Source organism: Podarcis tiliguerta, assembly GCF_965153285.1.
Source record: "Podarcis tiliguerta genome assembly, chromosome: 7".
NCBI lineage: Eukaryota > Metazoa > Chordata > Lepidosauria > Squamata > Lacertidae > Podarcis > Podarcis tiliguerta.
Genome location: NC_139540.1, coordinates 58,880,537 through 58,952,625, shown reverse-complemented (window position 1 = coordinate 58,952,625; position 72,089 = coordinate 58,880,537). Strand labels below are relative to the sequence as shown.

General features: G+C 41.4%; 3 long non-coding RNA genes across 3 annotated transcripts; 2 read left to right on the top strand and 1 right to left on the bottom strand.

Annotated features, from left to right (window-relative positions):
- Positions 1 to 39,637: 39,637 nt before the first annotated feature.
- Positions 39,638 to 41,837, bottom strand: LOC310681705. Its single transcript, XR_014513531.1, has 3 exons — positions 41,777 to 41,837; positions 40,774 to 40,888; positions 39,638 to 40,427 (listed from the first exon to the last, which is right to left on the bottom strand). It is a non-coding gene; the product is annotated as an uncharacterized lncRNA (long non-coding RNA).
- LOC310681742 lies at positions 41,452 to 58,307 on the top strand. Its single transcript, XR_014513573.1, has 3 exons — positions 41,452 to 41,623; positions 54,654 to 54,743; positions 58,073 to 58,307. It is a non-coding gene; the product is annotated as an uncharacterized lncRNA (long non-coding RNA).
- Positions 58,308 to 64,713: 6,406 nt separating this feature from the next.
- On the top strand, positions 64,714 to 66,121 carry LOC310681778. Its single transcript, XR_014513611.1, has 2 exons — positions 64,714 to 65,115; positions 65,464 to 66,121. It is a non-coding gene; the product is annotated as an uncharacterized lncRNA (long non-coding RNA).
- The last annotated feature ends 5,968 nt before the right edge of the window (positions 66,122 to 72,089 follow it).

The following is a 72,089-nucleotide window of genomic DNA, read 5'->3' as shown; positions in this document are numbered from 1 at the left end:
CATATTAATGGATTTCTCATCCTTATAAAAGCTTGTTTATTTGAAGAAGTTGACGCATAAAAATGGAATGAGGCTTTAATTTAGGTGGCTTCTACAATAAAGCCCTTTACTGCTGCTGAGGCATTACTTGTCCACAATTAGTGGGAAGCTCAATTAAAACAGAAGTTCCACACAAGAATTTAATATAGTGCCATATTAGCCTAACATTCCCTTTCCCATGTCTAAAAGCATAAAGTCCCTGCTGAATCAGGCCAAAGACCAATTCAGTCCAACATCTAGTTATTATAGTGAACAACTACCTGCCTATGATTACTAGCAACTAGTAATCCCAAGGCACATTCTCTCTGTCAGTGGAGGTTGTGATAGCCTTTTCCTCCATGAACTTGCCAACTCTTGTCTTTAAAACATCCAAGCTGATGGTGATCACTGCCCTTGTGGGAAGAACTGCCTTTAAATGTTTGCTCGCGGATAAATTTCATTCAGCAAAGCTTTCCAGAAATGTTTATTAGATGCTCCCCCTCCTAGTCTCAGCCTCTTTTATTGCTTCCTGATAGACACAGGCTATTTTGGTGTGTGTGTATCTATATCTGTCTGTCTGTCTATCTATCTATCTATCTATCTATCTATCTATCTATCTATCTATCTATATGAGAAAAAATAAGGAACTCTGTAACTAAAACCTCCCACAGAAATTGAGGGCCAAGTTCAATGTGACTTTTAATGCACAGTTAGCTACTATGCCAGGAGTTTTTAAAAACTTAATATTTGCAATGTTACCCTCGCCTCAGTTTTAATCAGGACCAAAGCAACAGGGTGAGGTTTAACCCTGACCTCTGCAGCTGTGATTCTGATGAAAAACACCCCTTGTGTGGCTATGAAGCTTAGGGGGAAAGCTCCCACTAGTACAATACACAGTCGGTGAGTTGTAGCACTTAGAGTATTTGACCAGGTCTCGGGAGACAAGGGTTCAAATCCCCATTCACCTATAAAGCTCACTGGGTGACCTTAGGAGAATCAGCCAAGCCTACTTCACAAGGTTGTTGGAAAGAGAGGGAGAACAACCTATGCCAGTTTGAGATCCTTAGAAGAAAGGTGGGATATAAAGTGTAATAACAACACATTGACTGCGACAAACATGTAATCCATATGCTACGTAAAAAGTAAGTGAAGAAAGGATGGCAATTCCAGGAGAAATTGACAGTGTGGCAACAGACATACAGAACCAGAAGTGGCATATGATTTTCCATTTCTAAGTGCTTCAAGTTAAGAGATGATGTTAACATATAGGTGTGCATCTAGGATATCTATCCAAGAAGGTGGCAGATGAATTAATCATACATAAAAGAAACATTTTGAAAACCTGTACAGTGGTACCTTGGGTTACATACGCTTCAGGTTACAGACTCTGCTAATTCAGAAATAGTGCTTCAAGTTAAGAACTTTGCTTCAGGATGAGAACAGAAATCGTGCTCCGGCGGCGCAGCAGCAGCAGGAGGCCCCATTAGCTAAAGTGGTGCTTCAGGTTAAGTACGGACCTCCAGAATGAATTAAGTACTTAACCCGAGGTACCACTGTAATATATCATCATCATCAATCTTTATTACGGTCCAGAGACCCAACAAATTGTTACAAAGCAATACACAATTCATACAGCCTACCTCCAGATTAAACAAGCATTTTGTTCAGAATATAGGGATCATTGGTTGTTGCAACCAATGATATATCTCAAACATTAACACACACACAAACTAATTGCTACCTTTAAAAAAAATGTTTTTGACAGATAATTATAATTGAGCTTAAGGTCTCTGTGGGAAGAGTCTCTGCAATTTTAAAAGAACCACCAAGAATGAGGCCCTACATGTTTTTGATGGCTTACCCTGACACACAGATGGTGTTTATAAGAGGGTATCCTCAATTTGTTTGAAAAATCACAATGGGGCTCAAAAGATGAGGTAGCAATCTTTTTCATATGCTGGGTCCATGAAGGGCTTTATACATCAAAACCAACACCATGAATCACATATGATCCAATTCTCAAGTAGATGAAAGATATTTTAGCACATGGAATCCATCATGATGTGAGCTTCCATTCAGAAAAGTAAACCTTTTAGTTTTTCAAATCTGTAGAGGACAAGATATGTGCAAAACAATAAGATGTTTAGCTAAAAAGTACATAAAAACAAATTTGTTTAGACATTACCAGGGGTCTAGCATCCAATGACTATAGTCATTGCTGAAGCCTTGGACACAGGGAGAACAAATTTGGCAGGTGAATTTAATTAATTCCCCCCCCTCATGAAACCTAATTTATCAAGCACAAGAATATATAGACTGGGTGAAATGTGGAATAAATCTAATCTAAATATGAATCCAAATATTTGCCTAGCTCTCATGTGTGCTTACTTATCAGTTGAAATGTTGAGCTACTATGTTCGGATAGCCTGAGAGAGTGGTTTCCTGTATCTGTGAGATGAACATTGTATATGACTCATGAGGGGAATCCAGATTGATGGCCTTTTTTGTATTACAAGTGAGCTATTAATTTCATAGAACTATATTATGTAGACCAAGGATAGGAAATTATTGTGGATATTTAGGTACAGGTCAGTGTTGTATATTTTGCTGAATAATTATGGATACAAAATGGAACAAGTACACAAAAACGATAAGTACACTATATACATGAATCAGCAGTAATCACTGATTTTGTCGTATGTATTTTTATACGTAGTTGTAATGTTAGAGCATAATCTGAGCATTTACATAGTGCTTTTGGAGTTTAGTGTTCAAAGTGTTTCACATACGTTAACTTAGAAAAAGCCAGTTATTGATCTTCTAGCATGAAGATGAGCTCCAACCCTTGCATTTAGATCTCAGGCAATCCATGCACATTTGTAACATTTTATGACACTCTGAAAAAATACTAATTTTGCCTTTATAACATTGTAATTACCATTGACGGCTCTTAACATGCAAATATGTTATTGCTCTCACGACGCAATGTATCTTGTGAAGTGCATAGTGTGTAGAGTGATAAAGGTAATCTACATAATACATGAACAGTTTGAGCTTTATTACTAATTGCTGCCTTAGAATTAAGCAATAGTTAATTGCAGATCAAAGAGCAGCTGTGTCTTCTTCTGCCCCTTCCAGGATACCAGAGGGATGCTGGCTGAAGTTTCCCCATACATGCTAGTTTACCCCTTGAATTCTTGATACAGTAATGACAATGTCAAGTGAAGACTAGCATGTGAGAACCAATCAAAACCCACAGGCAGAGCTTTCACATGGGCTATGCACAGGTTTTACTTCACATAAAGGTAAAGGGACCCCTGACAGTTAGATCCAGTCGTGTCCGACTCTGGGGTTGCGGCCCTCATCTCTCTTTACTGGCCGAGGGAGCTGGCGTACAGCTTCCGGGTCATGTGGCCAGCATGACAAAGCCGCTTCTGGTGAACCAGAGCAGCGCACGGAAATGCCGTTTACCTTCCCCCCGGAGTGGTACCTATTTATCTAATTGCACTTTGACGTGCTTTCAAACTGCTAGGTTGGCAGGAGCAGGGACTGAGCAACGGGAGCTCACCCCGTCGCAGGGATTCAAACCACCAACCTTCTGATAGGCAAGTCCTAGGCTCTGTGGTTTAACCCACAACGCCACCCGTGTCCCTTTACTTCACATACACCACTGTACATGTGGAGATTGCAGAACACACACAGAAGTATAATGTTATGTATTGAAGTTCTCACCCTGGCCACCAGGAGTATCGTGTATATAGTTTTCACTCAGGTCCACATCAGTTACTTTAGGTGGGAACCCCGAGGTTGTTGTTGCTACAGTGTTGACAGCTGGCTGCCTATAAAAGCAGGCCAGCTGAGCTTTTTGCTGTTCAGTTCTGTTCCAGCTTACAAATAAAGAGCTGCTTTGAAGAATCGCTATGTGGTCTGATATGTTCACCCACAATTTAACATATACATTTTCTACAAAAGAGACACAAAACATATGCCACTGTATATGTGAGGGGCAGATATTCATGCTGCTAGGGGGCAGAGCCAGTTGGCATGTGGTGTAGCCCCACATTGGGACAACACATGGCTAAAATGTCAGTATATGGCGACCAGGACTACTGAGTGATCCAATTCTATACAATATGCTCTCTTTTCCTGCATGTAATGAACCAAACTCCTCTGTTATAAGGTAAAGGTACTGGGCCCATCCAAAGTTGATGTGCATTACCATTAAAATGGTGTGTGTGCACTGCATCATGTGATTCATGTTGTGGGGTGGGGCTTATCTGCCCCCCCTCAATATTTTATTCAAGTTGGCACCCCAGTGTTGGGAACTGCTCGTCATTATGACAGATGAGGTGTGTTTGAAGAAGAGCATGTATACAGCAGAAATCCTGGTGTCAGCAGCAGACAGCAGGTTATGCCCTCATGACAACAGTATACTCAAAATTCAGTGTCATGAGGTCAAAGCCTCCACTCTGGACACTGGGCGAAGGAAACAGGCAAAATCAGACAGGGATTAATTGAACCTGCCCAGGGTCTTTGCAATAGACAGGCCATGCACATACCCCCTCCCATCATAATATATTTTGCTAGTATATTTCAACTTTCACTCTCTTGACATTCCATCACAGTGTACTGAGACCAAAAAGCAGAACTAGGAAAGGGCTATGTAAATGAGGGAGCAGGTTTGCCAGGGATCACTGGAGCAGAGAGCACTCTAACAGAGTCACAAACGGGATCATTTAAATTCCTTCCATGTAAGTGAATGGTTCATTCACTCCTATAGAGGAAAGCACTGCACTTGGGAATACCATTGTGATGAGGTCAAACCTTGCTCTTGATCCCTAGTATTGGGAGATCCAGCCTTCAGAATGGAGGATATGCTACATGTCTCTTGTAAAGGTCCACAGAGTTGCCTTGGACTCCTTATGGGACCTTGCAAGACTTCCCACCATAATGTTGGACATATTGCTAATTCTGACCTGAAAGCAGTTTAGTATAGATTTTGGACAACTAGTAATCACATGGCAGTTACCTAAAGCTTCACTCTGTGGCCGCTAGAACCACATGGAGAGTTAGTCTTATGTTGCTTCAGACTAAGGTTGCCGTATTTCAAACAGTGAAAATCCAGACACAAAAGTTGTTGAGCTGGGCTGCCATACATCTGGACTTTCCTGAACACTTCATACAGGTGAGTAAAGCCCATCGTCCCACAGTACGCCAAATGTTTGTACACTGAAGTTGAAACTGGGTTTAACACTACGAGAGCACAACTGTTTTCCCTTGCTATTACAGACTTTCATTGGTAACTGATTATCTAAATCCCACCTAAGAAGTAGTGTAAATTAAATCTAGGAATATTTTAACCAGCTAGATGCATAGGATGGGGAGATGCAAAGGAGGAGAGGGCTTCTGCACTTTTTACGTGTACAATTATATCACTTGAGACCAAAATCCCTGAATGGTCACCTTACCCCTTATATACCCAATTGATCATTTGTTTTTGCTGGTGAGGGCTGAGGGCCTCTTGCAGAGACCATCTGAGGAGGCCCATTCCATACAAAGCAGGAATCAGGCCTTTAGCGTTGTGGCACTTTGGGAAAGTCTACCCCTTGGATATTGGACAGGCACCATCTCTCTTGTCTTTTTAGTGCCTACTGAATACCCTCCTTTTTCAACAGTCCTTTTCAAGTTGAAATATTTTCCAGTCTGCATCTGTATTGAAATTGGTTTGTTTTTTTAATGGTTTAGTTTTTATTATTTGTTGTTTACCGCCTTAGGCTCCTTTGGGAGGAAGGGAAGGATATAAACTTAATATATAAATGATAAACTATTAAGGTACAGGAGTTCTGTCCTCTTTTGTATGTGGTCACCTAGTAATGGCCACTCCAACAGTTGGAGGATACACATACCAGCCATGACAGCTAAACAGAAATGGAAGCATAGTAATAGGAAATGTCTATTGAGTACCTGACGTACAAGAACAAGAGATAAACAAGAAGGCCAGGGCTTGCTCCAAACATTTTGCTGCCTGAAGCAGAGGGACAAGATGGCATCTTTCCACATTCCATATACAAAAGCCAACTGGCAATGTAATACTGTCCTCTAATGCACCAGAGGATGGCAGGTTAGCTTAGAGCATGGGCATAGCCAAGATTTATTTTAGGGGGAGCAGGCTTTATGTTGAGGGGAGCCGAACCAAGTTATCTGCAACACAATTGGTCAGTTAGTTAAGTATTTTTATTTATTGATTGGGGGGCAGCTGCCCCCCTGGCTCCACCCATGGCTTAGAGGGTCCTTGCCAGGCCAAAATGGCGCTCACAGCTCTTATCCTCCAATACCTTGCCACCAGTTCCTGTACCCCAGAACCTGCCACCTGAGGCAACTGCCTCATTTGGCTGGATTGTAGGGCCCTTGGGAAAGCCATTAGCTTTGTGGCCTGTCTGTAAACTTCCAAAGGTACCTGGTTGGCTGCTGGGCCAGGGGAATTGAACAAGATATTTCCCTTGTCTAATCCAGAAAGGTAAAGCTTATGTTCCTATAGCTCATTTTACTTGGCATGTAGACCTTCCTTATAACCATCATTATAGCTGAAGCAGCCCCAATAATTCTGTGTAATTACTACTTCGTTTCAATTCCTCCATCCAATATTTAAGATTTGTTCCTATTGGACTATATACAGTTATCTGAAAGGCTGTATATTTAGAGTTGTTAATATTTCAGTATTTCTGCTTGAACAATACCAGATCAGATGAACAATTGAATACATACTTAATGTCTTTATATCCATGAATCATATTGGTTTTAAGGGCTAATATTTCTTTATTTTTGGCTAGGGCTGTTGGTAGCAATTTATGCCTTCAATTACAGTATGGAAGGTCTCTTTATTTCAAGGCTTAAGAAAATATTTCTCCAGGTTATTAAAGACTGACATTTTAGAATGCAACAAAAGAGTACTTCAAATCCTTTAACCTCAACTAAAAGATTGGTGCTCGCTTATCTTAGGACTCATGAATGTTGTTCTTCTTGTGTCTAAGTCTTCATAACTTTTCCCAGGAAAATTAAACAGAATCATTAAAAGGGGGATAAACTTGGAAGCTCAAGAAAGGCTCTGTAGTTAACTATCCCAGGAGAAAACAAGTTTCCACATGACTTATGGGCCATTTGGGCTCAATTGAATTTAATGGGTTTCAGCTGTACCTCTGCAATGGCTTTGAAGAGCAACATGTTGAAAAAAGATCCGATACAGGTCTGAGGAAGTCCATCTTAGCTTACTTGGTGAGCAAGAGAAATGCAGGATTTTAAAATGTGCAAGGAAGAACTGGCAAGACTTTCTTACACTTAAGAATTAAAAGAAAATAATTACTCTTGCAATGCAACCCTATCTACTTGGAAGCAAGCCAGGTTGAGTTCAGTAGGCAATTACTTGCAGGTAAAGGGGCATAGAATTAGGATGGGCACCTTAAACTATCCCTTTAAATGTGACACTAATCTTTCCTTTTGGGTTTTTCTTCAGAGGAAAGGAGCACTTAATTTCAAGCAGCTGGATTAAGCTCTGACATCAGTCTTCTTGATCTCTCTGCTTTTACAGTGGAACTTCAGCCATTAGTTGGTTGATGCCCATCTCCACGCCCAACTACAGGTGATATTAATCAGACATGCATAATGCAATGACATCGCATCCCAAGTTGTGTTGGAGTAGACGTTAAGGAACAACAAGCAAAAAGACATGGCTCACACCCACACTGTGCACTCTCATAACTCTTTAAGAGTCATGGCTTCTCCTAAAGAATCCTGAGAAGTTTAGTTTTTAAAGGTCCTGGGCATTCTAGCTCTGAGAGGGGTGCGTGTGTCTCCTATCAACTCTCAGCGCTCTTAAAAAATTACAGTTCCCAGGGACCTTTGGGGAAGCCATAACTGTTAATGTGATGTAAGCGTCCTTTAAATGGATGGTATGGATGGGTGGAGTGGGTGCAGGGGCAGAGTGTCCTGTTTTGCCGCTTGAGGCCAAACAAGAAGCACCACCCCCACCTACCCTGATGTCACCACTGCCTCCACCCCACCTAATCTTTCTACTAATCTTCTTCTACATCTCTCCATTCTCTCTGCTCTGCAAAAAAAGTCACACTACTTCTTTCCAGGCAGCATCCATATTCTGAGTTTTTCCTTTAACTCAATTAGGATCTCCATGTAATCTGCCTGACATCTATCTACCTCTTGCTTTATTGCTCTTTGATTTTAACCCAAGAATTACCAGGTCAATCTGAGTACTGCCTTTGTAACAACTGATTCCCTTGTTTTTGTAATAAACTGCATATTCCTTGATTCTAAAAGAAAAATTCAGGCCTGTGGAGCCTTGCTGAATTCCTTTGAATTCCTTAGGAAACTTAAAGGCCTAGTTTTCTGGCAGGGGAGCAGGAGGGGAAGGAAACAGCTATATAATTGTCTGATGAGCATCAAAGCTATCTGTGTCTTACCAGTTTTATTCATATTGTTGCTTTGAATGCGTTGACGAATACTTTTTAGTGCAGGGCAACACACAAACACAAATGAACTATTTATATTCCTGTCTAAGGATGCAGTACTTAAGCAGGGAAATGTAGCTATGTTTGTGTAAATATGCCCTTAGAATTAAGCTTTGCTGGGACATTATAATAGGTAATTTGTTCTTTTTAAACCCAAGCTAGTTTCACGCAGGAACACAAGAACACTCTTATGTGAGAGCTGTTTCTGGAATTTCTTCTTCAGTCCAAATAGCTTCCAGCCTTGGCTACTGAACTGTGAAAAGGCTCCCTTCCTCCCTGCTCTCAGCAGAAGAAAAAAACAGGCTGAATTTGTTTCCTTCAACACCTTCAGATATGTTCAGAAAGGCAGTTCTGTTTGGCCCTTCACTTTTTCGTATTTTCCTCTTAAGATGAGGTGAAAGGAGCAACATTACTGTCCTTTGAATTCTGTCTTTCTATACACAGTCCACCCTCTTCAGGTTAATCCTGACGTTTACAATCCTACAGAGAATAGTGGCTTAATGCCTGAAACTGAAAGCCGGGCAGGTTGATATAACCCAGCGGAGAAACTGAAATGAATCGTCCCATTCATTCTTCTCATTGTGTTTATCTTTTCTCCTCAGATAGTATAGAACTAACATGCTGTATCCCTTTATCAAAAGACTTTTTACACACACACACACACACACACACACACAAAATAGCAGAAAGAGCTTATGTGAAATTCCAGGTCAGAAGAGTACAGGGGACTCTTAAGTGCCTATTTTCCCCTCTTGTAACCTGTAAATCCAGATTTTCAAAACACAGCGTGTCAGCAGCTACTTTCACATTCAATCAGGAGTAATCACTTCTCTCCGTGTTGCTACTTATATGGCTCTCCTTCTACGGCTTCAGAAACATTAATGGATTTATCCTCCTAGCCCCTCCAGCTGGCGTGGCTGTTTGAAGGGAGGCGGGCCTTCCGTGGCTATGAAGATAGGACAGTGTTACTCAGGAAGAATATTGCCTGCTAAGCATCTTTCTCAAAGTCATTTGCATGTTTGTAACAGCGCAGACCCTCAGACTGAGGGAGACTGACCTTGTTGGGCAGCACAGATTTCTCCTGCCCAATTTCTTCTAATGCATTCTGAACTCAGGTTCCTATCCATGTTTATGAAGATCTACACCCATAAATAAATAGGGCCTTTTGTATTAAGACTGGAGATCATGGCCAACATAGAGGTGCTGAGTTACCTTGGGGCAGAACCAGGAGGTGTAGTTTTGTGCATTGTGGAAGGTGCTCAAGTGACCAGCTTCTTACTCTCAGCAATTGGAATCTTAACATTTTTCTTAGGTTGGTAGCAGTGTTCCTTGCTAAGAGAATTATGTTGAGAGTAAGCTGAACTAGACCTGTTTTTCTTTACCTTGATTTAAAGTCCCTTTTGTGACCATAATCTTTACTTCATTCCTCATTTGTTTTGCATTGATTGGCTCCAGGAGCAATAACTCCTACACAAGCAGATAATTTTCTTCCTTTTAAGTAATGTGAACTGAATTCTGGAAGATACTGTTCAAGTTTGTCTAATTAACTTTCTGTCACTGGCAGCCAAGGCGTAAGAGGGCTCAGGTACAGTAACTAACTCATTTCTGCAGTCACTCTATCTGGCACTGAATATAGATTGGGAAAATTCTTTGCTTGAGCAAGATGTGTGGTAATGTTGTTACGCTTTGTTAAAGTGCTCTTTAAAAATACATTAGGTTCTCTTGAGAGAGTGCTGTTGTCTGCTGCAAAAGTCAGACATTGCAAGGCGGTGGTAGTCTCCCCTGCACACAGTTTTCAGCAGATATTTACTCTATTCTCAAGGCAGACAAATGTGTTAATAGGAGTAGGATGATGACTACACCATGCTAATTTGCACTGGCCGCCCCAAGTGAGATTGAACCCCCGACTTCCAGAAAGCAAGAATAGGAAGGATGAACTACAACTGAAACAGGCACCATTCATGTTCACTAAATGTGAACCACCTGGGCTTCAGGCAACAGCAAAGGGTACAGAAGTATACTCGCTCCTTCAGATTTGGTATAACCCCATCAAGAACAGGCAACCTCCCACCCACCTGGCCTAGGGAACCGCCCACTAACAGTGCCTCATTCTTATCTAGATTGAGCTTGTTGCCTCTCATCCAGTTCATTACTGAGGCAAGATATTATCAAGGAAAGATGCATCCTGGTTGCTAGGGGTAAAAAAAGGACAGAGAGATTCCAAGGTCTAAAAAACAAAATAGAAGCAGAAAAAGTGCGCTAAAAGAGTAGAGAAAAACCGTGGCTCTTTAGGAGCCCAGGGATTCTTATTGGCTGGTTTCTAAACAACTCACTTATCAGTTACAGTTCTGACTTTATTCATTGGCAAAAACACTGGCAGGCAGGTGCAGCCAAGCTCGCTCATTTCCCAGAAATCACCTAGAAGGGTATCTGAGAGTTTAGAAAATTGGAGAACATTTCTCCCCTGTGTTTATTTTGTAATATATCTTACTTTTGAATAGAATCCAGGTTGCATTACTTATCTGTGAAAACTTTGGAAAATTGATGAATACGACTAATAGGTTATTGAATGTTTTTGTAGAAATACATAAGTTCTCCAATAAATAACTTGTGAAAGCAAAAAAAGAAGGGTATCTGCACATTTTGCTATGTAAATTCCTTTCTAGGAGGGCTAGAGACTTGTTTTTGTTTTGTTTTTAATGAAAGCTCCAGGTCTGGGGCTGATTGGGATACCACCTGGGCTGGTCACAATCCACAGGAAATAATAGGCTTATGCACTAAATTGGGAATCATATTTAAAAGATCCTGCTCCAACCCTCTTCCAGCCCTGTGGTTCTGTGCCAGGTTGTAGGTCTTTTTAGGCCCCTAGACCTAAGAATACCCCCCACCCCCCAGCAAAAGTCCTCAACTCGGTCACATCTGTGATCTCTAATCCACTTTCCTTACTAATCTCCCAAGAGCCAGGACAGCAATGTGGAATAAAATTTAGGGATGGAGGCAGCTTCCTGGCTAATCACCTTAGCCTTTTGAGGTTTTGTTGCCAGGCAAGCAGTGTGTGCTTTGTGGCACACAGCATCAAGCATCCTTGCACCATGTGGCTACACCCTGGCACAATAACTTAATCATCAAGCATTTGAATGCAGTTTGGTAGCTAGTATAACAGAGGGGGAAATGAATTGCAATATACCACAGCCTATCTCTAGAAGGAAGAATAAGCAGCATTTCCGTTAAAGCATCACATCTGACAGTGAAAAGCATCAACAATAATCAACCCACACACTTGGCACTGAAAATATGCCATGCTTGCAACACTCAGTGGTAGAAGTGAGATACCTTCCTAATCCTATTAATCTAGTGCTGTTGGTAACGGTCATAGGCAGTATGTGACTTATGAACGGAAAGATCACAATTTACTAAAGAGCCTACAATGAATTCCTAACTTATGAAGAGAATTATAATTCTTTTGCTACCACTTGACATCAGAAAATATGCCCATAAAATACCCATGGATTTCCTACCACAGTATCTCCTGTTTAATAGTAACCACTTGGGGAAGGCTGGAGAAGTGTATTGGAATTGTTGACATAACTCCTTTTGATCATGGAGACAGGATAGATCTGCTTACACTGCTCTGTGCAGCCTAGGGGAAGGAACTGGACATTCTGGGGCATAATGTAGCAAAACTACCACAGTTGGAGGAAGTGGCTACATACAGACTGTCAGATTTCTGTTTTACTCTTAACAGTTACTTAGTTCAAATAAAGCTTTGGTCCACAACTGTCCTGTTTTAAAAGATGAGAACACAGCAGTGTTTAATATCTGTATACAGTGTTATTGTGATGTATGTTGTGCTCATGCACAATTAAGATTAAGAGGTAGCACTCATTTGCTTGAGTAGATGACCAGGTACATTAGAACACCTGTATGATCCAGTGAATTGCATATTGAACCTCTTGGATCCAGGAGAGCTGGGTTGAGCTCATCCTCCGTTAATCTCTAAAATGGGAATTTAGAAGAACAAGGTGTACTGTGAAAATGAACGAGTTGAGTGTAAAGCCCTGTGCTCATTAAGTATTAGATCGATTATGTTCTTACCTAATACAGTATAAATCCAAAAGCAACCTTTTGTTAGGATCAATTAAGATGTCATAGCGTAATGAAAAAGCTTTTGAGTTTGGTATTATACAATTTTTGCTAGCATAGTACAGTGGTACCTTGGGTTAAGTACTTAATTTGTTCCAGAGGTCCATTCTTAACCTGAAACTGTTCTTAACCTGAAGCACCACTTTAGCTAATGGGGCCTCCTGCTGCTGCCGCCGCCGCGCCGCCGGAGCACAATTTCTGTTCTCATCCTGAAGCAAAGTTCTTAACCGAGGTACTATTTCTGGGTTAGCGGAGTCTGTAACCTGAAGTGTATGTAACCCGAGGTACCACTGTACAGTGACTTAGAATAATAGAACTGTAGAGTTGGAAGGCACCTTGAGGGTCATCTAGTCCAGGTACCCCCAAACTCGGCCCTCCAGCTGTTTTGGGACTACAATTCCCATCATCCCTGACCACTGGTCCTGTTAGCTAGGGATGATGGGAGTTGTAGTCCCAAAACAGCTAGAGGGCCGGGTTTGGGGATGCCTGATCTAGTCCAACCCCCTGCTATGGAAGAATCTCAATGAAAGCATCCATGAAAGATGACCCTCCAACCTGGGCTTAAAAATCTCAAATGAAGGCAAGTCCACCACCTTCTGAGGGGGTTTGTTTCACTGTTGAACAGTTTCTACTATCAGAAAAATTCTTCCTGATTCTTAATTGGAATCTCCTTACTTATAAGTTGAAGCCATTGGCACCTGGAGCAGAAGAAAACGTGGAGTTAACAACAGCTGTACCCTCCAGATTTTATCTCCTATATGGGCTAATAATATTTACCTACCCTTCAGGGTTTCTGTAAGGAACTGCTGAAGTAATGTACCAGTATATGAAACATGCTAAAAACTCAGACAACGCTGTATAATAAATAACTAAATGTTGTTCCATGTAGCTAGGAGATAAAGGTGCCTAGTTTTTGCTATATGTATAATAATATCCTGACAATTAGCACTGATTTTCACATTATCCTCTTACAGCAGCAATACGCATACTGAAGGTTCTGTGCCTACCCTGCAATTCCACACTGCAGTTTGGTGCTTACTAATATAATCCTAATAAAATACATGATATTACTAGGTTTAATTATACAGTCTAGATATTAAGAGCTTTGCCCCTTGCTGTTCTCCATCCTGCTCTCAAGCTGCAATCTCCTTTCATCTTATCCTCACGGCATGAATCAGGGTAGGTGTTCCCTTTATATGGCTCAGGGCTGTGGTCATATGACTGCCCAAACTTCATTTAATCAGTTCAGAGAATCAGAAACCAGAGTCTTTTTATTACTTTAATCCTCATTCAAAGCATAAAAAGCTGGAAAAATATTAATATTCACACAGACACACTTGAACACCTTGGGAGTATCTGTGTTAAAAGGGCACATGAAAGGAACACCTGTGCCTTATGAGAATTTCTTACCTATTGTTAGGGCAACATCACTGACAATATTTTTAATTGTGTGTCAGTTTCACAAACTGAAACCTTTGTAAATGCAAATTGTTGCAATTGGGTGGCTGCTATTCATCCGATTGGAAATGCGCAATTCAATTCATGACATTTTAGGGTAGATTATGCTAAACCATCAAAAAGAATTCTTTAGGGAACTTTTTACCTCACAGCTTCATATATGAACATGCGTACTATATGCTGCTTCTCCTATTCTTGTTTTATGCAAGGGCGCCATTTCCTGAGGGGGGCGGGAAGGGCTGTAATTTGGTGTATTGGAGACAGGATAGGAATATAACACGTCCAAAGCTTTCATATTTATTCTGAAATTGAGGTGGCAGGGAAGGACTGCCCTAGACCCTTATGAGGAACTTGGAGTGGGGACGAAGGTACTAGCCCCACTTTCTTCTTTTTTATATTTAGATTTGTTTCCCCCTTCCAGTCAGCTTGCTTAAACACAGGCTTAGTACAACAGTCCAGGCTACAGCACCTTTATTTTTCCTTTACAAGGTCCTCTCCAACTACAGAAAAGAGCCAATCCTCTTCTAGCACTTTTCATTTGTCATGGGAATCTACTCAATATTGATCCAGAGCAGATTCCAGAGTAAAAACTTAAACATGTTGCAGGATTCCCCCCAAAATAGACCAGAGGCAATTGTATTTCATCCAGCAGAGCTTTACTGCTGCTGAAGGTCACAAATCCCATACATTCAGGATTGGCGCTGTCCATAAGAAATCCAGTTGCAGCCGACTTAACTAAAACTCACAATAACTTATAATGTCTAAACTTAACACTATATACAGAACACCACACCAGAAGGAAAGAAAGACAGAGAGAACAAGTGAAACCCAGGCTCTTTTGGGCCTTACTATTATAGTCAGCTTGACCTTGAAAGAAGATATAACAGAACCAGCTTAATCCAGCTGTACTCAGTTTCTCTGAAGGAATAATCCAAACATCATGAACCTTTGTTTGTTTCTTTCACACAGAGAAGCTTCCAGAACCCTCTTGAATTAATTAGAATAGGAAAGATCTCTACACATCAGATCAATACTTTCTGTATTAAGAAATAAAAGCTGACACTATTTTGTCAACAGCCATTGTCTTTTTAGAAAAAATACAATATTGAGTGGAACCATTTGAAAGTTCTAGTCTTATATAAAAGAACAGGAGGCTTTTGGTGGAAGCTTTTAACGAACTTTTAATTTGCTCATATCCTGTAGCACTAGTTGAGCACTACTGAGGTTTAAATAGGAAAGCATCATCATATTTTAATGTAGATTTACATACAAAATATGATTACAACACTGGTCTAGATACTATACACGGAAGTAGGCATGTAGGACCAGTACAGTTCAAAAATTACTATAGGCAGATTGGTCAGTGTATATTTGTTTGTGTGTTCCACCTGTGTTGAGAGTCAGGTGCAGGTACGCATTCATGTGCATTATGCTGACCAATGTTGAAGACCACATTGTACAAGTTAGCTGGACACATCGGTGTGTATGCAAAGTGCCCTCAATGGGTTCACACATGTATTCATACATGTTATTTGATTTAGGCATGAAAAAGACATATCTTTCGAACTGTGACTTTTTGCCTCTGTGCTCCCAATGTGAGTTTGCACCCATAAGAACCACTCTTCTGCACAGAAACACAGCCCTTCTCAGCTGAAGGAACCAGTTGCTGGAACAGGATATATATTGCTTCTAGGCAACAGAAATCCATCTGGACATAGTTGCACTTTTCTTTCTTAGCTTAGAAAACCAAAGATAAAGTAACATGCTTGTTGAATAAACATAAAAGTCTAGCTTTAAACTTTAAATAAAGCTATTGACATATTATTTGTAATATACAAACTGCGGTATCTGCATAAAAGTTTGTCAGAAAGAATTTTTTTGTGTGAGCTATAAACCATGTTCTTTTTAAAGATTGCAAGTTGTGTTCTTGTTGGTTGAATTCAACTTGTTGATTGTTTTTAAGGATGAAAATAAATTTGTTCAAATGTTTTGAACATTTTGAAGCAAAAATGTAAAATGTTAAGCAATAGATTCTAAAGTCAAACGATACTAAAGCCATAAAATATGTAGTACAGTGCTTTAAGAGACCATTTAAAAAATACTAATTAGAGACAGATCAATGAACATAGATCATAGCAGGACATCAATTTCCTTTGTCCTTCCAAATCGAGTTGCATTAATTAACTCTCTCTTTGGCCTTCATCCTAATGTAGAAGTTAGTTGCATTCATGATGTTAATAGTATTTCTGCATTGAAGACTGGAGCAGCGGGAGAATTTTGCAGCTCATTTTACATATTCCTATAGGTTTATAAGGACATTCACTAGATGAGGTGATGCTCAAAGGCAACAGGTTGTTCTTTTTTTAAAAAATGATCTGTGCAACTTTAGGGAAGTTCTTTTAGGATATAGTCCTCCATTTTGTTGTTCCAGTTCTGTAAAGAGGCACAGTAGAGTTTGCAACTCTTACAACTTTTTTTGTTCCCTGATTGACAAGAGAGGCAAAGATATTTGATCCTTAAGTTTATGGATACTGGGTGTCTTCAACATTGTCTTTGGGCGCACCATCTGCAAGTGATAAAATTCAGTACTCGGGTTCTTATTTGCTCTGTTTGAAAGCTCTTTTATATTTTCCATCAACTTGTATTTGAGTTACAGAAAAAGATACAAGTTTGTTTTCTTGGTAATTCTGATTCTACAGTCTCTAGTTATAATAAGGAGTTCAAGAAAGCAACTATTCATGTTCATTTTCTAATCAACTTCTGCTCAGTTCCCACTCTCACTAGGTAAAGGTAAAGGGACGCCTGACCATTAGGTCCAGTCGTGACTGACTCTGGGGTTGCGGCGCTATCTCGCTTTATTGGCCGAGGGAGCCGGTGTACAGCTTCCGGGTTATGTGGCCAGCAAGACTAAGCCACTTCTGGCGAACCAGAGCAGCGCACGGAAATGCTGTTTACCTTCCCACCTGAGCAGTACCTATTTATCAACTTGCACTTTGACGTGCTTTCGAACTGCTAGGTTGGCAGGAGCAGGGACCGAGCAATGGGAGCTCACCCCGTCGTGGGGATTCAAACCGCCAACCTTCTGATTGGCAAGTCCTAGGCTCTGTGATTTAACCCACAGCGCCACCCGCGTCCCACTCTCACTAGGACTTCTGCCTTATAACCGAAGATGCCTATGGCTCTTCCACCTGTTTGCCACCCTGTCATTTAATTCACCTCTCTGTGCCTCTGTTGAGTTTGTCTACAGGTGTGCTAACCAAAGGCGGGTGAAGAGGGTGAAAGATAGGAACAGGTGGGATGAGCAATAGCTGCTTTTGTCTCTCTCTTCGGTGGAAGATTTACAATGCAAACTTTGAGTTCAGTGGTTATAGGATTGCAGATTTAAAGGTTCATGCTCACTACTGCTTATAAGGTGCCTCCCCTTACATAAGCCTCCCCTTGGGAGAAAGGTTGCTGAATATATGGCAGCTCTGGAGCTTCATTCAATTGAGCTGATACTAGATTCCTAAAGCCCACCATTCTGACATTGGGGAGGATCCAGTGCCTTTTTTCTGGGGGTACGCATACCCCTAAACATTTTGTGAATCTTTGTACTTTTGTCCATTTTGTTGTTGTTGTTTAGTCGTTTAGTCGTGTCCGACTCTTCATGACCCCATGGACCAGAGAACGCCAGGCACGCCTGTCTTCCACTGCATCCTGCAGTTTGGTCAGACTCATGTTGGTAGCTTCGAGAACACTGTCCAACCATCTCGTCCTCTTCTCCTTGTGCCCTCAAACTTTCCCAACATCAGGGTCTTTTCCAGGGAGTCTTCTCTTCTCATGAGGTGGCCAAAGTATTGGAGCCTCAGCTTCAGGATCTGTCCTTCCAGTGAGCACTCAGGGCTGATTTCCTGCCAAATGGATAGGTTTGATCTTCTTGCAGTCCATGGGACTCTCAAGAGTCTCCTCCAGCACCATAATTCAAAAGCATCAGTTCTTCAGTTATCAGCCTTCTTTATGGTCCAGCTCTCACTTCCATACATCACTACTCGGAAAACCATAGCTTTAACCATGCCCATTTATGTATTTATTTTTCCTTATTTGAACTATAAAATGGTGATTTTCTTGAGTCAAAATTAGAGTACCCCAAAACATTTTTTTAAAGAAAAAAAGCACTGCATGGGTCCATGGTGTCATTTTCCAGCTCACATATCATCCTTGCGCAGGGGCCATGCTAATCTTCTCTGTATCGTTCCAATTTTAGTATATGTGCTGCCGAAGCAAGCACCATTTTCCAGCTCACATAAACTGTCCCCAAGCTGCCTTTTAATCATTGAGGCGTTTGTATCTTCCTCCATCCCTGGGTGAGAAAACGGCTTGGGATTCAGAGTTAAAAAACTATTGGAGTGTGAAGGATTGAGCAGCCTTCCACTGCTCAGACTCACAGCCTCTGCCCAGCCTGATTTTAGTGATTTCGATTTGACTTTGTGATCTAGATCCCTTGATCAGTATCTAGGGTGAGGGGAGATATTGCTTAGAGGCATTTTACCACACTGTGAACTGAACAGGGCAATTACAGGGATCATCAGCTGGGAGTTTTCCATGGAAGTTGAAAGTGGGAACCATATCAATTCAACACTGTGCTTCTGCATATCTATATTGATGTTCATTTCCAAGGTATTGCACTATTGCTAGTGCAACTATGAAGCACACTTAAGTGCTCCCATCCACTCCAGAACACTAGTTGCTTCTTTTCTAACCCATGGAAAACACCTACCATCACACATTCACACACGTGCCTCTTGGGGGAGCATATCATGCTTCTTTCTTTCTGTCTACATGTTCCAGATCCTTGTTCATCTTGGCACTCCTTCCTGCTCTATGTATTGCGATAACTAATTCTAACTTGAGTATATTCCCTTAGACTTTTTAATGTGGAGATGAGCCATCTCAGGAATAAAGCAGTTAGACCCAGATTAAAGGATGATCTTTTATTCCAGATGGAACTTGATTGGGTTTTTTTTGGAGGGGGTGTTAGTTTTACTTTGCAGTTCAGGGAGCATTGGTAGTATCTTGCCAACCATTAATTTCCACAATTCCTTTCCTGTTTCCTTCCTTGTCACCTTGTCACCATGTTCCCCAATATCTCACTCAGTGCTGGATTATATTTACCATGAGGGATGCCACTGAAAACAATATTTTGGTGGGCACCCTACCGGCAACACACAACATTCAGAGGTGCTTGACATAAAGGGCACCAGCACTGTGTTGTGAATCTCTTGATTTGGGCCGGATGGAGTGTTGAGTAAAAGCACAAAAATTCCAAACATAGTGATGTCCCAAAGGAAACTAACTTCTATGAGGTCATACCATTGGTCTATCTAGCTCAGCATTGTCTACACTTACTGATGGAAGGTCTGATTCTGGAAATATTAGTGAAAAAACCAAGGGATTTAAAACTTCTGGGTAATATACAAGTTACCACATGGAAATGTATCAGAATATCATTCCAAATCCGTAATATACATAGCTGCTTATGGTTGCAGTTCCATATCCCGTGCTCTTTTTGATATCTGCCTGCATCCTCCTAATACTCAAAGTCAATGAAAGGCAAAGCACTACTGCTTGTTGTATAGACTGGAGTGGCTCTTCTTGCAAATGCTTCATGGGGATGGAGAGCATATTGGTCCTAAAGGTAATGACTGTGCCTTTGCAATACAGCTGAGACCTAGGCTTATTTTTCCAAGCACAAAATGCTGGCTTGCTCAAAGCAGCCTGTGTGCGGAAAATTCAGGTTTTCTCCATCCTGTCTTGGACAATTTTTCTCTTAGTGATGTAGTTGCCGTAATCAAGCCGATAAGAACTGCTGCCAGACATAGCCAATCAGTCCCATGTTATCATCTGGAAATGATCAGAGCCCTTGGGTTAGATTGAAGCCATTTTTTACAGAATTGATTAGTTCCTTATTTCTGGGTTGTACCTTTTAAAAAGAATGCTGCCTGCTGTCCTTGCTTAATACATCAGGGTTGACTGTTTTACATTGTAAATAGTAAAAACTTTAGCTTATTGTGTGAATCCAAAGCCCTAAGCGTGCTTTTGAAGTCTGCAGCTTTGTAATTCAAAACTCCTCTGGATAGTGTCTGCTCCTTTGCCAGCTTTAATCAATGAACAATAATCAATTATCATATCAAAGTGTTCAGTGGCTACCTTGTGATGTAGCAGTGTAGCTGTTTGGTCTCATTTCCTGCGATGACTGTAAGCCCTCCTGCTCCTCTATGCCACACTTTGTGTGTTTCCCAGTTCATAACTTAAAGATGTCAACTCTGTTCATTTCTCCTTTTTTCATTTCTCCTTTTTTCAAAATACAATTGTGTTCCAGTAAATGTGTCATCACCCAGCTCTTTAATTATGAGCCAACATATTATTAAATAAAATTATTTTTAAATAATTGGAATTTGCTTTTGGGGAGGGGGGGTCTGGCTATTCTTATTTATATTTGTCACGTTGCTCACAGAAATGACTCAAAGTGACTAACAGACACAATAGAAATACTAAAAGCAATTACAATAAACCCAGCCAACAGAAACCTATGACAAAACACTCATATTTATACAAATAAAAGACAAGATCCTGCCCCACTAAAAGATGTCTCAAATACTATATATAAAACCTTTCAAACAAAGGGTTAATAGCCTAGGTAAAAAGAAAAAGTGTGGCCTGGTGCCTCAAATTAGATAAAGATGGTGTCAGGCAAGCTCCTCTGGGGAAAGCATTCCACAAGCAGGGAGCCACCACTGAAAAGGCCCGTTCTCATGTTGCTAATCTTCCTTGGAGAGGGTAAACAGAGAAGCACTTCAGATGACAATTGCTGGGTCAGAGTGATGCCATGCCCCACCAACTTGGAGAGCTGCTCTAGAACACCATGGTCAATGGTACTGTAAGCTGCTGAGAGATCAAGGAGAATTAGCAGGGACACACACACCCTGTTTCTCTCCTGACTTCAGTCCTCATACAGGGCTACTAAAGCAGTTTCTGTTCTAAACCTGATTGCAATGGATAAAAAAAAATGGTTTTATCCAAGACACCCTGGATCTGGCCTGTCACCAGCTGCTCATGAATCTTCTCCAAGGAGGGGCTTCAGGATAGGTTAGGTAGGGGATCTGTCTTCAGAAATTAACTTTCATGTTGTAATTTTGTGCCCTGGAATAATCTTCATCAAGAGAAATAGTACTACTACTACTACTACTACTAATAATAATAATTTATTCATACCCCGCCCATCTGGCAAATAGAAACACAAATAGAGAACTGCAAGTTTTCCATAGCTAGCTGAACAGCAGCACAAATACCTTTAAGGATTCTCTCGGTATTTTATGGTCAAAGTATCTGGAAGAAATTTTGTGTTTCAATAGCCAGACTAGTATGGGCTATTCACATTCACAGTGAATGCCAATCTGTTCCATGTGGGGTGCTGCTTGAAATGCCGTGTTTTAAAACGTGCCTGTCTCCAGCAATGAGGGACCAAAAATAAAAATTGCAGTATGCCTTCTCTGTTGGATCAAAGTACTGAAGCTCCTTGTGTTGCTTCTCTGAAACCAGATTTTCCTATGTGAGGACAGCTGACACGCCATGGGGTTGGACAAGGAAAAATGGGTTTTTAATCCAAAGAGGTTTGTTCTATTGGAACCTCACATGACATCAAGAAAGCACTGCTGGGAGAGGATTCATTGTACTCGGTGATCTCTTCCCCTGCCAGGAGGCCTGCTGCAGATGCCTTCTGGAATGGATTACAAGGGAATTAAATTTCTTCTTTTTTAAAAAAAATATGTTGGTATAGAAACAAAATGAGGCTCAACATCAGATAGGTAGGCTCTGTGATTTGAAAATAAGTCAGTTCTGGAGATCAGATCATGTTTTCTCCAATGAAATTTTTGTGCCTTAATAAATATTATTTCTGTGTCATGAGAACTGTTGCCCTGTTTTACCGTATTGGCCTGAATATAAGCCTCACTTTTCCCCAAATTCCGACCGTGAAAAATTAAAGTGCGGCTTATATTTGTGACCTTACGGTATGCAGCCAGGAGTGCGGGGCAAGCAGCGCCAGGAGAGCAGCAAAGTGGCACCCTCCCCATGCATAGTCCCCTGTCCTCTCCCCCAAGACAGGGAAGGGAGAGAGTGAGGAAGGGGCAGCCAGGGGCAGCAAGGAATGGAGCGGCCTATATTCAGGTATTTTTTCTTTTTTTCTTCCCCACCCCCTCCAATTTTAAAGGTGTGGTTTATATTTGGGTGCAGCTTATATTCGGGCCAATACAGCAATGGACAGTTTCGCCTGCTGCTAATATGAGTTAGACTGGTAAAATATGGGCACTGCACAGATTACAGTGGTACCTCAGGTTAAGAACTTAATTCGTACCGGAGGTCCGTTCTTAACCTGAAACTGTTCTTAACCTGAAGCACCACTTTGGCTAATGGGGCCTCCCGCTGCTGCTGCGGCTGCGTAATTTCTGTTCTCATCCTGAAGCAAAGTTCTTAACCCGAGGTACTATTTCTGGGCTAGCGGAGTCTGTAACCTCAACGTCTGTAACCTGAGGTACCACTGTAGTTTTGTTAGGTGCAAGTTTTTGGTAAATGTGGGACCAATTGAAAATAGTTGTTGCGAGGGTGCCCAGGTGCAAAAGAGGCCAAGGGGCACTTGGGTGTAGAATAACTGAAAGTAGGAAATATCCTCAAGCCCCTCTTCTAGACAAATAATAATGATGCAGGAACCACGTGTGCCAACTCTATGGGGCCAGGGTGTCTTCAGCCCCCTCAATATCTGTTGGGAGGGGCCCCCCATGTTGAGGCGGTGGAGGAAGCTGAGTACAGAGATGAGCGTGGCACGGCTTCAGTGGTCTGCTCCTCCTGAGTGCGAAAGGAGAAGCTGCCGGCCATTGAAACCATGACACGCTAGGCTCTGCACTTGGCCTCCTCCCGATGATGTGATGTTGCGTGTGCATCATGAGTATGTCACATGCATGTCGGGCGCATGACATCACATACACGTGGTGTGCACATGTCACACACGCACTGGGACCCCCTCAGTCTTGGGTGCATGTTGGTGCCTCTGGCAGGAGCCCTGGCCTCTTTCTGTACCTGACTACCCTACTGGATTTGCAAAATATGGATAGTAAGTAGACTCAACCATCATTCTTCTAAGTGAGTTGTTAGGAGACCTTTATTCCCCTCATAGAGCTACAATTCTCAGAGTGGGACTCAAACCCTGACTGAGCTTTCCCAGCTGCTAAACTGCTGTTGGACTCCTAGCTCCCGTAAGTCCCACCAGCATGGCAAATGGTCAGAGATGATGAGAGTTTTAGTGCAGCAAAATCTGAAGGGCCATCCCTGCTTTAAGTTGCTGTAGGATGGCCCTTGTGGGGATCTAGAAAGGTTTCACAATTAAAACAAAACAAAACAAAACAAATGTACTGGTAGGTCTTGCTGGACAGTATCAGTAACTTTGTCTCCCAGAGGCTTTGCTGAGTTCTGGTGAACCTGACCTGCAAACCTTGATGATGTCTGGACATATGAGACTTGTATCTTTTCTTCAATGTCCATTCTGCTCCCCTCACCCCACTGTCTCTTTTAAACCTTTTTGCTTTATCTACTCCCCTACAGACTCCATTTATTTCAGGGACAGAACAGATTGCCCAATTTCAAAAATTGGAATGGAACTATATTCAACCGTGTTCTTGATTATTCGCTATTAGTAGAAGCAGCTTTCTCTGCACCAAAGAAAAGAAAAGAAAAGAAAAGAAAAGATAGTGATGGACTGGTGGAGTGGTTGGAAGGCAGCTACAATTAGTCACCATGGAAGATAACCTGTTAGTGGTACTGTGATGAAGATTTCTTTGCACTTGCTGTGTGATACAGCTACCTGATGCTGTTTTAGCCATCTGTTGCTATCTGACATTGGCCATTTCATCTTCCCCTTTTAAACGCTGCGTCCCTTTATCAATCCTCACACCCCGAAAGGTTATAGCCCTTCAAGAAACTTCAATGCTTCTCAACTAAGATATTTGAAGCTGCTTAATTCTGTACATCACCTCTGCATTGGCGCCTTGTATCTCTCCCTCTTTGACTTTTTATTGACATAGTCAAAGAAAATAAAACTGCAAAGTGCTGCTTTGAGTTTGAGTAAGCCTCGGCCCCTCAATTTCCTGTGAAGCATTCCTGCTGTGAAAGTGAAGCTGAAAGCTGAGCACAAGCTGACAGGATGCCATTGCAAACATGACATGTCTTAAAAATATTGAAACAGAAAATGCAGCTGAAAACACGAACACCATTTCTCAAGATGGTGGAATGCTGCTTAGATTCATGGTATTAAATATTTCACTGTACTGTATCACACAGTATCCCACAGAGATCTTACTTTCAGGTCTATGGTCCAGCTACAAGAAGCCAGGATCCTTGCCTTCTCGACATAGTTCTAAACAGGAATGCCTTTTTTGTTGTGTGGCAGTCAACAGTGAAAGCCTGAACCAATTCCGACAGTGGTTTTAATATCGTTTCCACTTCTCCTTTCTGAAGCCATGCAGGGTTCAGGATAGGGTTTATCACATGGGTAGCCAACATGGTGCACTTCCCATCATCCTTGACTATTGTTCATATTGACCAGGGGTGATGGGAGTCAGGAGTCCATTCATTGGGTGCCTTTAAAAGAAAATTAAGACAAACTCATGGAGGATAGGTTTTTAGCGGCTATTCACCATGATGGCTATGTTCTACTTCCACTCTCAGAGGCAGTCTTGCTTTTGAATGTCAGCTGGTGGATATCACAAGAGGCGAGAGCCTAGCTTTCTGACTTCCCGTAGATATGAGGTTGACCACTGTGAAAACAGGTTGCTAGACTAGATTGGTGTTTGGTTTGGCCCTTTTTATGTTCTTTTGAGATTTTGAATAAAAATGTATAGAAGAGTAACAACCCTAATTTGTTTCACTGTAAAGACCTGACTGGTGCTCAGTTTTGTGAACGTTGCAGGGCTTATAGAAACAACATGTCCACTACATCTGGACTTGCTTTTCATCATTACAACTCCCTGCTCCTTTGCCAAAGGTCTGCCTTTATTTTTCCTGTTCTTTTGTGGGCTTAAAATGTTTCTTGCTAATGCTTAGCAAATTGGTGGACAGAGAAATGGTAGATGCAAAATCCCTTGACAATCTTCCTTCTTGGAACAAAAGTAGTTCTGTTTCATTACTCATCCAAAGATAAAAATTTCTAGTGTAAAGGCATCAAAATACCATATAATCAGTTTTCCTCTGTACTCCCTGAACTCCTTTTTCCGAGTTCTATAGGTAATTGGGTTGTAACTCCAGAGTCAATCTCAGGTCATCTTTCATTTGGTTAAAATATATTCTTATTGGCAAGCTCTTTTCTTATTATTCAGGAACACACATCATGTTTTACTTACAGCTGTTTTGTATTTTATGTTCTCATATAAATGTTATGCTTCAATTATTACAGAAAACTGGATGTCAGTTTTATTATCATTTTTATTCTAATAAGAGAGCAGGATCATTGTATTTATTTTTTCATGATATGATCCTGATGTAGTAATGTGGAAAAAAACTTACTATTTGTTGTATAAATTATTTCTAGTTGACTTAAAGCAGGCAGCAAACTGTCTTCCCCAGAGAAAGAAAACTATTTGAAGGGTATGCACAAATATACATAATTTGAGTGATGAGCCTGCTGTGGAACTGTACTCACTTCATATTGTTCAGCCATACCACAGTTTCCCCTGGATCAAGTCTGATGTGTGTGTGAGGAGGGATCAGTTCTGCGTATATGCAGCACAAGCCAAATGTGCGATGCTGATTGGCTGTAACTGGTAACATCAGTAACCTGTTCTGTAAACAGTTGTTGATTCTGCTTTAAATACAAACAAAATATGTGATAATGTATCTTTAATTGAATAAATGTGCACATAATAATTTAAAAATAAAAAGTGAGCAATCTTAAAACATGAGGAAGCTGCATAACAACTGACAGTATAACCATCAAAGATTTTATGAAAGGCAAGTAGAAGCCAGAGACACTTGTAGGAGGAAAAGCACAGAATCCTGGTGTGTTTGTGTGTGTGTGTACCCCAAGTATCTATGCCAGCTTGATGCATCTTTACACTGGGTTGTAATTGGAGGGGATGAGACATCTTGATTTTTGAACAGGTAAAGTGGTATCTTTTAAATAAGTATTCTGGATGAATGATTCATGGTTAGCAAATATAGGAGAAATTACTGCAGGAGGCATTCAGTCAAGCTGTTTAAAAATATCCTGGAACCTATGCAAAGCTCTGCATCAGCATAAGATAAGCAAAGGTATGGTCCATACCTTAAAGCTCCATGTCCAAGCATTTTATAAATTTTTTTGCTCTAGAGCTTTCCCCACAAAAACCTGCTCTTTAAAGCTGAATTGGAGCAAATGGCAATCTGCAAAAAAACAACAACCAGGGTGTCTGGACACAGAGCTTGAGAGCACAGACCTGTGCCTGGAAAGAATAGGGCCTAAGGCAAGTGTGAATAAGCCCTCAGTTTGAAGAACAGGTCCAGAATCAATAACTTTATAGGAACAGGTAGAATTATGTTGGCCCCTTGGGCTACCTGACTTGCTGAGCTGGTAGTGGTAATATTACACTCTAGCTCCCAACGGTGGTGGGTGGAAACATAGCACTGGGAAGGCCAATAGCAGCTTGCTAGAGAACCCTTTGGGAAAATCACTGTTTCCCTATCTAACTGAGGATTAAAATAGGATCATCCTATGCAATCTTTCCTGCATTTGTTAGAGGGAAAACAGAATAGAAGGCTCTATAGGTAACGTAAAAGACCCAAGCTTTTAGCATCGTGACACTGTTCAGCTAGTCTTCTTTCTCATCTCAGTATTGATGTGATTGCATGCCAGTTCTTCCATGCAGTATTTTTATATGGAGATGCCTTGAGGGCCCTTGTTGCATAGAAATGTGACATAAATTTAACAGTGAGTCTATATACTGCCCTTCTTCGGAAACCAAGCAGTGTGGAGAGCAAACACGTAGCCTGGGTAATGTGAATGGAGTCTCAACTACATAGGTTATATTTAGGCTTAGGTTTATTAACTGTTGCTTATTCAAGCTCCTGAGATACTTGGGCATCACTGCAGCTGTTAACTGATGTAGCAAGTCTCTTTAAGAATGCTCTTCTTCCAGATGTGAACATAGATTGAGTCTGGATTTGCAATGTAATTAATAAATGTTATAGAAAGAGCTGCCAATATCTAGTGTTCCAAGAAGAAGTAGATTAATGTGCACCACCACAACACACAAAGTGCTTCAGTTCACTTCTCTCTGAATATTTATATGAAAGTTGCATTGTTGTTTCATTTCTAACACCATTCAGTAACACAATAGCTTGCCAGCCTTTTATTATTTGCAAATACATCTTCATGGAATTGGATGGCACAGCTGGCTCAGAAGAGGAACTCAATACTTAAAATTGATTATAAGTTCCTGTTTCTCTGGGATTGCAGCAGCTTGGCTGCACTACAGTCAGTCAGCGTGGGAGAGGCAGACATTCTACTTGAGGGGATTCTTTGGCAGCTTGCTGACAGGAATGTAACCTAAAGAAGAATGTCAAACCAAATGACAAGGCACACACAGTGAATTTCAATGATAATGCAAATGCATATCCCTCCCACCTTTCTGAATTGATTTCATTGATACATGTTTCAGCACAATAATGCTCCTGAAATACCATAAGACCACCTGACAATTAAGGCCTATCTTCTTTCTTGCTTACCCTATTCACCTGTAAATAGGCCAAAGAGGCTCCTTTGTGTTTGCTTTAATGGCACTTAATGACCAAAAATCAGGTTAATTTTTTAAAGGATATTTGCTTTTGCCGGTTTAGTCTCCATCCATGATATGGGTGATTACTGGGCACATAAAATAGAGGTTCTGAACTTACGGTTTTTCAAATTGAGTTTAATGCCTTCCTTTTTATTTTTCTGTACATTCAATGCTTGGTAAAAAAATTCCAAAGTCATAAACTATAATGCAGTTATATTTTCCCCACTAATAATAATAATAATCCAAATGACCAAAACAAAAATAGGCAAGTGAATTTTAATTACAATACTCTGATGAATGCTAATGTATGCCTAAGTAATCTAAATTGCTTTACAAACTGTTGATTGAAGTCAACATTTATCCAACCTTAAAAGCTATAAAAATCTCAGATACAGGAACACAGGAAGCTGCCTTATCTCAGGTCACACCATTGGTTCTGTCTAGCTCAAAAATGTCTACGTTGACTTGGAGTGCTCTCCAAGGGTTCAGACATGAATTTTTGCCAGTTCTACCTAAGGGCGCTGGGAAACCTAGGACTTTTTGTATACTGTAGAAAGTATTTGCTCTACCACTGAGCACACTGGGTAACGCAGCTGGCCCTACTGTTAGGCAGTTTGGCAGCATGCACTTGAGGGCAGGAAGCAACAGAATCGGAGGACGGAAAGGTGTGCCACGCAGCCAGCCCTGCATTCTCTAAACCAGAGATGGCTAGCCTATGGCCTGCCAGATGTTGCTGGACTACATAATTCCTGATCACTGGCCATGCTAACTGGGACTGATGGGAGTCCAACAACATGTTGTGGGGCACAGGATAGACACCCCTGCCTTGTTAGCATGCTGCCCTCAGGTGGGCAGCGCTGCCTCATCATCACTAATGTTGAAGTAAAATTCAACTGCCATCTAGTCACCATGTACAGATGAAATGAGGATGGAACAACACCATCTTGTCCTTTGCCTCTTGCAGTGAAATGCCTTGGGTTGACCCTGAGTTAGGCATACTTAGTTCCCATTTAAATAAATGGGATTCAATAGGGACTCACTGAACTTCTCACGGGGATAGCAAAGAGTGATTACATTAATCTAGATCTTATCTATTGCTTGTAACCACTCCTTGTGCCTGCATGTTTGTGTCATAAACATCTAGCACAATTGGCTCACTGCCACAAACTACTGAATGGGGGTTGTGTGTAGCATGCAAAATTGATTTCTGTTCATGTCCAACAACTCAACATAACAAGCAGGAAGGTCTGACCACCACTAGGAGGGAAAATGTCATTCAGAAGGAGGCAGCCTAGTTTATTCCTTTTACCTTTAAACTATTTCTACCTTGGTAAATGCTCTGTATCAGGGATAGGGAGCCTGTAGCCTCCCAGATATTGTCAGACTCCAGCTCCCACCAGTCCCAGCCAATGTGGCTAATGGTCAAAGATGATGGGAGTAACATTTTGAGGGTCCCAGGATCCCCAACCCTGTTCTGTATGCTTGGGAAGTATGGACAAAACAATGAACATATATACTTATAATTTTGTTCAAGCAAAATTGGAAATGACTCCTGCTCTAAATGGTGACTCTCATTCCTCCTCATTACACAGATGACTCTGGTTGCAGACAAATCAGAATCGATTGCAGACAGAACCGGCCCTTTTAAGACGCAAAGTTAATTGCATGCTCTCCAATTTTCTCCATTAGGAGGATCAAAGGACTGGTTGCCTTCACTGGCAAATCTCAAGGATGAGTCGTGGCAGCTAGACCAGAACTAGTCTGTGATGAACTGTAGCTTTCCAGAATGAATCGGCAGTAATTACAGACCAGCTTGGGTCTTCTGGAGTGGCAGTTTAAAACAGCAACAGCAACAAACAAAGGGCCTAAGCCTTTTAACTTAATGCTTGCGAAATCAAGCTCAAGATCACATCCTACTGATTGCAATGAAGTCCATTCATTATATCGTTCACCTCTTATACAGCATTTGTCTATGTGTGTAAAATAAAAAATAGGAGGATACTTGTGATGTTGGCCAAGATATGGTTGACACTTATTCGTTGATTAAGACATGTTGTCATCTTTTTGGAACATTTTCAGGTAAGATAATCCTCCTTTCACCTTAAAATAAAGAGAGGCTCCAATTCTACCCCTTTTCTTTCCTTGACAGTCTGTCTGGCTCTCTTTCTATACATATATGCACATATATATTATTCTGGTTTCCTCAAGCACCCATGTCCAGTTGGCTAGTCAACCAACAGTACTTCCTGTAATGCAGACTTCATTTCTCTTTTATTCTGACAGGATTATTGTGAAGCAGCTAGAAGCAAGAACACTTTTCCTGTCAGGTTCTTGCAACAGCTTGCCTTTGGAAAGCAAAGTTCAGTTTTCATATCTATTGTCATTTTAAAAATCAAGTTGAACCTCATTTCATTGTATTGTGGGGGTTTTTAATGTAAAATTTCTACACAGGAAAGTTGCCTAAGGCAATATGCATGCTTTGGGATGTTGATTTTAATTTTTTACAAGACTAAAGTGCAATTTTTGTAGCTGCAATGAAGGGTGTTTATTTTTACATATACCTATTTGAAAAAATAGTGACAGCTCAAGCCAAGCGAATTAAGGCTCCAGTCCAGGATTTTCAACAGTACGAAGAGTGAATGGATGACAGATGCAAGAGGAACCATCTTATTATCTTCCTAATGGCTGCAGCTGTCCCTGATTAATGAAATAATTAATCCATCCTCAATTGTTCAGATAGTCTAGGTCAGTTGTAGACTGCAAAATAGCTGTAAATGTGGGGAACAACACAGAGCATAAATTGCTCTTAGTCTGAACACTCCAAATGTAGACTTTGGCTTAGTTCACTTAGACAGCAGGAAGGCTGGCAGAGGCAGTGGAAGCTGGTCCATTAGGGGACATTGGGCCACCAACTTCACTTTGTCCACACCCAGCCCCCACCCGCCTGCCTTCATATTTAGAACCACTCAGGCAATGGTTCTGCTTATCCTTGGCTGTGGCTTCATCTACTGCTGGTCTCCCTGCCTGCTGCACCACCAGTCCCATTGTGCACCAGCTACCACTGGTTAAACCTGTTTCTGGTTTGTGCTGCTTCAGATAGAAATTGGGGACTCCGTATTACTGAACATTTATCCAAACAGAAAGAGCGAGAGAGATCAAGCAATCCCTGTAACTGGCACGCCTGGCTTAGAACCCATCTTCCCGACACCTAGTTTCCTATATTCCAGGGGAGATTTCTGGGGATATGTAGGATCAATCAGTTATGAGTGACCTCCCATTGGCATTCTGACGTTCAGGCAGTAAGTATGTCATCTTATCTGCTGTTTTTGTACAAACTAGGCCTAAACCTATCAAAATTAGATCAGTCGTGTGCATAGAATATTATTCCCATCCATTCTTAATTGCAGAACGGACACATAGAGATTGTTGCACTAAATAGCAATTCCCTTGTAATGGCAATGCAATGCCCCACTCCAGCCCTGTGGTGGTTTAATGTGCTCCTTTAGCTTGTTTTATTTCTACCTTTTTTGTTTGCTTTTAACGTACCAGGATGGGTGAAGGCCCACTGCAGAGGGTTGGGTTGCTACATACGTATTGCCCAAAAAAAGAAAAAAAAGAAAAAAAAGAATTGCATCACCAGCAAAAGAGGGTACAGATTTGCATAATATTTGAACATACTAATTTATATGTATATATGCAAATTTATATAGAAGAGCTATAATTTAAAAAGAAATACAATCCAACCCTCATAGCAGGAAAGACTGTGAACAGGTGGCTTGTGTGCTGTCCTGGTACTAATTCCAGAAGGGCAATTTCAAGGCCCTTGCTCTCTCTTCTGATGGTTTAAACCTTTTAACCAGGATTTGGACAGGATAGCCCTTCAGATATAAAAAATTTCAAACAGAATACTGTCTTCTCTAAAACAGGACACATGTTCACTCTATCCTTAAAGCTGCAATCCTATATCCATTTACCTGCTAAATTTTACAGTACCATTTTAACTGAAAGTAAGACAAACATAGAATTTACTTCCAAGTAGACATGTTTGTGGTTGTGCTGCAAGCAATCCAAGGGTTATTTTGCTCAGGCTAAGAAATGTTGTGTTTGAGTTGTTGTTTGTTAAATAAAAATAAATAAACTGTTCAAAGAAAATATTCAATTTATTCTGTATAAAAAACTATTATATGTGAAATGAGTTTACGAAAGTTGCATTCCACCCCCTTCAGAATAGGAGAGAGGGAGGGACATTTTCCAAAGTAGTTGAAGGGTTTAACATGTGATATCCCCCCCCCCCCCGCGGCTGATGTTAATGAAAAGCACATGATAAAATCTCTAGCCAAGTCTTTGAAGATGTAGAAATAAATGTTAGAAATTCAGTCCATGTAATGCGCAAGCTGGAGTAACAACACACATACGTGCTCCCTGACACCTCTGCAAACAAATTGCTGCCTTATTTCACCATAATGTGATCTTATGCAACAGCTGGGGTGGAAAACAAACAAATCATGAAACTATTACTTAAATTCTACATGGTGCCATTGTATCTCTGGATAAGTGATATTTATCATCTCAAGTCCTAATCTTTCAAGCCTTTCTTTGGATGGAAGACATGCCAGGACTGATAGCTTCTCTTCACATTTTCCCCATTCTGCTGCAGGCTATTAAAGATGATGTGAAGTGCCCACAGGACTCATGGTGTGTACAAGCACCATTCAACTTATATATGGACTGCAACATACTTACGTATTTGAAAACAGGAGTCATTCCCACAGAGCTAGCCCAGCTCCTCCCAACTTCAGATGGCAAATGACCAATGTACTAGTATTTTGTTGGTTTGGTTAAAGGGGAAAATAGATGTAGTGAAATGAAAAGTGGTTCTGGTTTACTTGAGAAAGTAGTGTCACTTAGGATGACACTACAACTGATTTGCAGTTTTGATTTCATTCATCATCTTGTCAAGATGTGAAGTCAAGATTATTGGAGACCTTCCTTTAGGAATACTGTCATCCCTGATGGTCTTCAGAGAATCCTTATCTCTTTGTTTAACCTGGCACCCAGGGGCTCGCTAGGGATGCTGAATGAGTGAGTAGTTGCCCCAGCTAAAGTCCACTAGGACTAAACATGAGTTAACAAACTAGCAAGGCTTTAAAGTATTATGGAGAAAGAGATGTACAGTACTGCAATCATATATGGTTATCTTTCCTTAACTATCTTAAAACACACACACACTTTTATATAGTTCTGGTCCAATAACTGGATGGTCATTTCATGGTACAAATCGGGCCCACACATCCAAAAAGTTGTTACCCTGCTTTAGGCCTTTTGCTGTTCAAATTTGCTTAGTTATGTCATTGCATAAATGCATGCCTTATATACCCAGTATGAAATGGCTGGGGCACCTGAACATCTCCAGTTCTACATTTGCACATAAATTAGTAGCTGCTAACAAGGTTTGTTCTTTTGTGGGACAAAAAGGAATTTTCTCCTGACCTCTAATTAGTAGTAATAGCCTGTATTCCCAACTCATAGATACTAAATGGCAGAATTTTCCAGAACTGGCTACATTTGTTTTCTGATGAACTTCAGCTTTACAATGTTTCCTGAGTTGACATTCTTGATTGTTATTTCCAATTAAAGTTATATCACTTGGGGGGTTTGCTGAACAAAGAAGCCTGCTTATTACCACTTTGCTGAGTCTGTAGCAGGTACAGGTTTCAAAAGCCCAGGTTGCAAAGAGAAGGGAGAATTTGCATCATTCATCACTTCCCTTGAGAATTTGTGAAGTGTAGGTTTGAAGGTAATTAACTGCATGAGATCAAAACAGTACTGCTAACTTGGAAAAAAAGAAAAAACACCACCCACCCAACAGCTGTAAATATTTTCTCTTTGCAAAGGAAAGAAACTCCACTGATAGTATTTTCCGTTTCTGCTGTTTCTCGGGCTTAAAAGCCTGCACACCTACTTTAGCTAAACACAAATGATTTGGAGCCACAGGAGATCCTCCATCAGGTTTTGTTAATTAGCAGTCTCATAGGACTGTTTTGAAGATTGTGAAAGGTGGTGGCCTGGCCTTCTGCCTCTGTCTATGTTCTCCCAAACCTCTCATTCCATGCCACCAACATCACCAGAAAACGTCACTGCTGTTGAAGGGAGGGAGTCTGGTAGGTAGGAATTTCTGCACACGCACAGAGCGTGGTGGTCAGGGTAGCCCTTTGGAACATTCTGAGCCTTTTATTTTTTAAGAGCAGCCCTTTCAAATGTTGGTCTAGGATCCAGACTCTGTGTTTTGCCCAGCAAAAGTGTTGTTAGGGGCAAATTCAGAAGTGTTGGGTTCCTTCATGATAGTCACACCACACCCCTGTTACGGAAATTACGGGGGGGGGGGCACATCTTAAAAGTTGTTAAATCTTACAAATATTATGCATAAATGTATCCTTTCGACTTGACAGCTCAGGGAAGTTACCTAGCTTTAACAATCATATAAAATCAACTCCTTTGCCAGTTTCCTTCATTCCAATGCTATTTTGCCCTTGAAAAAGGGACTCCAGGAAGTGCCTAGAGGTGACAATTGCTGAGCTGATTGTTGGCCAAGGAAAGCCTAATCCCATAACCAGACTTGCCCAGGGGTCCAAACATGCAAAGGAAGTTCTATTATACTTTGGGTGGTGGAACTTCAGAGGTGTTTGCCTATGCTAATCTTATACCTGGGTCTTGCCCTGACATGTCTGCTTATGCTAATCTTGTACCAAGGACTTGTCTGGACATGTTTGCCAAGGTTAAACTAGTGTAACCCCTGTATACCCCTCCCCTTTTGTGACATGTCAGTGATGTAGCAATGCTGTATCAATGATGCTGTATGAACTGTATTCTGGGATATGGTGGGAAAGTTTTAAAAGTCATTGTCACCCCATCCTCGGGGTTCAAAATTCCTCTTTGAACCTGTTGCACAATAAACTTTGGTCTATAGCTATTTGCTCTGGTTGGTGGCTGGACTCCTTCCTTTATTCCGCAGGGACCCGCAGGCTCTGCCTGACAAGCTGGGTGACTGAGCAGCCTCGCACCTAGATTTTTCTGTAACACTCCCTTCTAATATTATACAATATAAATAAGCTTTCAGTCTCTTACTTCGTTTGGAGTTCTGTTAAGCAATGAATGCAGGATGAGGGTATGTCCTTTTGAGGTTCAACAAGAAGAGGACAATGATAGAGAGAGCAAGGGTTCGTTGATTTTTTTGCAGAGGGACTAACTGCTTACAGCAAGCAAATCACACACACACACAAAATCACAGCAAAACAAATAATTATATTAGTGGAAATCTGGTGCGGCGGTAGGGGGAGGGAAGGGAATTTCACTGCTATCACAGAATTGTTCCTCATTCCCATAAAAGTATGTGAAGAGCAAAACACCCTCTTAAAATGAAACCAAGCACGGATTTCCAGTGCTTTGTACTTAAAAGCAATCTAAGTAATTAACCTTGACACTGCTGTAACGTTCTTTGATTACTAAGTTAATGGTTAATGTTCTCTTTATGGAGGCCATATACTTCCAGGATTCTCTTCCCTGTGGAGAAATGCTTCTGATACACCAAATGTCTGACCCTGTCTAGAGAAATGAAGGCTCTTTTTCCTTGTGGTAAGAGGCAGTGCTTAATTGTCTTATATCCACACAACAATTTCAGACAACCCCCTCCTTTTTTCTAAAAAAAGTTGGGCATTAAAAAAACTATTTACAAACCGCACTTTCAGAGGAAATGTAAAAAGGTGGGGTACAACATAAAAACATAGCATTACAATAATACCATCAGCAGAAGCAACAATGACATATAAATAAATAAAACTGGTTGGTTAAAAAAACCAACAACAACCTCAAGTCCCAAAGGTCTTCTGAAATTTTAAAAAGATGTCCAAAAGAAAGCAGGGATGACTCCTGCTAGACTTCTGTTGGGAAGAAGTTCCAAAGGAGAGGAAATGCCACACTAGGGGCTCATTCCCTGGTGAAGGCTGGGCGAAACTAAGGGGCAAGGGGGAGCAAAAGGAAGTCTGGGATAGCTCACTTGGTAGAGCAGGGGACTCTTAATCTCAGGGTTGTGGGTTCGAGCCCCATGTTGGGTAAAATATTCCTGCATTGCCAGGGGGTGGACTAGATGACCCTTGTGGTCCCTTCCAACTCTACAATTCTATGATTCTATGAATTGGGATGCCCTTACAATACATTGGGCCAAAGCTGTTTAGGGCTTTGCCAATTAGCACAAGAACCAGGCCTGGACTGGTAGCAATATCTAATTGGCATCATATCTGTGTGTGGTATGTGTGACTGGAAAAGAATATAGTATAGCAGCAGAAGCTGCCTTCATAAATCCTTCCTTTTCTTTGAGTAGCTGATTTTACTGGGGATGGTTAATGACTTCTTTGAAATATAGTGCAACAGCTGCAGATGACATCAGATTTTTCTGCCATATTGGGCAAGATGAACACACGGGATGCATCAAGGGCAGACTGAGCACCATTTGTGGCTTCCATAAAAGGAATGGATGGAGGTATCAAAATAATGACATCATGAGAAGTTTCCCCTTCATCTGGTTGTGCTTTAAAATGTGATTATTTTCAGAGTTCTTTATAGAAAAGGAACAAGAGAACACGTCTGCCAGAAGTTTCACATACTTCTGACCCAAACCTCTGCAACACAACCTGAAGGCCCCTCTTCTGACAATTAGCATTAGCTAATAAGTAATTGGAAGGACAGATCATGAAGCTGAGGCTCCAATACTTTGGCCACCTCATGAGAAGAGAAGACTCCCTGGAAAAGACCCTGGTGTTGGGAAAGATGGAGGGCACAAGGAGAAGGGGACGACAGAGGAGAAGATGGTTGGACAGTGTTCTCGAAGCTACCAGCATGAGTTTGACCAAACTACGGGAGGCAGTGGAAGACAGAAGTGCCTGGCGTGCTCTGGTCCATGGGATCACGAAGAGTCGGACATGACTAAACGAGTAAACAACAACAACAACAATAAGTAATTGCTCCAATAGTGAGTTTATCAAGGGAATCTGGATCCCATAATGCAGCCTTCCTCAAACTTGGCCCTCCAGATGTTTTGAGACTACAATTCCCACCATCCCTGACCACTGGTCCTGCAACCTAGGGATCATGGGAGTTGTAGGCCAAAAACATCTGGAGGTCCGAGTTTGAGGAAGCCTGCCATAATGTCTTAAGACAAATTAAAGAATAACAAATTAAAGAATGTCCTTTGTGACTTTTACTAACTTCTGACAGGCAGAAATCCACAGGTAATATTTTTCCATTACTGCAGCCCCAGGTTAAGAAAGCTTTACCTGTTATGCAGTGGTTAAATTAGGAAAAAGTCCTGCAGAAATAATGGTGACAACCTGAGAGTCATATTAAGTAATCTGGAAACAGTAGTGTAGAAATGGTGTACGTTATGATTTATTTGTTTCTTACACATTATTTCGCAACTTGGAGTTAATGCTAATTTTGGAGTGGTTTGCAAAGTAAAACTCCAAAATTATACGACACACAATTAAAACAAAAGCATGTAAAGACAGCAGAGATGATAATGAGAAACCATACATTGGTACCGTGGTTTACGAACTTAATCCATTCTGTTCTTAAACCAAAGTGTTATTAAACCAAGGCGTGCTTTCCCATGGCAGCGGGGGACTCAATTTACAAATGGAACACACTCAACAGGAAGCAAAACATGTTCTTATTCCAAGGTAAAGTTCACAAACCAAAACACCTACTTCCAGGTTTGCAGCGTTCTTAATCCAAGTTGTTCATAAACTAAGCTGTCCTGAAATCAAGGTACCACTGTAGTTTCCTGTTACGAGACTGTGCTGAGAGTTGCATGCTCAACTTTTCCTTCCCTCCTTCTTGCACAATGGGTAGAAGTTGAAAGCTTCCATTCGCAGTTTGAGCAACCTGCAGTTTCCCATTACCTCCCATTACCGAGGCACTGAATTCCTCAGAGGAAACCAAAGATATAAATATGATCACTGGCGGAGGAAGCAGGGTTTGGTGGGTGCAGTCCGCCCCGGGTGTCATCCCTGAGGGGGGTTGACATCACCCCCCCCGCCCCCGAGATGCTCGCTGTGGGCAGCACCCTCGTCAGATGCTCACCGCAGGCGGCGCCCCCCTGGGATGCTCGCCCTGCCCCCAAATGTGCACCGCTCCAGGTGCTGGAGCAGCTATCTCCACCTCTGAATACGATAACATGAAACAGGCTATGATCCTTCTTTCCTAGCATCTCAAATGCCAGGAGGAAGTCTTAGTAAAGTTCCCAAGTGTCAGATGGGGAGTAGGTAAGGAAAGAGGAGGAGGCTTGAGGCAGCCTTTCCTGTTACATCAGCACTGCTCAAGGTAAAAGCATTAAGAAATGGAATATACTGCTGCCAGTGACGGAAAGTGATGCTCCAGCCCATCCAGTGAGCAAAGCTGCTCCTAATTACCTGCAGGAGCTCTTTGGCACAGTTTGTAAGCTCCATACACTGCACCTTTGGATTTTTAATGGACTTCAGCAACTTCAGATCAGCACAGTCAGTTCCAGGCCATGAATTCAGCTGCAGAGTGACACTTGTTGGAACATTGGAGAATTAGGGGCAGATATATATACATATTCACTCCCCTTTAGTCTACCATCGCCTATTTGTGTTTTAAAGGTGTTGTAAGATGCCTTAAGAACTTCCCATGTTTTTTATGTTTAAATAATTTTTATTAAAGATTTTCCTTGTTTACAAAAGCACATGCATTGTCTCTTTCTTCCAGGTTGTGTTTTCTACAGATCAGTTACATTTGTTGTGAGACATTGGTGTTATATGCAGTATAGGGTTGGGAAGAAAAGAGGGCAAATGGGAGAGGGGGGTGGGGTATCTAAAGCTTATGTTCTTTCACCTAGTGTATGTGGGGGGGGGGGGTTGTGTCAGTGTCACTTGGGTAGGTTCTCTTCCTATTTGCTTGTTATGTTTCCTTGGTGGTGAGAGAGGTTGGAGAACTTCTCATATGTGTAAACCCATATGTGAATTACCGTATGTGAATTATGTGAACACTCAAAACATTACCTATAAAATGGAATATATAATCTAGGCATATTTATATTTTACAGTGAATAATTTGGGTTTCCATTAAAGTTGTAAATCTTTAAGACATAGCACTTGATTCAGTAAACATCTATGGATGGCATTTCTGCAGAAGGCTGTTACATATAAGACTTGAAGGACTGCAGTGCAGGCTTCTCTTGCCAAGTGTGTGTATGATTTCCGAATTTCACTTAATTCCAAGTTCTTTAAAATATAAATAGAAAAGTTTTGGCTTGATTATTTTAGTATGAAAACCTAGCCAAATGAGGGGGTAGCCCCTTAGCACTGTTTAAGCACCATAAGGGAACTGTAAAACATAGAACAATGCATTCATTTTGCTTTGATGTTCAACAATAAAACTGCAGTTTTGTTGCCCAACAGCCGGTCTTATTTTAGAAAATTTATCATCCAAAGAAAGATGCAGGATATGTGATTCTAAACCTGTATTTTGCATCAACCCATAACAGCAACAAAGCTGTCCATTCATTTCACAGAGATTACTGAATGTTTGCTAAAAGTTAGCCAATTTTAGCTATTTTTGCTAAAATTAGTATCTAATTTTGCATCACTGGGATTCTCATTCTAAAATACAAATGCAACTTCTAGGAACACAGAATGTAATAGTTGTCAATGATTTAACTAGAAGAGAAAATATTGACCATAACATATAGTATCAATAGGACTCTCAGTAGTCCTTAATTAAGATTATCTGAGCATATGCCCTTTCAGCAAAGATGCAATAAGTATTTAATAATAAACAGTTAAGAAACATTCCTGCTCCCTGGCCTCCAGCATCCAACAAGAGCCTTCCAACAGCAGAACGACACAGCTGGATATGACCTAGTGTTCTGGCCTCACAGTAGCCATGATTAAGGATTGTTTGATAATCCTATTGGCACACCAGGAAATATATTCTGGGCCTATGGATCAATCCAAGTCTCCAAATAAACTCTCCATGTCAGTGCTGGCTTCCTCAGTGTGGTTTTCATATTGCAAAAGAGAAGTGATTTCCTATGAGTCCCTTCTCCTGATGCTAGGAATTTCTGCCTGGATTTCTTCTTGCCTCAGTTTAATATTGGCCCATAAAATTTTAGTTCTGTTTTCATAATGCCAAGCAAAAAAGCATTTTCTCCCACTATGGGGCTGTTGTTATTGTTGCTGCTGTTGTTTGTTTTGTTTTGTTTTGTTTTGTTGTGGTGGTGGGGTATTTTCATGGTATGCCTTCTAAGAGAGTTATTCCAGGAACAACTGCTGCTATCTGAGAGGCTGACTGGTTTGCACACAATTCCATTGCTGGTTTAAAATAAACAGGGACATAATCCTTCGGAAATTAAGATTCAACAGATGTAAAGCAATGTCAGGCTCTGGAAAGACATAACAAAATTTATGCAGCACTCAAGAGAGAATCCAGGGAGGAGGAGGCTGCAGATTGAAAACATCACTTTGGAGTCACTTCTGATGTTTTATTCTTAGAGGACAGAAAAGTGCAAGGCAAACAATACCTCAGATATTAGGCTCATCAGCAGGAGGCACATACATAATCATTTATGGACAGTGTGTGTAGTTCCACTGAAATGTCGTTTGTGTCTTGTCAGAAATATCCTACTGGCCAAACATAGCTGTAGTTAAATGGTAGTCTATGCCAGAATGTTAGGACACCCCCCAAATGCTCTAAATATCGACAATAACAATATCTGTAACGGAACTTACCTTATCGATTGGAGCTTGGAATTTGCGAGGCGACTGAGGGATCAGAGTTGAGAAGGGGCCTGGTTTCCCTCTCAGGAAGTGAGGCAACAGGGATGAAGCACAACTTTTTCAAGGCCTGGGATACTGGAAAGTAATACAAATCTTATGAGGAACAGAAGCAAGCTGTTACCTTCTGTTATCACCACAAAATGGTGATGCAGACGCAGAGCCAGTTGCAAAAACGGAAGCAGAGATGGCATAACCAGCAGGCTGTCTACTGATAGCCATTTCCAAGGATGACTTACGTAAGGTTTTTGGCCGCTGTTTTCTTCCTTGTGGCGAAGAGTTCCATATTTCAGCTTTCCTCAGGTTAAGTCCATTTGCTCTGGAGGTATTGAATTTGCTGGCATAGAGTCTCTAACCGAAGAAGGCTTTATTTCCTTTTACAGTGGTAACTCGGGTTAAGAACTTAATTCGTTCTGGAGGTCTGTTCTTAACCTGAAACTATTCTTAACCTGAAGCACCACTTTAGCTAATGGGGCCTCCCACTGCCGCTGCGCCGCCAGAGCACGATTTCTGTTCTCATCCTGAAGCAAAGTTCTTAACCCGAGGTAATATTTCTGGGTTAGCGGAGTCTGTAACCTGAAGCGTCTGTAACCTGAAGCGTATGTAACCCGAGGTACCACTGTGTATTTTTTTTCCTCTCAGAGGACTGTTACACATTTCCTGCAACTTCTTCTCCCACTCTCCTTTCACACTCAGCTTGTACCTCATCTCCTCCACCAAGAAAAGAAAAGAAAAGAAAAGCTGCCAGTGTCTTCCTTCCTTCCTGGGTTCAAATACCCACTCAAGCCATGAAGTACTTGGAAAGGTGGGATATAAATATTGTACTATTACTAGTAGTAGTAATAATAATAATAATAATAATATCACTTATTCCTCCTATAACCCCTTTCCTTTCTATTCCACAAATTTTAAAAACAACAGCCACATTTATTGATGATAATAAATATTAACCAATCACCTCTCTTTCTAATTTCCTTCGATACCTCCTATGGCCCTTTCCCCTCAGAAGGGAGAAACTTTTCTTCTGTTCCCACTCCCCTGAACTTCCCTGTCTCCTGCCCACCTTTACTCAGATTGCAAGGAGTTTGTCGGTGGTGCTGTTGGTCTAAGCAAAAGGTTGTGGCGCAGCTGAGGGGCAAGGCAAGTGAGGCCTACCTGAAAGCGGTCCACCGGTTTGTCCCGGCCTACCGTTGAGTAACACTGCCCTAGAACGGGACTGGATACTTGTGACCCCCTTGTGCCATGCAGTTCAACTCTCTCCATTATAATATCCTCAGCTATTAAAAGTCTGCAGCATTCACTTGCATTTGCTTGTCGTAGGCTATGGTGTATTCCTTTCCTGGCAGAGCGGCTATTCCTTGTTAACCGGCTGTATCAGACCCTCCATGTTCCCCATTTTTTTCCAGGGACATCCCTGATTTAGAGAAGCCATCCCAGTTTCTGATTTAATCCCAGAATGTCCCGCTTTCCCTTAGAATGGCCCTATTTTCATTGGAGAAATGTTGGAGGATATGGAGGTACCCCCCCCCCAGCCGTCTGAAGACAATCCTATATGGGGAAGTTTAAAAAAAAACTTTTATTATTTTTCAATATATGTTGGAAGCTGCCCAGAGTGGCTGGGGCAACCCAGTGAGATGGGTGATGTATAAATAGTAAAATTGTCATTCTGATCTTGTACACACTGGTGTGCATTTTTTAAAAGAGAAGATCTTCCCATTTCTTTTTGCAATAGACAGCTGCTGTTGTAGTTTTGCAAGAAGGTACTGTATACAAAATTAGGAAAGATGTTACCTTTAATTAGGAGACTATCTGTTGGTACAGGAATATGTAGCACCCTACATCAGGCTAACCAGAATCTGGTATTGCTTAGAAGCTCAAATATTCCTACACCAGCCCAGCCCAATTTTAATCTACCATCTTCCCTATTTTGTATTTAAAATGTCCTCTGAAAACAGCCTGCTGAGTTTTGCCTGTCATCTTCTCCTCCCTTCCCTCTAGCCTTCACCACCCCTTTTCAGTCCTAACCTTTCACACACCCCTCCCACCTTCTGTCCTTTACAAGGACACAATATCTCCTTCCAAGTAGGCTTTACACTGCTTGTGTGAGCAGCTGACAAAGAGAACAAGTAATTTCTTAGCATTTCAATGTTGGGCTGCTTCTGGTTTTGTGAGTGGCCTGTGCACCTGTTGTGATAAGCAGAGCTCCCTTCACAGCCCAGTTGAAAAGAGGCCACTTCCCCCCCCACACACCCTCGCTGTTTTGTGAATGCTAATAATTAAGAGAAAGGGTCGAAGCTGCGATGAATTCTTTAGCTTCACAAAACTTTGTGTTTTGATGGTCTAAAATAAAGGCAGCCCCTCCCCCCCACAAGCCTCTACCTCAATTGTTTTGTGAGTAGCCTACAGAGAAAGTTTATAATACAATAAAAAGGGAATAACCAGCTAATTGAAGTGGATGTTTGCTTCTTCCAACAGAGTTTGGCCTGTACCGTATCCCTCTTTGGGGTGCCTTCCCCTCATGTGAACTTGCAAGAAAGCTTCCAAAAACCTGTCAAGATAGCGAACGACTAAAGCCAGGGTTCCCCCTACCCCAAATGTGCCTCTGCTATTTACATTTCAGGTTTTCTACTTCTTGTGCCGCCTTGACAACTGAGCCAAGATGTTCATGGCTTTGGCATTTTGTTAGGAATTAGTGTGGCATTTGTATAAAGAGTGTGCAAACTTCAGCAGTCAGGGCAGCCCTCCAATTCACCTGTGTTGTCAGTCAGTTGGTATGTCAACTTGAAGACAAGGCAAAGCTTAAAACCCTGGAATTGTGACAAGTGCATTCAGTTGTCTGAAAAAGGCATGGTAGATGAAGAAGGAGAGGAGGGAGGGGGGAATAAAAGGCTGAGAAGGCTACCCAGCTGCCAACACAATGCAAGCAGAGGCTTTGGCTGCCGTTCAAAGCCACTCAAAATGAGTGTTTCAATTTAATACCAAATTAAAAGCAGGCAGTGTTGTATAGCACAGGGAAAAGATTATACATTAATACTTCCCCCACCCCCCCACTCCCCACCGTAATCGAAATGATCACACAAAAATAAATAAAAGTTAAGCTTCCCATCTCTCTCCCCCCTCCTACATTAGCTCCCTTTCCTTTTCTGGGGTTGTTTTTTTTTTTTTGGTAACCCAGATTCTTTTGCGGGGGCGGGGGGGAGACGAGGAATGTTTAATGCTCAGATTCATCCATGTATCTCTTACTTGTGCTTCCAAAGTCATTCTGCCTTACTTGCTGATTTTTTAAAAATAATAATGCTCCATTGCAATAACTCAGCTAAAGCCGTACTGCAATTAAAAGATCTGCTTGAAAGTTGTAAGCTTGCACCCCGTTAAGGAGAAATGAGCTTGCTTGAGGGGGCCTGTGTTCTGAAGAGCTGAACATGTAATATCCATAGAATATAACTGGTGCCTTCATTTTTTATTCCTTGTGTGTAAGAACATTTTCACAGAATGGACTTGTCCACACCCGAGTTTACTGTGTGTTTGCAGCTGTTTGCGTTCCCATTTAATTTGCACAGTCCACATGACATTATCCTCAGCCAACGTGAATCTCAGTGCTTTCCTGCTGTAAATTCAGGTTTAACTGATATGAGGATAATCTGATAAACTGTGGGAAATCAGGTTCCAATCTGCTCCACTTTGGGTAGCGGACAATTTGTTTTAGTGTTTTGGGGTGAGTGGAACAATCATCACTTTCTGCTACTCCTCTTTCCATGTCCACTGCCTCAATGCTTTCGTTTCTTTTCTGGCCATGCTTTTAACTGTTTTGGCACGCTCCTGACCAGAGCAAAGCCTTTTACATATTTTCTTTTGATCCCTCTGATTTTCACAAAACTAGAAAACTGCACAAGCAACCCACATTAAAAATTGTGTGCTGAAAAATTATAATTGCCTAACTATGATTTTGCACACTTCCTGGGTGGGGATTTTTTTAAACAGCAACAAGGTGTGCATGCAGCTATCTGTTTGCATGCCCTGTCAGTACTTGATGAGCATAATAGAATCCACAGATTAGAAAGTGGGGACAAACACAAAAGGGAACACCTACTGGTATGAACAGGAAAGACCTTTACAAATTCAAGTGTCTATGTGTGTGCGCACGCTATTCTGGTCTAATTCAAATGGGTGAAAAGTGGATTAATAGATAAATAATGCTCAAATCTGGACAAGCCCAACATAAACTGTCCTTTATTTCACAGTCCCAGAATGTTTCTTGAATTCAATGTGGTGTTGTGACAATTCTTGTTTGTGGATGTTTGGCCAGAAACTAGGGTGGTAAAGTGTCTTATTTTGCAGAGGAGAACCATCTGTTTTAATGACTATCCAATCCAAGTTTGGTTTAAAGATAAAAAAAAAACCTTGGGAAGGGAGAGCAAAAATACCAAAGTCAACAGTACCTGAAGAGCAGGCACATTGTCCACCTAGTTAGTCACAGTCTTCCGTCCTCTGGTGATACGTAGTATTTCTATTTAAATTATAGTTAAAACCAACAACACACATCTCCATATATAAATTAGCATGTGTACATTTTTTGCAAATCAGTGTCCTCTTTTGCCCTATAGTGCTACATGTATATTCTTAGGGCTGGATTAAGTTGGCAAGTCCCACTGGCTGCTGAATCACAGTTAAATGTAATGCAGAAAGATGATATGGCTCTATTTCCTGTCAGAAAATGGTAGCTGGGGGGGGGGGGGGGGGGCTTAAAATAAGGTTACCAGATTTTTTTCCAAAGAATTCAGGGACACTTTTCTTCTTTTTTTGGAAGGAGAAAAAAAATGTGTGTTTTTAAAAAAAACGTTTTGGGGTTTTTTTTTATAAAGAAGAAGTAATATCCTTCCTCTGGGCCCCGGCTTGCTCTATTGGAGCGCTAGCCGCCATGGAGTAAACTTGGGTTGGGCCTGGGCTCAGCCATGTGTCCTTGCCCTCTAGGTGCTCTCCTACCTCTCCTCCTCAGTGGCGGTGGCAGTGGCGTGGCAAGGTCAGGGCTCCCCTCTTTTTTCTACTTCCTTTTTCTCCCTCTTCTTTCTCCTTCTCCTCTCCTCCTTCTCTCTGCATCGGCTCCAGGGTCTTCCTGGCCCCGGTGCGCCACTGGGCAGTCGGCCGGGTGGCCGGGCACTCTCGCTCCCAGCTCGATTTGGGTCGCGGGGGGGGGGTGGTGGTCAGCAGTTCCCCCTTGGCAGTGGCAGCGGCAGTCTCAGAAGCCCTGATAGAACAGTTGGCTCTTGCTGGCTTCAGGAGTTGCTCGCTGCCATGGCACCCGCCATTTTGTCTCGACAGAAGTCTTGTCCCCATATGTATGATGTGTCTTGTGCCGTTGAACCAACCACGCAACATTCATTCCCTACTAATAAATCTACAACACTTAAAATATAAATCCGGGGACATTAAATGAAATCCGGGGACACGTTCACAACCCGCAGCGCCGCGTCTCCACACGCGCGGGTCATGATTCGGTACTTCTGCACATGCGCAAAGTGCGATTTAGTGTTTCTGGGCATGTGTGAGTGCCGAAACCCAGAAGTAACTCGTTCTGGTACTTCCAAGTTCGGTGAATGGATCACGTTCGCAACCTGAGCGTCCACTGTATATTAATTATAATATAATATAATATAATATAATATAATATAATATATACATATATATAATTATATATAATTATGTTACATTTTCATTTTAAACAAAAAGCTGGAAAATCACAGTAAATCAAATAGGCTATTCTGATAGCATATGCCTTGTGAATTTCAAGCTGATAGTATTCAGGTACTATTAGATTTGTATCTCGCCCTTCCAGGGCAGAATACAAGCTTCTTACTCTTATTTTAGCCTCACAACTGCCCAGTTATGTAGGCCAGGGAAGGTCAATGTAATGCTAATCAGAAGTTTTGGGTTCCAAGTTCCACAATTTCTGAACACTGGCCATCCTTGCAGATGCTGATGAGAGTCCAAAAGATCTGAAGAGCACCACTCAGGCTACCTCAGCATAGATTTCCCTGAGAGAACATCACTGTCCCAAGGTCATCCAATGAATTTTGTGGCTGAGTGAATATTTGAACCTACTTCCCTATCCTACTCTAACTGCTACATCACACAGGCTCTTGCACCCCATCTGTCTTACCAATCACATTATTGCCATTGTTTCAAGTGTGGAAAGACTTAATTCAGGCATCCCTTTCGCACTGGGGATAACACTTTTCATACTGACCATGCTAAACACCCATTTGGCTTGAGAATAAGTTTTAATACAGCAGCAAAGAAATGTACCGGTATCTGATGTGGGGAAAATGGGAGGTGATTTCTTCTTCAGTTTGGTTGGCTAAAATGACTTTGATATGAAAAGGGTCTTGTTTAATTGCTTAGTGAACTTTATCAATCAACTTTATCATTTATATTAGTGTTCGCTAAAAATTTGCAAATGTACTAGGTGACTCCTCACTTGTGTTTTTTTATAGCTCTGCTATTTAGCTTCTTCGGTTACTCTACAGCTAGAATGTTCTCCCTTTTGTTCTCTTCTTATTTGATGTGATGGTGCCTACACAGAATTCTTTTGCATGTGCCCTTCTGCTGCTCTTTCTTAAAGGAACGAGAGATTTGTTTGAATTACTTTAATTGGCAACTACTTGTTCAAACACCTGAGTTTTGCCGGAACAGCTCTTTCATTTGTGTATCCAAACAGTAATAGCTCTTCTCTTTATGTAGCTTGAACCCTTGGCCAAGGATTTATGGAACTCTACATTGCACTTGATCACAGATATCCGAGGATAACTTCTAAATGGGATTAGTGTGCTGTTTTTCAGATGGTATATTGAGTCTCAGAGTTTTGCCATAGGAACACAGGTAGTTGATCGGAACAGGTGTGGAGCTCTGATTCACTTGTATCCTTTTGCCCAGTGGACTACATTGGCTCTTCGCATAGTCAGCATGAGTAGACTTTTTACATGGATGTTGACTGACTTGTTGGTCATTTGATTCTTCTGGCCTATTCACATTCATCTAGACTTAGTTACAGCTTCAACATTTAATGTTGCCTGACTAATTTCATAGAACCTTTAGAGCACATGGCAGCATTGTTTTTTTCAGTCAACCTGTGCTGACTTATCATAACCAGTGAGACTTCTATCCATTATCCATTACTGTCAGCCCAGGCATGGCTTACCATAGGCTCAAAGCATAATTTAGTTGATTCATCAGAACAGTGCACGACTGAAATTTTTCGGCTGCTTTGTTATAATCAATCTGGGCTTGAGCTCTGAGGTAAATTTAGAGAGAGGCAGAGGCCCAATCCAAGTACCTAATAGAGTAGATTGGTACCGGGCATGTCACGCATTTGTTAGTTAAAGAAAAGGGTAACAAATAATGTATTTCCTAAGAAAAACCTGAAGTAGGAGGGTTGCACACATGGACATTTTTTTATTTACATGATTTATATGCCACACTATAACAAAAGTTCTCTGGGGGCTGACAACATCAAAAAACACACCATTAGAATAAAAGGGCAATGTAAGCAACAAATAAAAACAGTACAATAAGATCGTAACAGTTAAGCCAAAGCCAAGAGCAAATAAGTAAAACCACAGAGGCAAATCAATTTAAAATAGAAGGCAGAGGGATAAAATTTGTCAGGATTCAGTCTAACCCAGACCATGGAGAGACCTCTTCTGATGAAAAGGCTTAAGGACCTACAGAGAACCCCAATCCTATAGAAGACCAGAAGGAACTCACAGTAGTTCAAAGACAGCCTGAAGAGACCCATCTCTGGAGTGCCTTGCCTGGGGTCTCCGAGCCCTCCCCCATCCTGAACCCTGTCTTGATCCCCAATTCTCCCCCATCTTCCTGCAGACGTCAAGAGTAAAGACAGCAATGGACCCTAGAGGAAGCCAAGAGTTGCCAGAGAAGTGCCTGTTTCGCTGCCAGATGTCTCTCTTGTCAGGGGTCTACTCAGTAGAAATGGCCTACATTGGAGGAAGGGTCTGATCGGGAGAAGAGAAAAAATCTGCCTGCAAACATTAATCTAACACATAATGTGGTAGCAGAACAGCTAGCTATATAAGTCTCCAACTGACCTTTGGCAGGTTCATACCACCCTTTTGAGCTCATCAGTCTCTAGTGTGGGAAATCTTCCTGGCTCATCCCCTGCTACATTCCCGACTCTGGCTCCAAACTTCACACCAGGTGCTGGCTATGGATAAAACTCCTCAGAGCTAAGCTAAACAATTTAAAAGTGTTTTGGATAAAGTACAGTCTGGCAAGGCTGCTGTGCTTCTTCTATTGGTTGTCTGAGAAGCAGAAACGGTCAGCAAGGGAGGCTTCTGGTCCCACCTGCCTTAATGGAGGCAGCCCCCACCATAGTGGGGGGATCATTGGTGATCAAAAACCAAGGACGATGGAGGGTAAATCATCCTTGCAAATTCTCCCCAGGGACGGGGGCGGGGGATGGAATGGATTTACTTGCAGTTCGTCTCGGTACCTGGCTGTCACTCTGGCATGGAATGTGGGAGGCAGAGAGGTGCTGAGTGCAAAAGTACTTTGCCTGGCAAAAACCCTCCTACACCACCATTAAGAAGCAGAGGTTCTCCGTTCAATTGGATCTTTAAATCGGCTTTAAATTACTGGTGCGTGATGGAAAAGGGTTGCAACAATACACTGCCGGATATACCAGCTACATGGATCAAAGGTTTGAATTGGTAAGATTTTATTCGGAGTGAGAGTTGGTTGGGGAGAGGGAAGCCCACGCTTTGTTTATTCTAAACTTCTTTTATATATTTATGGTTTGGCAACCCACTCTGGACTATAAGATAAGAAGATATTTACAGTTGAGGAAGGAACTCTGGAGTAATATTAGCAAGCAAAAATTGAAACTGCATGTGATCTGAAATGAAGAAAGGAGGGGGAGCGGAAGCTCAAGTATGACTGTGTTGGAAAGACAGAGTAATTCCCCTCACCTCCATTTAAAAACATCAGAAAAGGAAAAAGAGACTGAAATTTGTATGTGCTACTGACTGAATGTAATCTAAGATAAAGTTAAATGGGCCATAAATCTCTTGCTGGAAGGAAAAGAATTTGGGGCTGTGATAAGAATATTGCAGAGATTCTGGGAGTTGGAAAGGAGTATTAAATCTTCAACGCATTTGAAAACTGCCCATCTTTTCCTAGGCTGAGGGGAAAATGGCGAAGATCTGCGACATGTTTTACTAGTGAGACAGAATGGTTTCTAGCACACTGTCGCCTGTTCTGAGACATTAAAGCAAGGAACGGAGAGATAAGACCAGGGGTCAGCAAACTTTGTTCGAAGGGGGCCAGTTCATTGTCCCTCAGACCTTGTGGGGGGTCGGACTATATTTTGAAGAGAAAAAATATCCCCCCGACTCCCCCTCCATTCTCCACAGCACCGGATGAGCCCCGGTAGCTGCTTACCTGTGCTGCTTGCGAGCAGCAGGGGCTGGCAGTGGCTGCGGGATGATGAGCGGCGCAAAAGGGCTGGCTCTGGAGAGGGGCTGCTTAAAATGGCGCTCAGCCAACCACGGCTCAACAAAGCCCAGCCCCCTTCCTCCTCTAGGCAGGGTGGGGATAAGCTAGGAGGAGGGAGGAAGGAGGTGCCGCTGCGTTGTGTGTGAGGGAGGGGGGGAATTGGAATGGCGCAGGGGGAAAAATGGCACAGCCCGAACGAACAGAATCCCCACGCCGATCCACAAGGTAATTCCCGGACCATCTGTGGGCTGGATCCGGCACCCGGGCCTTAGTTTGCTGACACATGGATAAGACCTCTGAGAAACTTCGAGATTCAGTTCCGTGGCTTCCACCCCAAACCACGATGGGAGAAAACAACAGCTGGGAAGGGAAAGAGACAACACCATATATGGACAGAAGGAATCTCCATGGATATAACAGTTTTCACACCAGGACAAAATAAAGATATTAGTTTGAGTTCCTCACTTGAAGTTTTATACATTTATATATTGTAACATCATGAATGGAAATAATTATGTAGCTGTTGACTAAGGGATTATTATTATAACTGAAATGTAACTGACATTAATTAAAGATTATGGAACACAGTGATATAAGATTGGAAATGCACCCAATCCACCATGTGGGGAGCCACTTTAACTAAAATGTATTAATTGGAAGTTGATTGGCACTTTGATAATTGTATATTTTGGGAATTAATTGTTGTTATAATTTGGCTATTATTGGGAGTATGTTGAAAAACTAATTTAAAAATTTACTTAAAAAAGAAGAAAAGAAATGGTAAACAAGCAGGATTCGTTCCAGAAAAAAGCTGGTGGTTTTTATTGTCCATTGAGACTTCCTAATGGTGCTATTAGTGAGACTGATTAAAGCAAGAAATTATAGTGAAAAGGCCATCAGATGCAAAAAAAAAAAAAAGTACTGAAATGGATACAGGCAAACAGATTTACTTTTATCTGAGTTCTCTTTTCTTTTCTTTTCTTTTCTTTACGAGAAGGAAGGCAAACTTGCAGTCTGGTTCTTTTCCTTCCTGTCCACCCTGTTAGATGGCGCTGATGGATTGATATCCATTGTGGCACTTATTTGTTATTGTAAGTCCATATGTGTACAGATCCAAGTGTAAGATTAGGTTTTCCCTCCATTGTTAGGAACAAGCCACTCAGTTCATTAAACCTCCCTGATTTGCTCCACCACCTGCTCCTCTCTCCTCCTGACCCTGAAGACCCTGACCATTTATTTTCTTCTTCCTCTGGTTTTCCCACTTGATTCCCTTTCTTTCATATATTTTCTGATGAGCACATCCCTCCTAAATCTAGATCTTACTGAATTCTAGGAAGTAAACACATGTGTTTGTTACAGTCTTGTTCACAAGGCCCATTGTCACCAGTTTTGTAGTGGGGAGACTAGTTAGGTTTGCAATCCTCAATAAATCCTCAATTTATTGAGTTCTTCCTGAGGGCCACTTGTTTGATCTGAAAGAACTAAGCATCCTTCCGATCTGGAAGCAAGCACAGCCTTACCACCTATCATGGTTTCCTTAGACATCAGTCCCACTCTTTCCTATGAAGACTTCTTCCAGATAAGCCAGGGGACAGCATTGCAGCCTAACTTTAACTTTTGTAGTCTCTCTAATCCTTTCTTGAGAGAACTGGGGAACTATGTGCTGCCATTCCTTTTCACAGAAAATTTCTCAAGCCTGAAGGTGGATGAGAAGCTGAGGCAGGCAGACATGAGAAGCGTGAGGAAGTAAAGGAATCGCTTGTCCCAGGGGTCACCTGGAGTATTTGGGCAGTGTGAGATTTATGAGGGGCATTAGCAATTCATTTCCTGGCTTTAAAAGCTTGAGTGCATAATGAAGGTGGGATAGAGAATTACATTGCTCTTGTTGAACAACCCCTGCTTAAAGGAAATCTTACTTTTTAAAAAGACATTACCAGTTTAGTCAGATATCCAAAATGAAAAGTGGATAAGTCCCTGCCCCTCCAACTTCCTGTCTACAAGAATAATACTGGCAAGCTAAGTTACTGGTCTTGCTGCTTTTCCTTTATACAGTCATACCTCGGGTTACAGATGCTTCAGGTTGCATGTTTTTGGGTACTGGAACGGGTTACTTCTGGGTTTCGGCGCATGCACAGAAGTGCCGAATTGCAAACCGCATGTGTGCAGATGCGGCGCTGTGGGTTGTGAACGCTGCAGGTTACGAATGTGCCTCCTGCACGCATCACATTCGCTGATTCACTGTATTGACATTGAGGGCCAAACTATGTGTGAAGTTAAATGCTAAATGTGCCTTTGCATCTAACCTGCAGGGTTTTAGTTTTTTGTTTTTTTAAAAAAGCAAATTGCTTTAGTTGAACAGCAAGCACCTACCAAACAATGAATGCAGCTTGGTGGTCACAGTGTTTAATGTATGAGTGAAGCTCCCTACCTTTCATTCTTTGTTAGGCAGCAAATGCCTTGCCAAAGCATTAGGAGTGATGTAGTCCACAAACACAAAAGGGGAGCTTTGAGATTGCTGTGGAATAGAGTAGGCAAAGCTGGGCAGGGGGAAGGCAGGGCTGCTGTACCTTTTAAGAGCCGTGGAAGAGATTTTTGCAGCAGGTACAGCCTTTCTCAGTCTTATACCATGGCAAGCTGTACCTGCCAAAATTCCCTCTTCTGGTACAGGAGACTTCCCTCCAGTGCACTTGGTCATCGTGTTAGACTGAGGGTCAAAGATAGAAATGATTCTGCCATAAACAGTAAGATAACAGACCCTCCAAGTGTCCCTATTTTCCAGGGACAGTCCCGGATTTACAGAAGCCATCCCAGTTTCTGATTTGATCCCAGAATGTCCTGCTTTTCCTTAGGATGTGCCTGTCTTCATAGGAGAAATGTTGAAGGGCATGGAGTTATGTGACCCCCGAGTCAAGGAAATAAGTAACTGCAGTATACAATCTTTAGAAGATATCTGAAGGCAGCCCTGTATACAGAAGGTTTTTTTAATGTTTAATTTTTTTTATGTTTTTATATATTGGGGCAACCCAATCAGACAGGCAGGGTAATAATAATAATAATAATAATAATAATAATGGGGGGAAATCCCTATTTTCATTAGAGAAATGTTGGAGAGTATGAGATAACATGAATGTCTGTATGTGAAGCAAAGTATTTTTCTAAAGGCAATTAAAACAAGATGTGTGTGTGTGTGTGTGTGTGTGTGTGTGTGAAAAGAGTATTTTTAATATATTTCTCCTCCCTCCATAATGTGTTAACATGGTGGTTAGCAAATCAGTAATTTCCAAAACATTAAAAACACTCACACACTGTATATGGAATATAGAATGGAAACTGTGGATGAAGAAGTGAATGAATGCCAGACTAGTAATGTAGCTATCTAACATTTCAAGTTAGATGCAGGGTGATATTTAAGTACTGTGTGACATTCAAAAGCAGAACCATACACCTAACCTTATGATGATGCTCCTAATTTGAATACTGTGTTAAATAAATTCTTCTAGCTACTTCATTCAGAAGCTAGTGTGTTGTAGTGGTTAAGAGCGGTAGACTCGTAATCTGGTGAACCGGGTTCGCTTCCCTGCTCCTCCACAAGCAGCTGTTGGGTGACCTTGGGCTAGTCACACTTCTTTGAAGTCTCTCAGCCCTACTCACCTCACAGAGTGTTTGTTGTGGGGGAGGAAGGGAAAGGAGAATGTTAGCCGCTTTCAGACTCCTTCGGGTAGTGATAAAGCGGGATATCAAATCCAAACTCTTCTCGTTCTTCTTCATTCATTGAGTATAACTTAGGCCTGATTCAGACAACCTTTTGTGGTTTCCTAAATCATGATTTATGCATTTGTTAACCCCAGTTCAAAACAATTGTCTGGAGCTGTGCACTAACTATGGTTTACTAACAATGGTTAATAGGCACTCACTAACCAATGTTTATATATTTTTTATAAACATTGGTTTCTGTTAAGCGTAGCTTAGCATGATGTCTGAACCCAGACATTCTGAACCCTGGTTAAAGGTCTGAAGCCACCAGAAAACCACCAGTAAAGAGTGGCTGAAAAATTATATTCCAGAGGGACATTTCCCCACTGCCCAGGATACACCATGGGAAACAGCACTGGAATTGCATAGTGGCTCTATGGCTAATTTTGGATTTTAATTATTTAGATCTTCCACCACCCTGTTACACACCACATGATTATAATTTTGTCCCTTCTCAGAAGTTTTCTACTTCTTTCCTCTTCTCATTTCCCTTCAGACCAGTAAGATATAAAGTTTATTCCCCTTTGGCTACTAATCTGCAATGTGATCTGATTTTTGTTCATTTATTTTTATAGCTGCAATATTCCTTAAAGAGATGTTACTCTGTTCCTTCCTACTCAGAAGTAAGCTTCACTGAGTTCACTTGGGCTCAGGCTCCCTCCCAGGTAGGTGTATAAAGGATTATAATGTGAAACTGTTTTTTGCACTTCCTGCTTTTGTAATTCAGACGTGGGTTGGGTTGGGGAGGAACTGATTACAATGTACATCTGATTTTAAAAGTGTCTCTCTTCTTAATTTTGCTAATGAAAGACTGAAAGCAGGAGTGACACATCTCAGACTAAAATGGGTTCTATCCTTCCTTGTGAAAATGACCTCTGCTTTTTCCTTGCACAGCAGATGGTAGGATAAGTCTATAAATCTACCCTGCTTTTGGCTTTCAGATGTTGGCAAGATACATGCAAAATTGCTTCTGATTTTTGTTTCAGGGCTGGTTAGCTGGAGCAAAACATATTCCATGCTGTTCTATTACCACAAGGCCTAAGGAATTGAGACTGTTTGGCTCAGAGGACAAATGAAATGAATCCATCTTTTATAAGCAACTTGGCTCCCCCACCCCACCCTTTTGGGCTGTGTGACACAAACTGGGTCCAGTGCCAAGTCCCAAGTTTAAATTTGGGTTTAACTTGTTTTAAAACAACCCCACTGCTGTGTGATAGTAAATCACTGTGAATAGTGTAGCAGCTGAAACTTAATGGGATTACCTAGTGTTGCAGTCCCCACTGAATAAACAAGACAGGGAGGCTGTGAAGGGCACCAAAACTGGTTTGCATGTTGTCAGCTGTACGGTGTCACAGACCATTTGGGCTGCTTTAAGATTGTTGACACTACTAGTCTTAGAATTCCTCAGAAAGAGGATCCACTCCTTGTTTTCTCTTGTACATTTATTGAATCTGATTAAGCAGATTCAATGTCCTGCAAGTTTAGTTTAGATGTGCTCTTGTACTACTTTTATTTTCCACACTGTGTTAATTGCTCATCAGCAGTGCATGTTTTAATTTCAAAGGCCATTTAATTTTCTAGGTGCTCTAGCTGGCCCACATAAATGGTAATTAATTAGGCTCACGGGGATGGTATCAGGGGTCACTGAGCATGTTCAGTGTGTCCTCTGTTGCCATAATAGGGTGTGCAGCAGTGGGCGGGGGACAAGAGGGAGCAATATTCCTTAACTGAAGGGAACTTTGTGGGCTGTGCATGAAATGTCATAGGGTAGATCAAAGACTCTCTGCAGGGAGCAGGAAAGAATAGCTGCATTGTATACGAGACAGAACAGAAAATGGGGATTCTTAAGCCGGGCTCTCTGGAGCCCTGCATAGTTGTGAAATTCGCTTTAGTGCTGGTTCTGGAGTATATCTTATTAATTTTCACATTAACATCAGCTAATCAATCATAATAACAGCAGCACTTTCAGCTGAGCCCAGAAACAGACTGGCTACTTTAGACAAACAAATCCTTACATTTTAGGAGGAATCTCCATACTTTGGGACACAGTGTCTTTTCATTATACTGACTGATTGCAGAAATTTAACAATTCAGCCACAGAGTAGCTCAGAGTAGCATTCAAGTTTAAATACAATAAGGTCTCATTCCATAAAATATTAAAATAAGCAAAAATTGAGACTGTCATAAAACCAGAAATATACTCTCAATCAGGCCAAAAATTCTTTAAATGCCTGGGGAAATGAAAAGGTGTAGAATCATGACTCCATATATCAGAAGGCCTCATCTCCAGCCATCTACAAAGGTTGCCCCATATAAAGTGCATTACAGAACTTCAAACGGGATGCTATCAAATCACGGATCACTTCGTTTTATGTTACGGTTTATTTATACACCACTCTCTGGAACAAAGGCTCCCAGAATATTAATGCAAAGGAAACATAAACAATAAAAGTACAATCAATACAACCAATCAATCCATCAAAATAATATAAAATAGCAAAATTGCTAAATACTTGCTATGAATACACTGGATATACACTGGTGGCTGAATTCATGCTCTTATCACATTCCTCACTTAAAAGCTAGGTTAATTTACATCCCTGTTCCCTCCTCACCCCTCAAGGCTCTCAGCAGTCACCCAGGGGAGTGCCTTTGCCCTCATCACACCTCAAAGAAGTGATCTAAAGGGCAATCCCACCTAGTGAGGTCCAGCAGGTGGCTAAAAGAGAAAGCCCCTCTTTCCTTTCTGGGCTGACCAGGTGAGGCTGGCACACTAGGGGTTACCTAGTGCCCATGGCAGCCTCCCAATAAAAAGGCCTGCCTCACCCTACCCTGGGAAAGCAACTACAGCTGTGGCAAATTCTTTACTCTTGTTCTTTATGGGTGGAACTAGCTGCCCAAGCCTCCTAGTTTCTGCAACAGGCTGCTCTTCTCCATTTGTAGCAGAAAGCACTGGGAGGTGAATGTAGGTATTCACCTTCCAGCCAGCAATAGTGTTTTTACTGCTACATGCCTGCTACGGCTAGGCTATCTCTGTCCAGGAGGGGCCACAGCTAGTCTACCAGTCTACTAGGAGGACAGTACATGCTATGGAAGGCAATATGAACCCCTGGTTTGGATCTAAAGTTGGACCATTTGTTGGTTTTGAGCGATTTGTTGTTCTTAAATACACTTATGGGGAGGGGGATCTAAAACAGCCTTTGTTGTCGAGGGCTGATGGAAGATGTAGTTGAAAACATCTGGAGGGCACCAACTTTGTGAAGGCTGAATGAGATGATGTCATACATGGTCATGTTAGTGAGAGTTCATTATCAAAACTAATTTCAGTATAGGAGATCGGCAGATACACCAACCATGAAGTAATGGGTACAAATTTATGAATATGCTACAATGACAAAATTGGACACAGAAAAATGTATATTTTGCAAGTTGGACTCTATTTTAAAAAAACGTCAAATTGTGGTGCAATGTGTGTTTAATGTTTTCAATGTGTGTCAGATTCAAGGTACTGCATGTGTATTTAAATGAAATGCTTCATTGTCTTCTTTGAGATTGGGAACAAAGTTTATCTTGGCAGGACTGCCTAGCAACATTATAATTTCTCTTTCTTTCTAGTAGAAACTGATTTAACAAACTTGTGTTTTTTTAATGTAGTTTTGCAAATTGTGAATATAAACAGAACAAGGCAATGTTTTACAAACAGGCCCAGAAACCAAGTGAAGCTTAACATTTTAATATGAATTTAACATAAATGTTCAGCTTCAGGTTTTGTGAGGTTAATTTGGTATTCAAAACCCAACATCTAAATTGTATCCACAAGGCTCAATATTTGTATTTGGATTAAAATTCAACCGTTTCCTCTTAAGTTGTACCATCTTTAACTTCAGCGCTAGTTCTGCCCCCACTTTATTCCAATTCCCAGTGAAATGACAAAATTCTGATTGTTTTACTAAACTATTATCGGAATGCAGTGATCATTTCACATATTTCACAGGAGCTTTATGAAAACACCAGAAATTCAGACTGGAAAGAAAAATAAGTTTTGAGGACTACTTGAAGCTGATTGGCATCAGGGTTCACGTAGGTTGGAGCTAGCCACCTAAACAAGGTCAGCAAAATATGGCACTCTGTTGTCACTCTGTTTAACTGCATCCTGTTAAAACCCTATCAGCTATGAAAAGAGGTGCTGTAGAATAGTGTACTTTATGTTAACTGTTATCAGGCTTTTTCAGAAACCACACTGATTTGAATCAGTGACACTTTTGTGAATGTTTTATGGGTGCAGAAGTCTGCAAATCTCTAATGGTAATTTGGGAATGATATACATCAGTATTATTCTACACGTTCAATCAAATCGCTGTGTGTGTCTTGCCAATTAGCACACAAGTGATGCTGTAATGGGTATTATTTTATGTTTTTGAATGCAATTCTGCAGATGAAGAGTATTAACCTTTTCAGGGGCTGGGTAGACAGTGAGAGAAGATTGCTTTCTTGCTTTGCTTTTGTCTGAGGACAGAGATGTAAGGAGTTACGGTAGGTTTCCTATATCCACCAAGCTCTGTGGGAGTAATTTTGAGTCCCAGAGGGTTTGAACTGGCATGCTTTGCAATACTTCCCAAGGTTGCATCACTTCTAGCAAGTTTTTCAAGTTCTTCTCTGTGGTATATGAGATGCTTATTAATAAGTAATCCTAATGGCAAGCTAGAGGCAACCAGATTAATAGGAGAAAAATATTGAACAGCATGGGTTGTATTATCATTAACTAGGAGCGGTGATGCAAACAATAAACAAGGAATGGATTATATTTCTCTGTTGCATCTCAGTAACTTGGTCTCTGCCAAGTGTGTTTATATGCTGCATGGACCATTCCAAAATTTACATGAAGAAAAACAGGCCTGAGAATCCAATATAAAATGAGAAAAGTTTTATCCAAGGATTTGCAGGATTTGTGCATTGGTTTGAATGCCATTTTTGGATCCCATCCAAGCTTGTGGTTTGCTATCTATAAAACTGCATTATTTTGTAGAAGGAACTGCTGAAGTGGTCAAACCAGTTTCTTTGTTGGATTATTTGTGGGGGGTCATTCTTTGTTACTATGTTAAGCATTTTTTTAAATACAGTATATTGTAAACATTCATGCATGGCTATAATATCAAAAGGTGACATTTGTAAAGGAATTATCATAGACCTAATGCCACATACAGTGGTGCCTCGCAAGACGAAAAGAATCCTTTCCGCGAGTCTCTTCGTCTAGCGGTTTTTTCGTCTTGCGAAGCAACCCCATTAGCGGATTAGCGGATTAGCGCTATTAGTGGTTTAGCGGCTATTAGCGGCTATTAGCGGCTATTAAAGGCTTAAGGGATTAGTGGATTAGCTGCTAAAAGGCTATTAGCAGCTTAGTGCCTTAGAAAAAGGGGGTGGGGAGCGAAAACCCCCCCCCCAGGAATCACAAGACATTTTCGTCTTGCGAAGCAAGCCCATAGAAAATTCGTTTTGCGAAGCACCTCCAAAACGGAAAACCCTTTCGTCTAGCGGGTTTTCCGTCTTGCGAGGCATTCGTCTTGCGGGGCACCACTGTATAGTGCTTCAGCTAATTTCCAGTGCAATACAGTACTTTTAAATGGAATCAGTTCACACATTAATTTGCTAGTAACCATAACATTTGTAAGCTGGTCAGATGTTTGAATGCTGCTGCCCAAAGCTGTAGCAAGTGAATGTATGTATATATGTATGTATGTATTAAGTAGTGGGTTGACAAAGCAGACGACACAGAGATTTCTCCAAGCAGTTCTTTATAAGTAAGCTGGAACTGAACTGAACTGAACAGCTCAGCCGGCCTGCTTTTATAGGCAACCGGCTGTCAACATTGTAACAACAAGAACCCAGGGTTTCCTGCCTAAATTAACTAATGTGGACCTGAGTGAAAACTATATACACAATACCCCTGGTAGCCAGGGTGAGAACTTCAATACATAACAGTATGAATGTGAGAAGGTAGCGGGCGAGAAAGAAGCAGAAAGAGAAACATTAAAACATGTCTTCTTCAAGCAATTTCAAGATTGTCCTGCTCACATTTAGCCAATCTGGGATTTACAGTTCAGACTTGTGCATGTTTATTCAGAAGTAATGATGCTTTCAGGTAGTTTATTGTGGGATTGGCACTGCTTATGCATTCAAGTTTTTCACAGCATCTGCATTACATCATTAACATTAAAAGGCCAGCCCATCTTCTCCCCTTTAATCCAGATTTCTCTTTTCTACAGAAAATCCAGCAGGTTAAGTTTGTTTGTGTGAATGTGTGTGTATTTGATATGTGTTGTAGACTTCTAAACTGCTTAGACATCTACTTTGGCATTAAGTGGCATATAAATTCCATAATAGTAAAGGTAGTTAAAAATAATAACCTGTTTGTTGCTAATTTCTTGTTGGCAACATCTGAACCATTTCCAGTATTCAGCCCCTATATAAAGTACCCTAATTCTCACTGAATTCAATGGTACTTATTTCCTAATCCCTTTCAAATGCATCTTGGATTCCAGCCTTATTTATTGTGTGGATTTTCAGAGGATATTTTCTCCTCCAAATAGAAAATTGTGAAGGCATAGAATACACTTTTATTCTCTTCTTCCAATGAGCTAAGGATAACGTGTGACATACATAGCCCCCCAGCCCAGCTTTTACCAAGGTCATTAAAGACCATGGCAGGACATAGACAAGTGTTTCAACAGGCATTTTGAAAAGGTATATATGTGTACGGAAGGCTCGGAGATGTTTTATATTATTTACCCTCTCTGTGGTGACTCCTGTTTTAAGGTTTGTTTATGAAGGAGGTCTACAAGGGTTATCTCACCATGTGATCCATTTAATTGCAGGGGATGTTTGATTTACTGTCTAGGCTTAGGTGCAGATGGTTCTATTTGTCTTTTATCGATAAGGGTTCTCCAGTGATAACAGGTGCTCTCTAAAAAGCAGGCCTGTTGGTACATTCCCCACTCCCACCCCTTTCTGCAATATTTGTTTAGGGCAACAGAGCATTGCTGAATTCTCCCTATACAATGACTGTTCAGGATCCCTGCCCAGTAGAGGAGGGGACAGATGGTAAAACAGGCCCAGGGGTTCCAGTTTACAAGGGCTTCCTCAAATAGCACACGAAGAATGATACGGTAATAAAAAGCCAGCCACCTTGTGCCTTTGTCCTTCTTTGTAACTACCAATTAGCTGCAGTTTTATTGTCGCTGTCCATGGCTTACATGCTACAGGAGCAACACCAATTTCTTTGTTATTGCTCTTGTAATGTTAGTAAAACTATTCCAGTGATTTGAGAACAAATCAGTAAATACTTCCCCGGGTCAAAAATGATTTCCCCCCTCCTCTTAATAGTGCCACGTTCTCATTCATTCTCTTCTTAATAAGAAACACACGAGTGGTCTACAGTTCAGGTTAATTTACAGTCATGTACCAGTTTCCAGGGACGTGGGTGGTGCTGTGGGTTAAACCACAAAGCCTAGGGCTTGCTGATCAGAAGGTCAGCGGTTCGAATCCCGCGACGGGGTGAGCTACCATTGCTCAGTCCCTGCTCCTGTCAACCTAGCAGTTCGAAAGCACGTCAAAGTGCAAGTGGGAAGGTTATCGGCGTTTCTGTGCACTGCTCTGGTTTGCCAGAAGAGGCTTACTCATGCTAGCCACATGACCTGGAAGCTGTACACCGGCTCCCTCGGCTAGTAAAGCGGGATGAGTGCTGCAATGCTGGAGTCGGCCACGACTGGACCTAACGGTCAGGGGTCCCTTTACCTTTACCAGTTTCAAGCAGATAGCGATATGGAATCTTTTCATTTTCCATATGATTGTCTATCTTGTTATTGAGAATGCATTGATTTCGGATCTGAAGCTAGGGTGGCCAGGGGCAAAACTGAACAGGGTTCCTACAGGCATCCGCTTCTGACAGGCATCTGGTTGGCACCATGAGAACAGGATGCTGGACTTTGATGGGCCACAGGTCTGGTGCAGCAGGTCCCTCGTTTTGTATGTCACACTGGAGCCTACTATATGGCTCTGAATAGGCAAGCAGTGGCTATATCAACTAAACTGAGGCTGTGCAGAGTCCTCTTCCCCCTAGCGCTGTAGCATCTCTTGCCATCATGGCAACATGACTTCAAACTAGTTCATGGTCTTGGTTCTTTAATTGTAATAATGGAGTAGTTTTTTGGGGGTGGGGGTAGTAGCACTACTAAGCCTAGAGTCTAAAATTACTTGTGCACCCCTGACTGCAGCTCTCCTTACTAGCTCTCCGAAAACATTTTGTTGCCTGTATCTGCTTTGCACAAATGAGACAGGACAGTACTTACTCTGAAACTCGGGGGGGGGGGGGAATGCCCACACAAAACTTACATAAATCACCTTGACAATTTTCTGAAAGGCAATTGTTGTTGCAATCCCCCTCCCCCCCTCCATGAATTCATTGAACACATGTGGCCATTTGTCTAAGCAGTTCTAATATTAGTTCTATATCTCAAATCATCTTACTGATGATTTACTCAAAGCGACAGTCAGTGGATATTTGTCAGGGTAACATTCTTTGATGTTCCCTATCAATGAAAGTACCTTTGTCTGATGAGCCTGAAAAGCAATCTTACAGTTTGTCTGGCACATGATGAGGTTTTTAAAATATATATACCGTATGTGTGTGTGTGTGTGTGTGTGTATATATATATATATATATATATTTAAAAGCACTACTTCAAATCTGGAATTCAATTATTTATAAAATAATGTGTTGTTCACAGTTTGGAACTAGAGTAAGCCTGTTAATGAAGAAAAGTGTGAGGGTGGATGTCAGTCATCCATATGGGTTTCGGACTAGTAATTGATTGCTCAGGCCAAACTAGATACAATGGTGTGATGACGGACCTACCGGTATTTTGTTTAAACTTGGATCTGCCACAGTCATGCATATATGCTGACTTCAACAACATAAGGAGTAAGTAAATGAAGTGTGTAAAACTTTCCCCACATTCATGGTTTATGCTCCCACATTCCACCCGCCAACCCCTCCACCGGTTGGTTTTCTCCAGCTGAGCTCCAAAACTAGAAGGAAACTGCTGGAAGAAAAGCATGGCCCATTCTTCTCATTTCCAATGTCTTCTGCCTGTATTCCTGCTGTTGCTTGTCCTTTATTCTGAGAAAGTGATGAAATCTTATTTGTTCACTAATGGCTGGACCCTTGTGGGGCTTCCTTCCTCTTAATCAGCAACAGGCTGTTTCTTTGGGGAATGTACTAATATTTGCATCAGTCATATGCTCCGGGGACAGGGATGTTGCTATACAGAAACTTTCAAGTTATTAGATAAGTTTGGCTGCTGAGTATAACTACCTGTTTGAGGGTTTATTTAATATTCATTTTGTAGGAAAGAAAGGCACAGGGGTATAAAGTCCAGTGTTGGAAACATTCTTGATATTCGGTACAGGGAGTTTTCAAGTTTACATCTTGCTTCCAGTGTCATCCCCACCCTGTTTTTTTCCTTCAACCAGATTAGACTCCTGTAAAGTGAGTGTGTTGCTTATTCTGTAAAGGTGAGAGAAAGGAGACTCTGGAGAGCAGGGCAACAGAGGAACAGCTCTTCATTTGTGCTGCTCTGTGCTATAGTTCAATTTTGCCTGCTATTTAACTGTTTAACATGAGCTCAATTGAGGAGCAAATGTAGCATGTACATGAGAGGAGTTTTCTTTGCTATATTTTAATATATTTCTATCTAAGCCTTGATATTAGAAACGTGTTCCAATTGTTTTGCTAAAAGACACCGCTTAATGATACCAAATAGGCTTTCCTGAAAGGGTCTGGAGATGTCATGAGGTGAGCAGTCTCGTGGTTAAATATACTGGAGGTGGTAGGGCAACAGTTCCCATTTCTCTTCACCTGCATGTCCCTTCCCCAATACGTATTGGGGCACACTGCTGCTGCTTTCCCCCTTCATTCTTCCTCTTCCTCCCCATTTCCTTGATTCATAACTAGGGCTTAAGGTCCAAGGTTGGTATGGAATTATTCTGGACAGCAAGGAAATGATAGATTAAAGCACATTGATCCATGAGCAGTCAACTTTGTACTATGTTACACTATGATATGAACCAGAAGCATAGAATCGTAGAGCTGGAAGGGACCCTGAGGATCATCTAGTCCAACCCCCTGCAATGCAGCTGTCCCATATGGGGATCAGACCTGCAACCTTGCTGTTATCAGCACCACGTTCTGACCAATTGAGCTATCCAGTTGCCAGCTGTAGCAATTGAGCATGCACTTCACACCATTCCCAATGAAATGAACTCATGAAAGTTAAGGTCTGTTAGCCGTAGCTGTGTGTGGAGAGAGGAGAGCTTGGGGAGGAGGAGGAGGAGGAGGAGGAAGGAAAGTGGTTATCAATCATTCGTTCCAGTTTGTTTGTAGTTTTTTTCATTGTACAAATGTTACTCCACACTCTCCAGTGCATTTTCCCATTACTTTTTGAGAAGTCCGTTTTGCAGGGTGGGGTGAGGGAGAAGACAGCAGGTTTGTTGCAGAAGTGCTCAATCAACTTTAATTGTGCAAACCCTGAATTTCCCAGAATGTGACATTCTGGAAGCGCCTGTGTTTTATGTATTAACTATGAAGAAGTATACGTTACTTCCAATGAACATCAGAAACGCAGAATGAGGTTTGCTGAATCATTAAGACTGGTGCATTGTTGTTATTTTGCTTTATATTTTCGCACTAGCCCTGAAAAAGCCCTGGGGCAGCACTGCTGCCACTTTTTTTTTTTTTTGCTTCAGATTGGGAGCAGCCTTCATTTTTTTGGGTCAAGGTAGCTTTTGTAAAAAGGCACTGGATTAAAACAGTGTCAAACCCTCATTTCGCCTGTTCTGCCTAATATTTGTGCCGAGTTTTACTTTCTGTGAGGTCTGCTCTCTAGTTTTTCTTTCCCGCAACGGCCCTACTACAATGTGGAGACCTGCCAGGATAAGGCTCACCTCTCACTAAGATGTACTTTGCTGAATCCAATCACTCAGGTATGATGAGCCAGGCTTCCTGAGCATCAGAAAAGAGGCTTGAAAACAATGAAAATAAAGACAGATGGATATCTTTCAAGTTTATTAATATAAACATTCAGATTTAAATGTGACCACATTTCAAATGGAAACTAAAAGAAATGAAGCCTTAAAAACAACAACCCATAAATCATGAGATGGGGTTATTAGTGCGCCAAGGATCACCTAGTTTGTGGAAGTGACATGTGCTTGTAATGGCGGAGGAGGAATTCCAGGTGGATGGTGCCTGTTATTTTATCACCCCACATTTATGTAAACAAAGGGATGAAGCAGGCAAACTTAGTCAAGTGAATCTCTTCTTAATTACAGTTTGCCCACCTCTTCTTGCAGCAGTATTCCAGGAACTTCCAGCTCAGTTTTATAAATGGCTCATGTATCTGCAATGGCAGCAGAATTTTTGTCCTAATTTGCTCCCACATGAATAAACTGAAATGGACATCTCATCAGCACAAAGGATGCACCGTTTTGCATCTAGATTCTGCTCCCAAGAACAATTGTGCTGAGGTAGGGAAGAAAAAAAGAGAGAGAGCTAAAATCCCCAAGAAAAAGAAAACCGATGATACAGCAGCCTGAACGCGGTTGCTATTCAAAGATGCTTTCCCCATGTGCTGCACTTGCACACAGTGCCAAAGTCACAGCTGATGCGTGTTCTGCTTTATTTCTTTCGTGAATCGCACCCCAAGGTGATTTAACAATAAAAACATCAACAATAAAAATGTATATCAAAACAATTTCAAGTCCAGTACAGATGCAGACTGGGATAAAAAAAATTCTTCACTATAAATGGCTGGCTGAAAATGGAAGGTCTTCAGTAGGGGACAAAAAGATAAGAGGTAGTGCCAGCCTGGCATGTTGTCTTGAATGTATATTTTACTTCGTTTTTTTAACATGCTGTAGGCCACTTTGAAACTTTTGTATTAGCAGTGTATAAATGCCCATAAATAATAAAGAAGAAGACCATCTACAATGCTGTTTGCCTCTCTGGTCCCACTGTAGTAGAAATCTATCACTTTCTTCATACAAAGCCTGACTTCTACCTGTACATATTCTTACTTTCCATTGCCATAGCAAAGCAATATAAGACACACTTATACCACTCCCGTGGGTAGCCAGAAATTGCTCTATGTCAGGACCTCACACCTAGAACAGTTTCCACCTCTCCGGTACATATGCTAAAATTTGACAGCTGGGGTTGTTAAACAATATGATGGTGCCTGGCAGGAAAAAATTTATTGCTGAAAACCATCGCAAGCCAAACAGTTAACTGAATGTACGTTCTCAGTCCCAGGCAAAGAGAAAAAAACTGGGTGGTCCTGCTATATTTCTCCTAAGTCGCCCAAGAGCACTCAACTAGCAGGATTGTAGGGAAGGTGAGGTCAGTTTATTTTGAGAGAACCTATTTGAAAACTAATTTGTCAAATCCTGGCAGAGTGATTTAATGGTGAAACTAGAATAGCCCGCTAATGGCAAGTTTTAAAACATTTTCTAAATGCAATCGAAATTCACATATGTGAAGTTCTGGGCTGATAGGCCCTGTCAAGGGGAGATGAAATCTGCCAGGCCTTGCTAACTATGGCCCTGGGTCTACTGAGAGGGTGTGTGTGTGTGTGTGTGTGTGTGTGTGTGTGTGTGTGTGAAGGATTGAGTGCAATGGGGACAGTATGAAGTGTTTTATTAAAAACCTTTCTTTCCTACCTTCATCGTTTCCAGTTCCAGGGGGATGGGGGTGGCTAGAGCATCTACATCATGGGTAGGCAAACTAAGGCCTGGGGGCCGGATCTGGCCCAATCGCCTTCTAAATCCAGCCGACGGACGGTCCAGGAATCAGCGTGTTTTTACATGAGTAGAATGTGTGCTTTTATTTAAAATGCATCTCTTGGTTATTTGTGGGGCATAGGAATCCGTTCACCCCCCAAAAAAATATATAGTCTGGCCCACCACAAAGTCTGAGGGACAGTGGACTGGCCCTCTGCTGAAAAAGTTTGCTGACCCCTGATCTACATCATAACAATGCAATAAAATAAGAGAAGATAAAAATGCAGCAATTAAAACACCACTATAAACTTTTTTTCAGAACAGTTTTTCATCACTCAATTACTTGTTAATATAATTGCCTTCCAAGCTTGCCTTATCTACCTTGGATATTTATAAAAAAATAACCAGTTTAAAGCACTTTTGTTTGTTTGTTTGAAAGCTTTTCTTACCCACCCCAAATAGTTGGAAAGGAAGGAAGGAAGGAAGGAAGGAAGGAAGGAAGGAAGGAAGGGAAAGAAAGAACAGCCCTATTATTTCCTAGGACATTCTGACTGTGATATCTGTGCATGTGTCACAGAAGGTCCTCAGATAGATGATCCATGATATCTCTGAGCTCTCACAAATGCACATGTATGGCTCAGACTTTTTAACTGTGGAGAGGCAGGAATTACACTTGTGGCATGGTTGGAAGAGAGAAGAAAGCACAATCTCACCCTCTGTACCAGCAGGGTGAGGAGAGGGCACTGCTGTCTACCTCCCAAATTAAATCAGAGTAATATATGGCTAAAGTAGGACACCCACAGATAGCACCTGTTGCTTCACCACAAACAAACAAGTCTGTTATTCCCCAGCATTACGGTGCTGGCTGGAAGCCTTCAATTCCACCCTCCCCCCACACCGCATCAGACTGTCACGTGGAGAGACAAGAGTTTGGGCTTTTGGCATAGATAGGAGGGTGCCTGGCAGATGAAGAGCTGTTCTTCAGCCAGGATTCAGGCGACACACGCGCTGAGACACTCTACCACCACCAGCAGCTACGGCTGTCGCCGTAAAGCTTACACATCACAGAAGCCTATTCTGCCTTCTTCAGGAACACAAAAGCTTCCACTGAAAACCAATGTACCAGTATAGTTGGCAACATTAACCCAGGGCCAGTTACTTAGCAGCAATTGTAAAAACACAAGATCTAGACGAGAGCATTATCAGGATACAACTTCAATCAGACTTCTGAACTTTGCACACAAAGGCACAGAAAAATGTTCGGAAAAGCATGCCTTGTAACTCTTAGGATTTTAAGGCGGTAAAATATCCATAACCTGAAGTATCCCTGCACAAAAAGGCATATGAAATGCTGCAGGGTTTTACATTTTAGAAATATTCTGGGGAAAATGCATGCAGGATTTGCCTTTTGGATGTTCTATGGATTATGATTTTCTGCATGCTGCTAAGGACAAAGAAGTTGCCTTAATTAATTTATGACTCTTTCATAAAATGTTGGTTATAAACAACTGGTAAAGGAACAGAGGATACCTTTCACTGTAGGTCAGCATTTATTCTACAAGCCAGGTCAGTAACAGCTTAAAGCTGGTCTTGGTTGTTGACCCACATGATACCATCTATTGGCCTCCGTCTATTTCATAATAAATAGAGAACAGCTTTCACAGCAACTAACGTTACAGTTCACAATCAACACATTTCTTGTCAATCAACACAAGATGGGCGGGGTGGAAATAATAAATATTATTATTATTATTATTATTATTTGTCATATCAATCAGCACAGTGATATGAAGACTGAAGTCCTATTCACAGTAAATAGGGATAGTTTAAGTACTTACCATGTACTGCTAATGTGCTTCTCCCAGGCATACATAAAAACAGTAGGAAATGATTCACAGAAGAATTTATGGCAAACTACTCATTTCGAAGTGTACTCTCTCTCTTTTTGGTAAATTCTACAGTTACCATATTATGTGACTTTGTATCTGTGACTAATCTGTAAAAAAAACTAGTTTTAACTAGTCCCCCCATCACAACCCCATCACTTCAGACTATAGAATTTATCACTCCATATACAGTTTCATATGTTTTCAGGTTTCCATCACGTTACTAGAAAACAGAAGACTGCAATCTGATCTTCGACTCGCCCCCCCACCCTCCGCTAATTTTATGAGCACATTTGATTAATGTCCCATGCTTATGTTGAGCACTTTGGCTACCAGGGATGCCTTTCCTGCATTCATGCAGTCTCTACTTCTCATCTCCTTACATCATCTACACAATCTCAGCCTACGTTCCAGAAAGATGACCAGGAAGATACAGTGGGGTTTTGCACTTTCTCTTTTTAATCATTAGCTCTCCTGTTTCACATCAGAAGCTGTTTCTCAAACTGCGTGCGCGCGGGCATGCACTTATTTATGAAACGGCTCCTACCTAACGTGGCATGAAAAGATCTCTCGACTGAAACAGAAAGCCAAATCCTGGACTGGTCCTGCTCAAATGTGTGACAATGCTCTGAATGTGCCTTAGTTCCAACCCCCTGATAGGTGAGATCAGTTCTGACAATGCTGGTGACCAATTTGGGGGCCAGGGTTGAATCCCAACCCACTTTTTCTTGTGACTTGGATTTGGTGCCCTCCCAAAACAAATAATCAGCTCTGTCAAAGCTGACAGCATTGACCTTCGATTATAAAAGCTTCTACTTACAATGTTCTATGTACAGCTACTGTTGTGGGCACTTGATAAATGTTACATCTCATTAATCTGAGATTCATGCATCTCACACAGGTTCACACTGCACATTGTAGGGAGATAGTAGTACTAGTAGTAGTAGTCGTAGTATTTCACCCATCTAACTCTGGGCGGCTTCCAACATACATAACAACATAATAAAACATTACACATTAAAAGACTTCCCTGACTTCAGGTGTCTCCTAAAGGTTGTATAGTTACTTATCTCCTTGACATCTGATGAGAGGGCATTCTACAGGGTGGGTGCCACTACCGAGAAGGCCCTACCAAGATGATGTATGGGTGCCAGCAGTATTTCTTTGTTAGCATTTTACTGCCCCTTGCAAATTGCACTGAGTCATCGCATCACAGAGTTTTCTAGCTACCTGTTACTGGGAAGATGCAGAGTGGGGTGAGGAGATGTGGGTCGGTGACACATGTACATCTCCCTGTAACATGTTGTTTCAATCACATAAACCTATGGAAGCAATGGACAGATAAGCAATTCAGGATAAGATGCAGGTGGCTATGGTACATGTGAGCACATTAACAGAACATTTTTTTTGTCACAAGTTCAGTGTTGCATTTCCTCCCATATAGGTGATATAGGTAACGTGATGGGAGGAGAGCCTGGAAAAGTGTCCACTGGCTTCTTTACAGTTATGCCACTGATAAAAGCTTGATGGGTGTTTCTGGGGTTGGCAGTCCAACACTGCAAATGAATAATTCTTCGAATCTCCGCTCATCGGTAACAGCCAGACAGAGAGATTTGTAGTAACGTAAGAAGAGCTCTGGTGGATCAGGCCAAATGCTTATCTAGAGCAGTATCCTGTTCTGGCAGTGTCCACCCAGATACCCATGGGAAGCCTGAAAGCAGGGCATGGGTGCAAGATCACTCTCCCCATTTGTGAATCCTAACAACTGGCAGTCAGAGCAACACAGCTTCTTGCATCCTTTGCATTTTAGGTCATTTCCCCATTCCCAGGGCTTGTGGGCGTTTTAAGTGGTGCTGGATTTAATCAGCAGCAATGCTTTGGCACCACCACTGAACTAATTGCTACGTTCCCCAAAAGAACAGATCAGGGGGAGGGGGGAGATAGACTCTCCCTTAAACTGATGAAAGTTGATAATAATGAACATCTCAGACAAGGCGACAGAGTGATTCTTGGCAGAGAAATAATGGATCTAAGTACAATATTAATTTGTGAAAGTTTTCTTCGTAGACACAGTTTCGCTCCTCCTGTCTTCATCTTAATTGGCCTTTACAGACTAAATTGGTTGGGGAAGGTTCTTGTCTCCTCAAGTCCACCTCTAACAGGGGACTGCAGTAATCTAATTTACTGCTTCCTCCATTTTCAAACGAGGTTGTTACTATTAATGGGTTTTCGTTACTAGTGGGACAGCACTTTCATAAGCAGACCTAAGTACAAAATTGACGTTAAAATTATTATGTTTGCATTTAAAATTATTACCAAGTTTTAAAAATATTTATAATGATTAGATAACAAGGCTGCAACCCCACTCCCACCCGTGAGCTCCTCCCCCAATGCCACGCTATTGAAAAAGAGGCCCGGATTCAGGCTGTAATTAAAAACAAATAAAATAAAGGTCTGTATAGATGTGGAATGGATTTTATTTTATTTTTAACTTTTTCTGAACAGCTGGATTTCCTCTTCCCTAGTACTACACGGCAAGGTGCTTAAAAATACTTTATTTTATTACCAAACAAAATAAACCAAAGATAGAGCATAAAGAAATTATGTTACAGCAGGCTGAAATCAGCACAAGGTTGTACATTACTATTGAACTTCTTGTTCCAAAACATAACAAAAACCACCAATTTTTCCGTAAACCTGTTAGGCTGGTTTATATGTATTATCATAAGTTAGTTTAATCATAGTTAAGCATATCTCCTACTATTTCTGAACGGATTGAGAAAATTTGGTCCATAGTAACTATGATTAAACAGCACGGTGCTTTTTAATCACTGTTATTTAGAAAGCAACAAAAGTCCTACTACATATGTACAGTTCTTTGCTACTACAGACTTTGGTCACATAGGACTATATCTGCTCAATAAGCCCAATCAAAAGCATGTAATCTGAATCATTACTAAAATAACAAAAGTACATGGAATTGGGAGATGATATCTCACGTATTTGCACTTCTGCGGAGGCTGGCGGGAGAGCTGAATGAAATACAGGGCAGGCTCCAGGAATTTTGTTGCTGCCCTAGCCTGAAAATTATTTCTTTGCCACTGGCCTGAATCTCAGCTTGTTTCCTCCTGGAGAGTTTTCCTGATTGCCACCCAATTCAGTACAAACAAATATTAAGGAAGGGAAGGAAATATGCTGCAAAGGAAATGTGGGCAAGACACATACCTCTTAGCCCCATCCTAGACTTTGGGAGCAAAAGGCTCAAGGGTGCAAGATAATTCATATCCCCCACCT